The 62,333-nt window shown below is 40.5% G+C and overlaps 3 protein-coding genes and 2 long non-coding RNA genes across 14 annotated transcripts; 4 read left to right on the top strand and 1 right to left on the bottom strand.

Annotated features, from left to right (window-relative positions):
- Nucleotides 1-16,334: 16,334 nt before the first annotated feature.
- Nucleotides 16,335-28,625, top strand: LOC148849598 (diacylglycerol O-acyltransferase 2D-like). Its single transcript, XM_088950993.1, has 10 exons — nt 16,335-16,429; nt 16,559-16,751; nt 16,860-16,934; nt 17,045-17,130; nt 18,711-18,817; nt 18,905-19,060; nt 24,200-24,286; nt 25,774-25,871; nt 26,572-26,659; nt 28,222-28,625. The coding sequence occupies exons 1-10, from the start codon at nt 16,423-16,425 to the stop codon at nt 28,321-28,323; spliced, it is 999 nt and encodes a 332-aa protein (XP_088807119.1). The 5' UTR covers nt 16,335-16,422; the 3' UTR covers nt 28,324-28,625.
- Nucleotides 28,626-31,566: 2,941 nt separating this feature from the next.
- Nucleotides 31,567-35,077, top strand: LOC148849597 (diacylglycerol O-acyltransferase 2D-like). Of its 2 annotated transcripts, XM_088952056.1 has the most exons (4): nt 31,567-31,837; nt 31,943-32,008; nt 32,099-32,184; nt 34,022-35,077. In XM_088952056.1, exons 1-4 carry the CDS (start codon nt 31,653-31,655, stop codon nt 34,033-34,035), a joined length of 351 nt encoding a protein of 116 aa, XP_088808182.1. In that variant the 5' UTR covers nt 31,567-31,652; the 3' UTR covers nt 34,036-35,077. The 2 variants fall into 2 exon arrangements, with proteins under 2 accessions (XP_088808182.1, XP_088808181.1); XM_088952055.1 differs by lacking the exon at nt 34,022-35,077 and having other exon boundaries at nt 32,099-32,473.
- Nucleotides 35,078-37,846: 2,769 nt separating this feature from the next.
- Nucleotides 37,847-40,727, top strand: LOC148849596 (uncharacterized). Its single transcript, XR_016101306.1, has 3 exons — nt 37,847-38,004; nt 38,185-38,340; nt 39,274-40,727. It is a non-coding gene; the product is annotated as an uncharacterized LOC148849596 (long non-coding RNA).
- A 2,710-nt stretch (nt 40,728-43,437) lies between these two features.
- On the bottom strand, nt 43,438-50,411 carry LOC148849595 (protein PIN-LIKES 3-like). 9 transcript variants are annotated; one of them, XR_016101245.1, is made up of 12 exons: nt 50,223-50,411; nt 49,360-49,558; nt 47,871-47,950; nt 47,613-47,737; nt 47,379-47,500; nt 46,876-47,106; nt 45,673-45,765; nt 45,093-45,193; nt 44,643-44,695; nt 44,478-44,527; nt 44,227-44,369; nt 43,438-43,642 (listed from the first exon to the last, which is right to left on the bottom strand). XR_016101245.1 is itself a non-coding variant. In XM_088951941.1 (12 exons), the coding sequence occupies exons 2-12, from the start codon at nt 49,492-49,494 to the stop codon at nt 43,518-43,520; spliced, it is 1,143 nt and encodes a 380-aa protein (XP_088808067.1). In that variant the 5' UTR covers nt 49,495-49,558; nt 50,223-50,411; the 3' UTR covers nt 43,438-43,517. The 9 variants fall into 9 exon arrangements, 4 of the variants coding, with proteins under 4 accessions (XP_088808067.1, XP_088808064.1, XP_088808066.1 ...); XR_016101247.1 differs by lacking the exon at nt 50,223-50,411 and adding an exon at nt 50,092-50,171; XR_016101246.1 differs by lacking the exon at nt 50,223-50,411 and adding an exon at nt 49,808-50,053.
- Nucleotides 50,412-52,400: 1,989 nt separating this feature from the next.
- LOC148849594 (uncharacterized) lies at nt 52,401-53,276 on the top strand. The gene is made up of 2 exons (XR_016101376.1): nt 52,401-52,683; nt 52,772-53,276. It is a non-coding gene; the product is annotated as an uncharacterized LOC148849594 (long non-coding RNA).
- The last annotated feature ends 9,057 nt before the right edge of the window (nt 53,277-62,333 follow it).

Raw genomic sequence — 62,333 nt, 5'->3', positions numbered from 1 at the left:
GGCAGAAGAGAAACTTCTTCTTAAGACTTCTAATCTCTCGAGTATAGTGATAACGCGCTATCTACACTCTTAGCCTTCGCCTTCTCTTTGCTTCTCCTAAAGAGTACTAACTTAAGCATCAGAGTGTTCTCGTCGGGCAAGTCCCCGGGGATTTTTCTTATTCTTCATCTCAGGTATCTTCCAGAAGCCACGTGAGTGCTAGCTAGGAGTGACCGGATTGCGCTACATCATTTGGCGCCGTCTGTGGGAAAGACCAAGGTGGCCAGCGAGCTCGGACTGGAGCGGCCTACAGAACAAGGCGAAGAGCGAGCTGTGCCCATGGAAGGAACATCGCAGTCCCGACCTCGGCAGCAGACCCAGCTAAGACGAACCTCAGCTCGCCAAGTCCACATCGCCCCAGCCCTCCAAGCCCGATACCCCATTCTTGGAGAACTGGTTCAAGATTCTGGCCGCGAGCTCTAAGCAAGATTCCTCTGTCCGCAGTCATCACCAGCGGCCTGAGCTACTTCTTGCACACACCATCCCTGACAACACAGAGGTGAGCAGCACAAACGCCGAGCCCACCAAAAAGCAGAGATGCCGCTGCCAAGCTTGCTGATTTGCCACCCACGACTTGCCCGAGCTCGGAGGCAAAGAAGAGGTAAGCTCGCGCAAAGTCAAGGTTCCCCTCCTCTTAGTTCAATCCCCCTTGTCTCCCGAGCTCCTGACAGTCCCCATGCATAAGGATTTCAAGCTCCCCTCTCTTGACAAGTACGATGGGTCGTTTGACCCAAATGACCACGTGGATGCCTTCCAGTCATAGATGCACTTGGCAAGAGCTAGTGAGTCATGCATGTGCGTGGCCTTCTTCACCACTTTCAAAGAAGTAGCCTGCACATAGTACCGGAACCTGGCACCCGGATCAATAAGAAGTTGGGTGCAGTTCGCGCAAGCCTTCCCATCCCACTTCGTTACAAGCAAGTGGTGCCTGCGAACTGAAGAAAGCCTCCTCAACATAGTGCAGAGAGAGGGAGAGTCCATCCAAAGCTATGTTAAGCGGTTTAACGATGCTAGCATGCAGATACCGCGCCTGGACCCTGTTGTGCGCCTCGTAGCAGCCAAGAAAGGCGTGATGCACAAAAAGTTCAATGGCATATGGTCGTCAACCAACCGACAACCATAACCGATTTTCTTAAACTCGCGGACAGGTTTATAGCCACTGAAGAATAGATCGGCCAGAAAGGCGAGGGTGCGCCTGAAAAGAGGAAAAGGGAAGGAGAGCCTTCTAGTGAGAGAAACAAGAATCTATTCTACACCTTCTACAGAGATCACGATCATTGCACCAAAAGTTGTAAAAACCTCTGTGACAAGATTGAGGAGCTCATCCGTCGTGGATATTTAAGGAACTTTGTACAAAATAATAATAATAATAAAGCAGGTCGGCAAGGGGAGCATGGTAAGGATGCTCCCGAGTCCAGTAGTAGGTCAGCCGAACAGTCACAGAGGCAGCCTCCGGAAGAGAGGCCGGTTCAGGGGACCATCCACATGATAGTGGGAGGTTCGATCGTCGTGGGTTGTACTTCAGCAGCAGCTTAGACGTCAGTTCGTGAGGCCGCCCGGGAGGAATGGAATCCTCCGAAGCAGCCGAGGACAGAAGAGACAATTTTCTTCATGGAAGATGATGCGGGAGGGGTCCACTACCCCCACGATGACGCACTTGTGATAAAGCTGAGGATCAACGACTTCGAGGTCAGGCGCATACTCGTTGACTCGGGTAGCTCGGTAGATATCCTCTTCAAAGCCACATTCGACCAGCTCCAGTTGCAGAAACGCGACTTGAAGCCCGCTGACACTCCTTTGGTGGGCTTCAGTGGAGAAGAAGTCCGACCCCTTGGGAAAATAATAGTACCTGTGGAAGTCGGCACATGGCCCTGCGTCGTCAGACTCAACCACGACTTCCTGGTGGTCGCGACCCCCTCCCCATACAATGCCATAATAGGTTGGCTGATCACCCATGTCCTACGGGCGGTGGTCTCCACCTATCATTTGGCCATGAAGTTCCCTACAGACTTCGGTGTGGGGGTAGCGCGGGGCGGCCAGCTCGAGTCCCGCAAGTGCTATGTCGCCACTCTGAAGGGAAAGACCAAGGTGGCCGATGACTCGAACTAGAGCGGCCTACAGAACAAGAAGAAGAGCAATCCGTGCCCACGAAAGGAACAGTCACAATCCTGACCTCGACAGGAGACCCAGCTCGAACGCTTCAGATTGGTGCTTCCGTCTAGGAACCTCTACGATCCGAACTGGTAAGTTTCTTACTTCAAAATTTAGATATTTTTGCATGGTCCGTGGTAGAGATGCCCGGTATAGACCCCGACCTTATAACTCACAAGTTGAATACTGACCCTATAGTTAGGCATGTTACAAAAGAAATGCAACCTAGCCCCGGAGCGGTGGAAAGCAGTCGACAAGGAGGTTGAGAAGCTCCTTGTAGCTGACTTCATAAGAGAAGTCCATTACCCGAGTTGGGTAGCCAACCCCGTCCTGGTAAAGAAAGCCAACGGCAAGTGGCGCATGTGCGTCGACTACACCGACCTAAATCGGACTTGCCCACAAGACTGCTTCCCGCTCCCCAGAATTGACCGCTTAGTGGACGCGACCTCAAGGCACGAGTTACTAAGCTTCTTGGATGCCTATTCGGGCTATAACCAAATCAAGATGAACCCGCGCGGACGAAGAAAAGACTGCCTTCATCACGGAGTTCGGTCTATATTGTTACAAGGTTGTGCTTTTCGAGTTGAAAAATGCAGGGGCAACCTTTCAAAGGCTTATAAATAAGTTGTTTGCGCCATTAATTGGTAGAAAAGTAGAATGCTATGTAGACGACATAGTCGTTAAAACTCAGTTGTCACATGAATTAATACAATACTTGCATTCTGTTTTTTGAAATTTTGCGTAAGTTTAATATGAGATTGAATCCAAACAAGTGTGCATTCGGTGTGACATCGGACAAGTTCCTAGGATACATCGTTAACCGGTACGACATTAAGGCCAACCCGGATAAAATTAAGGCCATCTTAGATATGAGACCACCCGGAAGCTGAAGGAGGTTCAGAGGTTGAACGACCGCATAGCCTCCCTGAACCGCTTCATGTCCAAGTCGGCAGACCGCTGTCTGCCGCTCTTTAAGGCAATTAGGAGTAAAGGGTTCGAGTGGACCCAAGGCTGCCAGCTTGCGTTTGACGAGCTCAAGAAGTACCTTGCTAACATGTCGATCTTAACCCGGCCCGAGGAGGGCGATGTTTTAGAACTGTACCTCTCGGCAAGCGACGAGGTGGTTAATTTGGTACAAAGAAAGTAAGTAGATCGGGTGCAACGACCCATCTATTATGTTAGTAAAGTATTGCAGCGAGCAGAGACGAGATATCCAAAGATAGAAAAGCTAGCCTATGCACTAGTAACTTCAGCTCGGAAGCTCCGCCCGTACTTTCAGGCTCACACTGTTATCATCCTCACCGATAAACCTCTGAGGCAAGTCTTACTTAAGCCCGAGGTCTCTGGTCGGTTGACAAAATGGGTTGTTGAGCTCAGCGAGTGCAACCTCCAGTACAAGCCGCGAATTGCCATTAAGGCCCAAGCCCTAGCAGATTTCATCACTGAGTGCACATTCAGCCCCGAAGTCCCTAGGCCAGTTGAGCACGAGGCCCCCAACTCGGGCGAGCCCGAAGCTCCCAGGCCGGTCGAGTCTGAGTCTCGTGAGGTAGCAGCCAGTGCGGCATCTCTCCTGATTCGGCCAAGCGCGAGCTGGGATGAGGAGCCCTGGATCCTTCACTTAAATGGCTCCTCAAATCAACAGGGCAGTGGAGCTGGAATAGTTCTGCATGACCCAAGTAGCACGAAACTGGAGTATGTGCTACGCTTCGAGTTCGCGGCCTCTAACAATGAAGCGGAGTACGAGGCGTTGATAGCTGGACTAGCTCTAGCCAGAGAAGTAAAAGCCAAGCACATCGTTATCTGTAGTGACTCCTAGCTTGTCATCAACCAGGTCACTGGCGAGTACGAAGCTCGCGAGCCAAACATGATTGCCTACTTAGCGAAAGTCAAAGAGGCCCTGCTCAACTTCCAGTCACACTTCATCAGACAAATCCCTAGGTCAGAGAACGCTGAAGCCGACACCATGTCCAGGTTAGCCAACACCAACGACATCACAATGAAAACCGTGTACATAGAGGACCTGCCTCGGCTTAGCATTCTCGGGGGGGTAGATGAGGTCGCTTTCATCGTTCAAGCAGAGCCGAGCTGGATTGACCCATTCGCGAGCTTCTTGCTACACGGGACCCTCCCTGTAGATCGCAATGCAGCTAGAAGGGTGTAGTGCCAGACAACCAAATACGTCATAATAGACGAACGGCTATACCGGAGATCCTACACGCTCTCCTACCTGCGTTGCTTGCGACCTACCGAAGCTGAGCTCGTACTTCGCAACACTCATGAGGGTCTATGCGGTGGACACTTGGGGGGCAGGACTCTCGCCCAAAAGGCACTTCGATAGGGGTATTATTGGCCAACAATGAAGGTAGATGCTATTGGGCTCGTTAGAAAATGTGACAAATGCTAGAGGCACGCCAATATTCACCACCAACCCGCTGCCGATCTCAAGTATCTCACTAGCCCGTGGCCCTTCGCACAGTGGGGCATTGATCTACTCGGGTCATTCCCGCCGGCAACAGGTGGGATGAAGTTCTTAGTGGTAGCAGTGGACTACTTCACAAAGTGGGTAGAAGTTGAGCCCCTTGTGACGATCATAGCCCGGAACGTCCAAAACTTCTTCTAGAAGAACATCATGTGCCGCTTCGGGTTACATCGGGTATTGATTTCTGACAATGGCAAGCAGTTCAATGACATCAAATTCCTAGACTGGTGCCAAGATATGAGAATTTGACAGAATTTTCTTCAGTCGCACACCCTCAAGCAAACGGTCAGGTAGAAGTCACAAATAGAGCCATCCTCTACGGACTAAAAGCACGACTGGACCGGGCTAAAGGGTTGTGGGCAGATGAGCTACCCAATGTCCTATGGGCCTACCGAACCACGGAGAATACCGCCACGGGAGAAACACCCTTCAACCTCACCTATGGCACTGAAGCAGTTATCCCCACAGAGATCGAAGTCCCTACACCGTGACTAGAAGCATACAGTGACTGGACGAATGAAGATGAGCTCCGTACCAACCTCGATCTACTCGACGAAGTAAGAGACCTCACGTACATCAGGACCGCAACTTACTAGCAAAGAGTAGCTCGGTATTATAACGCCAGGGTCAAGAAGCGAAACCTTCGCATCGACGAACTGGTTCTTTGCAAAGTTATGGTACCTGAGCCCGGCGCTGGCAAGCTCGGATCCAACTGGGAAGGACCTTACCGAGTGAAATGAGTGCTCGGTTACCACTATATAAGAAAGGACTTGACCAGTAAAAATCCCCCCCACCCTACCCCTAAACTTTTGATAAAAACCCACCTGATTGGTTACCACTTTTCATGAAAATCCACTTTTGATGAAAGTCCCACATGAGGTATGCATATGAGGCCTACAATTTAAAAGGAGTAAAAAATAAATATGTAAAACTTTATATTTTGTATTATTTTATATGCATTTATACTGTATATATTTATATTTGTATTATTTTCAAATTGAGCTCAAACGTTTCCTTTTTGTATTCTATAACATATAATATTATACCCAGCTTCTTATAGTATTATTATTATTATTATTATTACTATTATATCTTTTTATTGATAAGGTATTATTATTAGTATGGGTAATATGATCGTCAATATCATCATCTGAACTCGCTGGCCACGTGCAGTGCATGTTCACATTTGCTAATTCACGAAAAATGTGAGAAAAGTAGAAGGATGCCATTCCCGGAAAAGGAGCGTCCTCTCTGCCCAGAGTAAGGATTAGCTGAAGCGGTTCAGCCGGCCGTAGAACCATTAATGACTTTATAGGAAATATTGAATACCCAGAACCAAATCAGATCTGATAGGGTCTGCAATTTTCAGACTTAGAACCAAATCAATTGGTTTTTGGAATAATTGGGACAGACCCAACTATAATAAATAAATACGTTTAATATATTAAATATATTATATGTATATTATATAAAATTTATTTAATATATATTATATGAATACAACTTGGGTTGGGTCTGAATCAATTCAAGATTGAGTGGAAACTAGTTCATCAATAATAATCAGGATACTATATCGAGACCTAGTCTAGTTTTAGGAAAACCTACTAAACAAGTATCATGTTCAATTAATCCAAATTCCTGGATATGTTGGTTGGAGCAATGTTTTAAAAAATGATATGGAAATAAAACTGTTCTAGCCATCGGTTTTTAGTTTAATGGTCTGACCGTTTGATTCAAACGGATGGCTCGTTCTGACAAATAAATTAAAAACAAAATAAAAAATAATTAAAAATAAAAAATGATCAAAACTATTGAAAGGGTTAATGGTTTGACCGCGTGGATCAACGAATTATTCTTTTTCAATGATTTTTTTACCAAAACTGGGTTTGAAATAAAACAGAACCGAGTGCCTAAATAGTTCTCAAACCGAACGGTCAGACCGTCCGAACCAACGGCGGTTCGAAAACCTGGGATTGGAGTAACGTTTCCGCCTCCGGCATTGTCATCCTTTGGCAATATAAACAGCCTGTGCCTTGTGGGATGGGCTACCCACATTGCCACTAACAAGGCACAGCATACAATGCCCCCTCTGTAGAGCCCTGAGCCCCGGAGTGCAATAGCGGCATGCAGTGGAACCGTAGGGCTGAGACTGGACACAGGTGCTATCCGGCGTTTTGTGGTGTGATTCTAGATACAAGCTTGAGGGGAAGGAGGAAATGGTGGAAATAAAGAATTTAAGTATTTAGGGCCTGTTTGGTTGGGCATAAAGAATTGGAATTGTATTCTCATTGTTGGTGGAATGGCTTCCCTTCATTTGAAGGAATTGCGTTCTTTTCCCTTTTCATGGGAATGAAATTCTATTCTAGCTGATTTCATTTTTCATTTTGATTTCTAAACCAAACAGGCTATAGGAACATACCATTCCAATTATGATTCTCAAGGATTTCAACTCTTTGTCGGAGTTGAAATTTCAATTTCTCAAAATTGGAATAATAATGGCCTAATTCCCGTAGTCTATTTGGTTCATATATGAATTGAAATTAGCTGAAATGAGATTGCATTTCAAAGAAATGGGGAGAAATTGGCCATTCCCACAAATAAGGCGAATCCCGTTACACTATAAATGGAAATAGGATTTTGATTCCACCCAACCATACAGTTGGAATCAAAATACCCCTATTACCAAATGGGCTTTAATGTATGTCATTATAAGAAGATGTGGAAATTTAAACTTCAGTCAATTTAGAGATTTTTATTAGATTTTTGGGTTTTATTTATCGATACCTCCACCTATGATTCACTACACCCCTTAGTTTATTCATACTTGTACAAATTGTAAAAATGGTCATCCGAATTATAAAAAAGGGGATTTTAGTTCAGTCCACCCCAAAAATGCTTAGTTCCACCGTACAGGTGGGACGAATCTTATCCCTCATCCCACCCGACAGAGTGTGACTCCCAACACATATCACCCGTGTATTGGAAATATCTTGCATCGTGAGATATGCATGAGCACCAATATGCCTTCACGACAAAAATTCCTTAACCGACGTAAAACATCTTACATTGAAGTATTAAAAAGTAACCGTTTGAATTTCGAAAATTATGCATGAAATAATGGAGTTTTATATCAATTTTATTGATGTAATATTTACATTGAAGGAATATTTGGTCCGACTTCATAATTACGCAATATGTGGCAAAGGCAACAGTTCAGCACAATAGTGCGTCCAAAGCATGAGCACCAAAGGGAGGAACCAACGGTCCGAACTCCCTACCAGAAGTCCGAACTCCCTACTAGGAGACCGAACTCCCTACAAGGAGCCCGAACTTTCCCTTAGGCCCCGAGCCAAACACAAAGGGCAATAACCCTAACTGGCCTGTCCCATGGTAGTTCGAGACACACCTCTATCCGAACTCAAGACTTCACCTCGCTCACCACTCCATCACTTCGCCTCCAGGATGCCGAACTGAACAATCGTACCATGCCTGACACCGAGGAAGTTCGTATCCAGGGGCGGCGCACATGATTGACTTGGGATCAGATGCTTGACAGCCGCACTTCAAGCGGCCGCCTGCCACCGCCATCTCCAGTTACAGAGATGGCTCCGACAATGAGTAGTGGCGGTTTTGCCTCAGCAGAAGGGATGACACCCGAATTGACAGAAGCACAGAAGTAACCATACCCGACCTGACAGAAGCCTCGGAGTGAGTGCGCGAAGTGGTTATAAAAGGCCCCCTACCCCCAACAACAAGGTATGTGAACTTTGTGCCATCTGGTTTTTATCTTGCCTTTGAGAGAATACTAACTTGAGCTTTGGAGCAATAACACCGGGTTCCCCCCGGAGTTCCCTCATCTTCTCTGTTTCAAGCTCCCCATTGCTCCAATCAAAGGCAAGGCGTTGACAGCTAGGACCGGCCGGATTGCGCACCATCAATTGGCGTCGTTTTGTGGGAAAAACCAAGGCAGCCGACGACCTCGAACTGGAGCGGCCTATGGAGCAGGGCAAGGAACGAGCTTCGCCCACAGAGGAAACGGTCGCGATCTCGACCTCGGCTACAGATCCGGCTCGAACGCTACAGATCAGTGCTTCCATCAAGGAGCCTCTATGAATCGAACTGGTGAGTTTCTTACTTCAAAATTTAGATATTTTTGCATGGTCCGTGACCGATATGCCCGATATTGACCCTGACCTTATAACTCACAAACTTAACACTGACCCTGTAGTCAGACCCGTTAGACAGAAGAAATGCAACTTAGCCCCGGAGCGCTGGAGGGCGGTCGACGAGGAGGTCGAAAAGCTCATCGCAGCAGACTTCATAAGGGAAGTTCATTACCCGAGCTGGGTAGCCAACCCAGTGCTGGTGAAAAAGGCAAACGGCAAGTGGCGCATGTGCGTTGACTACACTGACCTGAACCGAGCTTGTCCAAAAGATTGCTTCCCCTTCCCTAGAATTGACCGCCTAGTGGACGCGACCTCAGGACATGAGTTGCTAAGCTTCTTGGACGCCTACTTAGGCTACAACCAAATCAGGATGGACCAGTCCGATGAGGAAAAAATCAGCTTCATAATCGAGTTCGGCCTGTACTGCTACAAGGTCATGCCCTTCGGACTGAAGAATGCTAGGGCGACCTTCCAAAGACTTGTAAATAAGCTGTTTCGGCCCTTAATTGGCACAAAAATAGAATGTTATGTAGACGACATGGTCGTCAAAACGCAGTTCTCACAAAAATTAATACAAGACATAGATTCTGTCTTCCAAATTCTGCGTCAATTTAGCATGAAACTGAAACCCAACAAATGTGTCTTCGGTGTCACCTCGGGTAAGTTCCTAGGGTACATTGTCAACCGGCGAGGTATTGAGGCCAACCCGGACAAGATAAAGGCCATCCTAGATATGAGACCGCCCCGAAAAGTAAAAGAGGTTCAGAGGCTAAACAGCCGCATAGCCGATCTGAGCTGCTTCATGTCCAAATCAGCAGACCGCTGTCTCCCTTTCTTTAAGGCAATCAAAGGCAAGGGGATCGAATGGACCCGAGACTGCCAACTCGCATTCGATGAGCTAAAGAGCTACCTCGCCATTGTGCCAACCTTAGCCAGGCCCGAGAAGGGTGAGGTATTAGAACTGTACCTATCGGCGAGCGACGAGGTGGTCAATTCGGTACTAATAAAAGAAGTAGATTGGGTCCAACGGCCCATCTATTATGTTAGTAAAATTCTGTAGGGAGTAGAGATGAGATACCCGTAGATAGAAAAGCTAGCATACGCACTGGTAATTGTAGCTTGGAAACTCCACCCATACTTCCAGGCTCACACCGTCATCATCTTGACTGGCAAACCTCTGAGGCAAGTCTTACTCAAGCCCGAGGTTCCCGGTCGGTTGACGAAGTGGGCCATCGAGCTCAGCGAGTATGACCTCCAATACAAGCCATGAACTGCCATTAAGGCTCAAGCCTTAGCAGATTTTATCACCGAGTGCACATTCTGCCTCGAATCCCCTAGGCCGGTTGAGCCAGAGATCCCCAGTTTGGGTGAACCTGGAGCTCCTAAACCAATAGAGTCTGAACCTCATGAAGTAGCAGCTAGTGTGGCATCTCTCTTGGTTAGGACAAACGCGAACTGAGATGAGGAGCCCTGGATCCTTCACGTAGATGGCTCCTCGAACTAGCAAGGCAGCGGGGCTAGAATAGTCCTATGCGGCCCGGGTGGCACGAAATTGGAATACGCACTACGCTTTGAGTTCGCGGCATCCAACAACGAGGCAGAGTACGACGCACTGATAGCCGGGCTGAACCTAGCGCAAAAGGTGAGAGTAAAGCACATAGTTATCTGTAGTGATTCCCAGCTCGTGGTCAACCAGGTTACGAGCGAATAAGAAGCACGCGAGCTCTCCATGATCGCATACTTGGCAAAAGTAAAGGAGGCTTTGCTCAACTTCCAGTCACACTTGATCAGGAAAATCCCGAGGTCAGAGAACACTGAGTCCGACGCCCTATCGGGGTTAGCCAGCACGAGTCACAACACCATGAGAACTGTGTATATAGAGGTCTTACCTTGGCCTAGCATTCTCAGTGGGGAAGTGGAGGTCGCTCCCGTCCTTGAAGAAGAGCTGAGTTGGATCGACCCACTCAAGAGCTTCTTGCTAGATGGAACCCTCCCTGCGGACCGCAATGCAGCCAAGAGGGTGCAGCTCCAAGCAGCCAAATACATCATAATAGATGAACGGTTGTACCGACGGTCTTACACGCTCCCCTACCTGCGTTGCTTGCGACCTGCCGAAGCCAAGCTCGTACTCCGCGACACTCATGAAGGTCTATGCAGTGGACACCTGGGGGGCAGAGCCCTCGCCCAAAAGGCACTTCGACAAGGATACTACTAGCCAATGATGAAGGCAGAAGCCATCGAGCTCATTAGAAAATGCGACAAGTGTTAGAAGCACGCCAATGTCCACCATTAGCCTGCTTCCGACCTCAAATACCTCACTAGCCCATGGCCCTTTGCGCAATGGGGCATCGACCTCCTAGGGCCATTCCCGCTAGCAACAGGTGGGAGAAAGTTCCTAGTGGTGGCAGTAGATTACTTCACAAAATGGATAGAAGTTGAACCTCTGGCAACAGTTACAGCCCGAAACATACAGAACTTCTTTTAGAAGAGCATAGTATGTCGCTTGGGCTACCTCGGGTATTGATCTCCGACAACGGCAAACAGTTCGAGGATATCAAGTTCTAAGAATGGTGCCAAAATATGGGAATTCATTAGAACTTCACATCGATCGCACACCCGTAGGCAAATGGTCAGACAAAAGTAATGAACAGAGCTATCCTCCACGGACTGAAAGCACGACTAGACCTAGCTAAAGGGTTGTGGGCGGACGAGCTACAAAGTGTTCTATGGGCTCACCGAACTACGGAAAGAACCGCCACGGGAGAGACCCTCTTTAGCCTCACCTACGACACTGAAGCGGTAATCCCAGTGGAAATCGAAATACCTACACTACGACTAGAAGCATATGACGATCAGACAAACGGAGACGAGTTATGTACGAACCTCGACCTACTCGATGAGGTAAGAGACTTTGCGCACACCTAGACAGTAGCCTACCAGCATAAAGTAGCTCGGTATTACAACGCCAGAGTAAAGAAGCGGAGCTTCCAAGTCGGCGACCTGGTTCTCCGTAAGATTATGGTTACCGAACTCGGCCTAGGCAACTTTGGACCAAATTGGGAAGGGCCCTACAGAGTAAAGAGAGTGTTCGAGGGGGCATACGTGCTTGAAACCTTAGAAGGCAAACAAGTACCCTGAGCGTGGAACATCGTCAACTTAAGGCGATACTACCTATAGAATGCCAAGAGAAGTGGACAAAATCGCTACCAAAGCCTAAGGGCCAGAATGACGAGCAAACGAAGGAATCTCGGCATAGGCAGGCAAAGAAAAGTCAGCCAAAGACTCAGGCGAAGTGGAGAAGTATTAAACATCGAAACATATCACGCGAGTGCAGTAAACCAGGCAAGAAACAGATCGGGCATATGGTCAGTTCGGGAGAAAGAACAACCAACACTTAAGAGAAAGAAAAGTCATTCCATTACAAGATAAGGAAGCGTACATTTGAAAAAAAAATTTACATTTCACAGGCCTGGAGCTACTTCTTCATTATCAGAAGGCACTTCAACAACTCCCGAAGGTCCTACCTCGCCCTCGGAATCTGACTCACCATCAGCAGCACTGGCCATCTCCTGAGTTATGCGCGAAGCGGATATGGCACTGATATCGAGCTCAGGGTACGTGTTCCGGATCGTCCACCAGCTCAGTTTAAATCCCCTTCTGTACGAGTTCACCATCAGGTCTTCAAAGCGCGGCAAGGCGATGTACTCATCAACGGCCTTCTTCTTGGCATCTTTGATGCCTTGGGAAAAGATCTTCGTCCTCTCCCTAATGTCCTCCTGAATGTATTCAACCTGATGCTGCAGATCCAGCCTCAGGTCCGCCATGTGCTTCACAACAATCCCATGGCCTCAGCATCCCTCTGAGACCTCGCCTGCCTGGCCATAGCAGCACGAGCAGCCTCCTCAGTAGCACGAGAAGCCGCCTCAGCAGCTCGAGTAGTCGCCTCGGCAGCACGGAAAGCCTCTTTGGAAACTTGTGCCTACCTCGAGTTCCTCTCCACTTGGGCCGCCAAGGAATGAACAAGTGATTAATAGAACGACAGCAAGAGGGATAAAAACAAAGAAGCCCGACAAGAAATCTAACTCACCACCATTGCATGAGTAGTAGCACGACAGGTGACCTGGTTCAAAGGAAGATCGGTCCACGCCGCGATCTCCTCGGGGAAAGTGGCCTCCCTACTCTTCTGAAGAGCATAGTTCGGCGACAGCACGCTCCTGAATTCCCCTTGGGCTCCTGAGCCCGAGGGCCCAACTCGCGTATAAATGGGCCCAGAGTAGGCGGGAGCACTAGAGTAGGCGGGAGCTCCCGTGTGAGTAGTCTCGGCATAAGGGGCCCCTGCCGCTTCTTGCATTGGAGGAGCCACCTTAGGCTCCCTGGGCGGATCCTCTGACGGGTAGTCTAGTACCTGAGGCAGCTCGGCACGAGTTCGCTTGGCGACTCGCTTCGTCCTCTTCATGCCTTGGAATAGGTGCCCACCGCGAGTCCTTTTTGAGTCCATCACACCTACAAAAAAGAGTTCGGCATTAGAAAAAATGAAAGAACAAAGCAAAACAAGAAACCTCTGAGCAAGGAACCTACCCGAACTCAGGTCGGCCGCAATCAGCTTGGCCTCCGTCAGGTACTTATGGCATTTTAGCCCTAGTCGTGCCCATTGCTGGAGGCCCTTCACCGTCTCTTTATCAAGCATAACACCGAAGTCGGGGGCGGCCATCCCCCACCCGGTTTGAAAAGGCCACCCTAGTACACTTCGCACCCTGAAGTAGCCCCGCTTCCACGCCGGGACCTTGTTGGGAAGTTCGTGCAATAGCTTAAAACCCGAGCGAGGAGACATGTAATACGCTCGCCTACACCCGGAAAGGGGACCCGCTTGTTTCTTAAGCATTAAGATAGAAGAAAATATCTCCAAGTCTAAAGGAAAGCCCTGTTCGCAAAATAGGGAGATTGTCCCCACCAAGTTACGAATGGAGTTCGGGTGAAGCTGGCCGATAGTAACGCCGAAGTGATTCATGACCTCAACAAGAAGGGGGTGGAAAAGCAGTCGCAGCCCCGCAGCGAGCTGCTTCCAGAATATCACGATCTCCTCAGGACCGTGTTCCCAAGGAAAGCTACCCGAAGGAATGAAATAGGCATACTCCCCAGGCAAGTTGTAATAGGTAATAAGGGATTGGAACCCCTCTGGCGTCATGGTCGAAGGACCAAACCTGTCTAACATCCGACATCGACGAGAGGTAGATGCCAAACTGCCCGAAGCGGCTCGGCCTACGGGCTCAAACTCTTCCTCAAGTTCTATCTCAGGTTCGCTAAGGTCATCGGGGGATGCAACTCGGTTCGTAGAACCTGCATCAGACCCACTTGAAGAACCGTCTGAGCTATCCAAGCTAGACATCAAGGAGAAAAGGTGGATTCCAGAAAAGTACTCACCCGGAAAAAGGTTTGAATAGACTTCGGAAACTGGAACAAGCAAAAAACCGTGAAGGCGAACTAAAAGCTTGGACGCGAGCTCAAGAAGCAAAATGCAGAAGTGACAAAGCGACTGGGGTCCCCCACTATTTATACCCACAGTAACTGAGAACCAATAGTGCAGATCAAAGCCAATCCGACGGCCCGCATTCGCGCTGACCGCACGTCCCCTGAGACCGACACATGATTGGCGCACGTCTTTCTGAAACTGACAGAATGCCAGTGCACGTCTCCTCACCTTACAAATGGCAGCGGCGCATTTTTTCAAAATTCAAAAAGACCTGCTGTCACGTCTCCCAATGGCGCGCTTTTTTGAAATTTGAAATAAGCGCGCACCACCACGTCTATCAGCATTTGTAGGCAGGTTGGTGCGTCTCCCGCCTTTTGGGCACTCGAGGAACCCAAAGAACCCTGACAACGCACCTTGCACTATCAAAATTCAAAGTACGGGACAAATCCACCTGCCACCTCGCGAACTCCCCGCGCCAGGACAAGACCCTTAGCACAAGGAGTGGGGGGCAATTGATGAAGGAAGATTTGGCCCGACCTCGTAATTACGCAACACGTGGCAAAGGCAACAGCTTGGCACAACAGTGCGCCCAAGGCGCGAGCACCAAAGGGAGGAACCAACAGTTCGAACTCCCTACCAGTAGTCCAAACTCCCTACTAGGAGCCTGAACTCCCTACAAGGAGCCCGAACTCTCCCTTAGGCCCCGAGCCAAACACAAAGGGCAATAACCCGAACTGGCTGCCCCATGGTAGTTCGGGACACACCTCTATCCGAACTCAAGACTTCACCTCGCTCACCACTCCAGCACTTCGCCTCTAGGACGCCGAACTGAACAACTGTACCATGCTTGACACCGAGGAAGTTCGTATCCAGGGGCGGCGCACCTGACTGACTTGGGATCAGACGCTTGACAGCCGCACTTCAAGCGGCCGCCTGCCACCGCCATCTCCAGTTACAGAGATGGCTCCGACAAGGAGCAATGGCGGTTCTGTCCTAGCAGAAGGGATGACACCCGAACTGGCAGAAGCACAGAAGTAATCATACCCAACCTGATAGAAGCCTCAAAGTGAGTGCACGAAGTAGTTATAAAAGGCCCCCTAACCCTAACAACAAAGTATGTGAACTTTGCGCCATATGGTTTTTATCTTGCCTTTGAGAGAATACTAACTTGAGCTTCGGAGCAATAACACCGGGTTCCCCTGGAGTTCCCTCGTCTTCTCCGTTTCAGGTTCCCCGTTGCTCCAGTCAGAGGCAAGGTCATTGACAGCTAGGACCGGCCGGATTGCGCACCATCAATAATCGATGTAAAACTCTGCTTTAATGAACTTTTACATTGATTTATGATATAAAAGTCCACTCCATCTAAACTATGCAAAGCTCATCTATAGTGGAGTCTTGTGTTGATTATAATTATACACTCCTTCCAAATACCGACAAAATCAAACCGGTATAAATATTTACACCAACTATATTTTACATCAATTCTAAACAAAAGCTCAGTTTGGAAGGAGTACAAATGTAAATATATAGAGTTTAAAATTTTGTATTTTGTATTATTTTGTATGTATAAATATTATACATATTTCTATTTTCATTCTTTTCAAATTTCAAATCGAGCCTTAGGCTCCATTTAAAAGAAATACAAATACAAATATGTAAAGTGCAACCTTATATTTTGTACGTATTTGATTGTACATATTTATATTTGTACTCCTTCCAAATTGAAATTTAGGCTTAATTTCAAAAAAATATAAATGCAAATATATAGAACGTAAATATATATTTATATTTGTATTTGTATTCTTTCTAAAATATATATCGAGATTTAGGCTCAGTTTCAAAAGAGTATAAATACAAATATATACGGTATACATACATACAAAATAATAAATACTCCTTCCAAACTGAGCGTTAGAAAATTTATATTACACGTCACACACGTCACACACGTCACACGTGTAATGCGAGGTCGACGGAGTTTCCGTGTCCGGATTTTCTACACATACTTCTCTATCGACACCAGTTCCCCACTCTAACGGCCTTCAATTGCATCGTACTGTAGGTAAGCCGTGGACAACGGAGAAAGTGCTGGTTTGGTAAACGCGTAGACGGTAACGATGACAAGTACTATTCTTCTACTCATTTCTAGTTGCCTTTCTCACTTCTCTAATCAACAAATCCAAAGCAAGCCGAGCTTTTTTTTAAAAGTAGAACTTTCTCGGTCATCCTTAAATCTCTCTCTCTCTGTAATAGCTATATCCATGGAGGAGACTAACGGAAGCCGTGGAAACTCCGTTAACGCAGGCGAAGAACCGACGGTATTCCGGGCAAAAGAATCTTCGCTGTTGCAGGCGGTTACGGCTCTCGCCATTTGGCTGGGCTCTATCCATTTCACCGCCGCATTGGTTATCACCGCATTCTTCCTTCCTACTCACCTAGCTTTCTCGTGCGTACTCAACCTCTTCTCCTTTTCCTCCTTCTCCATCAGCCTCTCACCCTTTATCCCATCCTGATTTGTCCCTGCCCCCTTTCTTTCTGACACCCTTTTTTTCAGGATTTTTGGTCTCCTCCTGTTTTTGATGGTACTTCCTATTGACGATAGAAGTAAAGTAGGTCGAAGATTGGCAAGGTACAATCGGAGTCGTTTTCCCCCTAATTTTCTTAAATCAAGTTTGATTGAATAACCTTTTTTTTGTAATTCTTTTCTCTGGTGTGTAATTTTATATGAACGAACTTCAGGTATATCTGTAACCGTTGCTGTGGATATTTTCCGGTGACGCTGTATGTAGAGGATATGAAGGCGTTTGACCCCAATCAAGCTTATGGTATGTGTTAGCTAGATCAGATCACACTGGTCTAGCTAGATCACACTGATTTTCTATTCTTTTTGGCCTGCCCAATAGACCTGGATTCTCGACTACGACTGGTATTAGCTAGATCACACTGATTTTTTTCATGGCGGACTCTACTCATCTGGGCGACTGGGCCAGTAAGCTAATATGCGGTTGGCCTAAACAGTACATTGTACAGATAAACCATGGATACCATAGCTTTGTGTAATGATAAAATCCCGCGCTGACTAGTGTGAAAATGCAAATACAAGTCTGGGAGTAGTTTGTGAAAAAATGCTAAAGGTTAGGTCTGTATCCATCATCCAGTTCACCCCTCGCAAGAGCCCAGATGGCCGGTACCAACATGGGGATATGGTGTTTTGTGAGAGGAAAAGGGGTAAAGATGAGAGGAATGACTTACAATATTCTCTATCAGGTAGCAATCCTTTGGTTAGAGCTTTACCTATGAAGAGAAGAGAAGGCGAAATCTTGCAATGGGCAGAATTTACCAGACCAGAACAAAATTGTAGGAACATATAAAAAAACTTTCATTCACTAAAAAGGAGAATAAGGGTACAATGCATCGCAAGAAAACAAAATTATAAATATGGGAAGCATCTAAGAATACATTGGGCGTTTTATCGCTTCAGCATTTTCTTGGAATATTCTTCTTTTAGTTTCTTTCATCCTGTATTTGTTAGAATGAATTTGGTATAGGCCATGTGGCCGGCATCTAAATACCCTCGTGGGTAAAATGAACTAGGTATGTTCAAGAATATTAGGTTTGTTTGGTTTGTAAACAAAGAGAACATCCAGTATGTAGGCCTACTGGTGTCTTTTTTTTTTTAATTATTAACAGAGCGGCTTCATTTATTTACCGATAACCTTACATAAGGTTGAGAGGCCGAATTGTAGCTAATAATTACTTGGCCTTTACATGAAAAAATGTGAACAGATGAGCTAACTGATTAAGGTTTCTGTGTACATGAACAAAAGAGATAGATGGGAAGGATGTTATTATAGGGCATGTTTGGTATGCTTCACACCTCACAAGCACGATATTCTTCATACTTGCACCTTTTGGTACATTATTCACACCTTGCGTTGAAAAACAATTCAGGCCTTACACCTCAAACATCTACAAATAAAATCACTGGTTAGAACATTGTTTACTTTGATAACTCAACTGAGTCCTACCAGAATGGCAGGCTTGGTACCAAATCATTTCAATTCCTGGTCTTAAGTAATTGTCCAGTGAATCAGTAATCAATGCTTAGAATTGTGAATATGTGATGTCTTGGCGGGAGGTCATTGGACTGTTCATGCTATCATCTGTTCATCTCCTTAAGAGATTTCTTTGTTGCAAAGCTACCCATCAGGTATCTGGGTAAGGCATTTTTTGTTTTTTGCTTCTGTATGACTTAAGGATTTATTCTTTTTTACTACCTTGTATGTACAACACCTAGATGATGAGTTTTGTCCTGGATAATCTTGATGTCTTTCTATCCACATATTAAAAAAAAAAACTTGAAATCTTTCTCTTAGTGACTCCAAGTCTCCAACACCTTCTGCAGTCTTTGGGTATGAACCACATTCGGTTTTGCCAATTGGAGTTGTTGCTCTTGCGGACCTTACGGGATTCATGTGTCTGCCAAAAATCAAAGTTCTAGCAAGTAGTGCTGTATGATTTCTACCTTTGATGCCTTTAGGTATGATTGGGACCTTTTCACTATTTTCTTCTTTATTTATATTTGTGGAAAATGACCAGGTTTTCTATACACCATTCCTGAGGCATATATGGACCTGGCTGGGGCTTACCCCTGCAACGAAGAGGAATTTTACCTCACTTCTGGAAGCTGGTTATAGTTGCATCGTAGTGCCAGGTGGGGTGCAGGAGACATTTCTTATGAAGCATGGATCAGAGGTCTGTTTGCATCTCTTCTTTGGATTATTGGAGGATTAAGTGGTCTTAGGGTTTGTTTCAATGATTTCTTTCAACAAATTAAATCTGACTTGTGCTTGTAGTCTTTCTTGTCATTCATACAACAATCTTTGTGCAAATTTTAAGCAGCCAAAACTGCAATGAGGCATTATCCCCTACCTTTTCTGTTGTACATAGTCAAGTATTTGCAAATCTCTGTGATAATCTCTGCTTTGCCTTTTTCCCCTGGCTATCACAAGTGTAAATAAAATAGCCCAGATGTTAGGAACCTGCCTAACTCAGGGCTCTTCGAGGGGCCAACCTCCTGAATTCTTGGAAGGGGAGAGAGAGAGAGAGAGAGAGAGAGAGAGAGAGAGAGAGAGAGAGAGAGAGAGTTTAATGCTGAAAGAATCAATGCCCTATTCCTTTTCTGCTCTACTACTTATAGTTTTACAATCTTGATTGTCTTTCTGTTACAGTAGTTACAAGTGGATGGTTAGTTGTGCTAACATGGCCTCCTCTTGTAAAACTGATTAACTGCCTTCTGTTGGTCTGTTCCAACAGTCTTGACAATCCCCCCTTCCTTTAGAGCGACCTTGCCCTCAAGGTCTAATGTAGGAAAATTTGATTGCAGATCTAAGTAGGATTCCCAAGTTGCATCCTCTTTCGGAAGGTTAGACCAAACAACTAATGCCTCTGGTATGACTCTGCCTCCCCTGCGCACCCATCTGAAATCAATGACGGGCTGGCTCAGTCTGCATTGTCCTTCTGAAAATATGGAAAGGGTTGCACTTGTAGTGACTCCTGACTTCGGCCCCTTCTTCAGTAAGGAGATATGGAATACGGGGTGCAGTTTGGATGTTGCCGGAAGGTCCAGTTTGTAGGCCACTGATCCTATTCTCTATAGGATTTTAAATGGGCCAAAATAGCGCGGGCTGAGTTTGTTCCACTGTCGGTTTGCAACTGAAATCTGCCTGAAAGGTTGTAATTTGAGAAACACCCAATCACCTACTTCATATTGGACATTCTTGTGGTGTTTATCATAGGTGTGCTTCATCCATTGCTGTGCCTGTAAGAGATGATGTCTCAGTTCCCTTAGCACCTCATCCCGTTGCGTTAGTTGTTCTTCAACAGTCGCTACTGTGGTGGTTCCTTTTTCATAAGTAGAGGGGGAGGGTCCCGACCATATAAAGCTTTGAAGGGTGTCATCCCCGCGGTGTTATGGAAAGTGGTGTTGTACCACCATTCGGCCCAATGGATCCACTTCATCCATTGTCTTGGTTGATCTCCCACGAAGCATTTAGATATGTTTCGAGACTCTTGTTAACTGCCTCTGTCTGTCCATCAGATTGGGGGTGGTAGCTAGTTGACTTGAATAGTTTAATCCCGTGTAGGCGGAGAAGCTCAGCCTAGAAACAACTCATAAAGATAGGGTCCCTGTCTGATACAATTGAGCTAGGGAGCCCATGTAGGCGCACAATTTCCCGGAGGAATAATTCAGCAATTGTGGCTACTGTAAATGGGTGTGATAGAGGTAGGAAATGACTATATTTTGTCAGTCTATCTACTACCACAAGGATAACTGTTTTGTCGACAGAAACGAGCAATCCCGTGATAAAATCCATTGATATATCATCCCAGACTTGGGTTGGTATTGGGAGTGGTTGCAAGAGGCCTGCTGGTGTTGTAGTGGTTGACTTGTTTTGTTGGCATACTGCACACTCGGCTATGAAGTTCTGGATAGATGTATGCATGCCTTTCCAATGAAGTTGTGTGGCGATGCGCTTTTGTGTTCGTAGGATGCCGGAGTGGCCACCCGTGGGTGAGGCATGGAATAATTCCAGGAGCTTCCTGAGATGAGCAGAGGCTGCTGGGATCTCTAGGTGTCCTTTGAAGAAGAGTAGATCATTCTTAATTGTGTACCCAGAGTGCAGTGAGGGATTTGCCAATACTTGGGCCTTCAACTGCTGTAACTCCTTATGGGATTGGGCTTCTTTTCGCAGTAGATCCAGGAGTGGAGAAGTTGGGGAAGATACTAGTAACTGAAATGACTGTGGGTGCCATGAGAGGGCATCCGCCACTCGGTTAGTAGCCCCTGCTTTGTATTCAATTCTGTAGTCGTACCCCAGTAGCTTGGATATCCAGCGTTGCTGTTCCGGGGATAGAACTGATTGATCCAATAAGAACTTCAGACTTTGATGGTCGGTCCAAATTGTGAACCATCTACCAATCAAGTAGGATCGCCAACATTGGACTGCTAAGACTATTGCTATTAATTGTCGCTCATAAACTGATTTGGCCCACTTTTGTGATGTTAAGGCCTTGCTGAAAAAGGCTAGTGGTCGCCCCTCTTGCATGAGAACAGCCCCAATGCCTTGACCGGAGGCATCACACTCAATGATGAAATCTTTTGTGAAATTGGGCAGTGCTGTTGGAGGACTCGCAAATGCCTGTTTCAATTGCTCAAAAGCTTGTTGGGCCTGGTTTGACCAGTTAAAAGCGTCTTGTTTCAGCAATCGGGTCAATGGGGTAGCTATTAGGCTGTAGTTTTTGATGAAGTGGCGGTAGTACCCGGATAGTCCCAAGAAGGCCCTCAATCCTTTCACACATTTGGGTTGCGGTCAGCCCAGTATACTGGAGATTTTATCTGGGTCAGCCGCTACAGTTCCCTTTTCTACAACATGTCCCAAGTAGTGAATTTGGTTTTGTCCAAAGGAGCACTTGGACTCTTTAGCGAACAACTGGTGGGCCTCAAGTGTTGCAAGGGTGTTCAGATGTTCCTCCCAATTGGGGCTGTAGACCAATATGTCATCAAAGAAAAACAAGGATGAACTTAAAGTAAATATGGTCGGAATATGTCATTCATCAATGCTTGAAATGTGGTTGGAGCATTGGTCAGCCCAAATGGCATGACCCGGAACTCATAGTGGCCATTGTGTGTCCTGAAAGCTGTTTTGTGAACATCCGCCCTCTGTACCCTTATTTGATGATACCCAGCTCGTAAATCCAGTTTTGAGAATATGGTGGCTTGACTAAGTTCATCAAGCAGCTCATCAATGACTGGTATCGGGGGATACCATTGAAGCACCACGTCCGCTCCACTGAGATGGAGAGGATATAGGTCCACCGCAAATTGATGACCTTGGATCTTTAGTGGTAGGCCCATGCAAATGCTATTGCAAGATAGGCTGTTACCGTTGGCCACATGAATCGTAAAGGCCGTTGTTGGTTGAACCGGAAGTACCATTTTATCCACCAATACTTGAGTTATGAAGTTAAGGGAGCTGCCACTGTCTATGAGGATTGACACTTGGCGTCCTAGGATCAGCCTAGTAACTCTCATTGTCTAAGGGGATGCAAGTCCTGTAAGGGCTTGTAAGGATATTTCAGGCGTGCCATTGAATTGTATTTCCCACCCTGGGTTAGATTCTCCACAACCGGTGATGTCATCTTCCTCTTTCGGCATCTGTTTGGAGGAGAAACACTTGTTGTTTCTTGCAGCGATGGCCCGGCCCAAATTTCTCTTCGCAGTTGTAACAAAGACCTTTGTCTCTGCGGGCTTGCATCTCTGCCCAGGTCTTCCGTTTGAAAGGAACCAGTGGGCTTGGGTCCAGTACTCCTTCCTCCTTGTCAGGTGCCGTCGTCCTTTCTTGCTCCCTTCTTGCTCTTGGACCCCATGGTCGCTGCACCTTTCTTGCTAGACTGAACTTGTCCTCATACAATCTGGCTAGTGCTGCCGCATTGATGACCGAAGTGGGCTGCATCACTTTCACTTCCAGCCGCAGTTCTTCTTTTAGGCCGCCGCCGAAGCTTCCCACCAATGCCTTCTCCGTCCACCCTTGGACTCTCACGGCCAGCCTTTCGAACTCCATCTGGTATTCCTTTACTGATCCCACCTGCCGCAGCTTTGCCAAATTTTCATCAAGATCTTCGAATCCAGATGATCCAAAACGGATAGTCATGGCGTCCGTGAAGTCTGCCCAGGTTTGACGAGGGTGCCCCCTTCAGTACCATTGAAACCAGAGGATAGCTTCCCCTTCAAGACATGTAGAAGCCAGAGCTACCCTATCTTCCCCGGTGTTTCATGGTAATCAAAATACCTTTCGGCTCTGAGAATCCAGGGAGTTGGGTCGCTGCCTGAGAAGATGGGGAAGTTGATTTTGGCTGTCTTATTGCCACCCCTGTTCTGCAGCTGTTTTCATTGCTGCGCTCTTCTTGGCTTCCTCTGTCAATGTTTGTTGCCCCTGCTCCAGTCAAAGGAAGAGAGCAGTGAAGCCTTCCTTCATTTCTTTGAGATCTGAAGACATTCGATGGATCTCTGCCTCCATCTGATCCACTCGGGTGTCTACTGACGTGTTTCTTGTGTTGGTCATGTTGGCTCTGATACCAAATTGTTAGGAACCTGCCTAACTCAGGGCTCTTCGAGGGGCCAACCTCCTGGATTCTTGGAAGAAGAGAGGAAAGAGAGAGAGAGAGAGAGAGAGAGAGAGAGAGAGAGAGAGAGAGAGAGAGAGAGTTAATGCTGAAAGAATCAATGCCCTATTCCTTTTATACTCTACTACTTGTAGTTTTACAATCTTGATTGTCTTTCTGTTACAGTTGTTACAAGTGGATGGTTAGTTGTGCTGACGTGGCCTCCTCTTGTAAAACTGATTAACTGCCTTCTGTTGGTCTGTTCCAGCAGTTTCGACACCAGATATGCATTATAAACTTTGGTTTGTCTGAAATCTTTTGGGGTTGGTTTCTGACATCCCGTTTCTGATAAACTGGGACAAATCCCAAATAAAAAGATGAAAATGCCATATCTATCACTGTAATAATCAATACATGGGCACCTTTTTCTCTTGAAACAAGCAACTTTTGGCCATAGTTAGGGTTGTCCCAGTTTGTCTAAAATGGGATGTTCCTGGGTAAGTTTTACATGCAATATTTCTTGTTTAGTCTAAAATGGAATGCTCACTTTTCTGGTTATTTTAGAGGGGTATTCCCTTATGTGATCTTAACGTTCTTACTTAAAGAACATCAGTTTCCTTTTTCAAATCATTTTTTGCTTTCCTATTTGACAATATAAGTTGCACTCATCAGGCCCTGGTTTTTTTCTTCTCCTTTTTAATTGTTCTACGTTTAATTGCTGTTTTGTAGATTGCCTTCATCAAGTCAAGAAAAGGGTTTATTCGCATAGCCATGGAGGCAGGCCGACCTTTGGTTCCAGTTTTCTGCTTTGGTCAGGTATTGATCTTTAATATTGGAAACCTATGCATTATGCTTTGTTATTTCCGTTCTATCCTTTACATTCTATGACCAAATCCCCTCCCACTATGTTTGGTACTTTGTTGTGGGCTTGGATCTGCTACCCACTAGATGTTCCCACGTCCCTACCCAGGGAACGTTACAGCTGCACATTGGGAATATCCCCCTTGTCATTCATGGGAGATATTCCCAAAACATTGTGGTGTTCTGTGGGTAGGGATGTGGGAACAGTTTGTGGATAGCAGATCTGGAGTGCTTTGGTATCCAAAGGGGTTAGTGATGAGGAAGGATTTGGCATGTGTGTTTTTTTTTGTGCATTTTATAAATCTTCTGATGTATCTTGGAATTTCAATTTTTTAGGAACATATGTGACGTGAAGCCTGTTAGCCTTTCTGATTCCCCTAGTTAGTTTTTTGCTCAAAAGCATCTTATCAAGTTATCCTTAAACAACATACTTCCTCTTGCATACCAAAAGAGTTCCTTCACAAAAAGATATTGCCAGCTAGTGCTTTTGTTTTTTCCAGACATGAGGTGAATTAGCTTCATCATTTACCAAAAGAACTATAGTTAAGAGGATGTAAATTGTGACACATTCCAGAAAACTATCACTAAAGTATGAATCTACCCCCATAAGAAAAACCCTCCTAACCCCTAGTTTGGCCTGCATATATCGGTATTGCATGGATGTAGACATGGGCAACAACATCTGATGTATGCCTTAGGAGTTCGACTTGGCAAGACGAAAAAACAAGAACTCTTAGGCATGTATATAAAAAAGTATAAACTATTGAAGGATATATTATACCCATGGGAAAATGTTTAGAAATTTGGAGATTCCATCTAGTGTTGGGATATGATGCATGTCTGACATGGACAGTCAATTTGGAGATTCCATCCAACACAGTCATGTATGCAATTGAATTGAAGTTTATCAGGATCCATTTTATTTGACCATTCCTTCTGAAGATATTTGAGTGGATAACACAGGCATGTTCCAGAAAATGCAGCCTCTCAAATATGTGTCTTCTCATGTGTTATTCTTATCTGAAGTGGACAAAGAATGACCAATTCATTTCAATAGTGTTTCTTCTATTTGGTCTAATCTGTGCCCTTCCAATGTATATCAAAGACCTTCAGGGCCACTCTTATGGGCTTAGTAGGTGGTGCCATGTGGAATGTGGCAATACTGATGATATGAGAGCTTAGAAAGTAAGAAACAAGATCAATTTGAAAAGCATACTTCATCATGTGTATGGGATTGCCAAATATTACCTTTGCGGTTTGTTCTGCATACTGCTTAGTGGAATCTCCAAACACTTAATGGAATCCAAACTTTAAACCTTTTGACTGTCCATGTCAGGCATGCATCATATTCCAACACTTGATAGAACTCCCTGTGTGTGTTTGTGTGTGTGTGTGCAGTGTGCACGTGTGCATTGTAACTTTGTTCATTTTGTGAAGTGCAGACAGATGTCTACAACTGGTGGAAGCCAAGTGGGGAACTGTATTTGCGACTGTCTAGAGCTATAAAGTTCACTCCTATCATTTTCTGGGGAGTATTTGGGTATGTAACATATATTTTTAGCATCTTCTCCAAGAATTCTTTTATCTTTTCATCTATTCTTTAATGATTATATTGAGTCACTGGAAGATGTCAAAATTCTTTAGAGAAGAGAATAAAGCATAACGGGATTAAGCAGTGGCTCATTTGGATGATATTTGGTAGCACAGCATGCATGTCCAACCGCCCTCTCTCTATTATCAATCTAAATAAAGGATCTGATACGAAATACTCCTGATCCATGCTGATAATGTTGTCTTTGTCACCCATAAGTAGACCTATTTATGAGAATACCTTGTTTAGCAAATTTTAACCAACCATAATCCAACCCTGAAATCGTGCATGTTTTTTAAATTGAAAACCAACAAGCAGGGGAATCCATATTCTTTTCCATGCATTGGGTCTTGTTGTTTGAATTTGCCACACGGTAGAGGGCAATAGGCAAATTGGAATTAAAACTGCAAGCAACCCTTCTCAAGGCACTGAGAATTAGGAGGAAAAAGGATACATGGCATAATAAAATTGTACATGTTAAGCCAACGGGTACTGTTGATATGACCAATGAAAACATTCTAGAGAGAAAAACTTAACATCATCCCTTGAGAGAGACAAAAGCAATTGCATACAATTCTTAAACTATAGATTGTTTGATATACTTCTATTTATGGACAATGAAATTCATCTATTGGTTTTATTTTCTCAGATCACCACTACCATATCGAAGACCCATGCATGTTGTGGTGGGCAGGCCCATTGAGCTGAAAAGAATTCCACAACCAACTATGGAAGAGGTAAGAACACTTCGGACCCTCTGTTCCTATTGATAAGTTGTAGTCTTTGTCAGGTTATTGTTTATTTCTTTCAATTTGGCATATCATCTGTTTCTTAGCAGTGGTTTCCCTTGATGGTAATCAAGGGGAAAATTGACATATAAATGCTGTGTGAGCTTAAAGCTTGCTGCTAGAGGTTTTCTGTCACATTGGAAGGCTGGTATGCAAGATCTAAATGATGATGGATGGGCCATTCCGATGCACGAGATGTACCGTTGTCTCCAACCCCCTTAGCACAATAATGTGTTGGGATGCACATGTGAGTAGGTGTGTAGAATGAGGAACGAAAGTCCTGGAAAGATACAAGAAGTGCAAGGGACTTGTATACAGGAGTGGCCCATAACCCAATAGCTTAGGCTTTTGGGTTGTAAGTGGTGTTCATATCTTGTGTACAAGTCTGATGCAAGTTATGTGTGCAAGACCCCCTGTTTTGGCGACTCTCATGGTTCGTGACTCCCTACAAGGCCCCAACATAATGGAATTCACCCTTTCTGGCAAACGATAGAACGATGGTGGTTTAAATGAAACACAAGCAAATACCTGGGTTGTCGGATCAACTGCAACTACACAGTCTACACTTGTCAAAAACAGTAAAAATAAAAAGAGGAATGAAAGAAAAGAAAAGTCAGAAAGAGAAACAATATAGTGAAACAGCCTTTATCTGGAAGGTATGCCGGACTGCTGGTTTTATCAAAAAGCTCCAAGTGTTGCGCCATACCTTTCTGAGTCTTGGCCTTTTCTCCGGTCATAACTCATAATTAAACTACTTGCTCATGCCGCTAAACCCTGTAGTCTTGCATCATCACTAGAAATGTTATAGGCAACAGAAAACATCTTCGGGCCTGTTTGGTATACACTGGAATTGGAATCGAAATCTTCCAGAATTGAAATCAGAATAATCCATTCCCTGGTTCAGACAGGAATGAGAATGGAAATTGAAATCAGCAGAAATGGGATTTCATTCTCAAGGGAGGAGCAGGAAATGGTCATTTCCTTAAATGAGGGAATGTCATTCCAGCAAGAATGGGAATGGGATTCCGATTCCATCCAATTATTCCGATTCCAGACTTCCTATTCCAACGAAGAACCTCCCATCAGTATTGTTTCGACTGTTGTATGTCGATTCGTTAGTTGTGCTGAAACCTAGGCTGTGTTTGGTTGCAATGCAAATAAATTTGTATTGATGCAAAATTATGACAGTGCAAATGATTTAGTGTAAATTTTGACCTATTTTTTGTTTTAAATTTTAGTTTATTTTGTTTGATTGCAGTGCAAATAAAGTAAATTAAGACAAAGCAAATAAAGTAAAACCCAAAACAAAATTAAACAAGAATTTACATTTTTTTCATTTGCACTCCTATCCATTTGTACTGGTGCAAATAAAATTGCACTGCAACCAAAAGCATCCATAAAGTCGTCTGCCACTGCCACGTAATGGGCTATAAAAAAAAAAATTCACACCACAAATATGCGACTTACGTCTGTCAAGTGTCAACTAACATTCTTTTCTGTTGGCCGGGCAGGTGAATGAGGTGCATAACCGGTATGTAACAGCTCTTGAAGAACTCTTTGAGAAACACAAGGCTAGGGTGGACCATGCTGATCTTCAATTGAGAATACTTTGATAAGTGCATTTCCTTGGGTTTGCAGTCTCATCCATTTTTAAACATGTATAATTTCAGATGTAATTTTTGTGAAACTTTATATTAAAATCTCAAAAGCTTCCTCATTGATCTTTGTAAATATTCACGGCCCCTAGAAAGCTGTCCAAGCTAGACTGTGGTATATACAGAAACTTTTAAGAGAAGGAAGAAAGTAAAAGCCCCAGATTGCACTGTTGCAGTGTAGTGGTTTAGGCTCACTTTGGAAGAACAAATATAAATATGTACAGTATAAATACATGCAAAGTACATTGTTTTGCACTCTACATAGTCGTATCTGTATTCCTTCCAAACAGGAGCATTAGGTGAGAAAAAGCAGCCCTCGCTTTGTTTGTTTGTGCATCGTTTTATAACCAGGTTAGCCCTAATTGGCCCCGTACTTGAGGATCCTTCTTTAGACTTTTACGTACATTACCCCCATCCTAACCTGAAGATGAAGGAAGATTGCTTGTGTATATCCAAATTAAGATGGTGTGATCGACAGCTCAGCGCCATATAGGTGTTTAATAGAAAAACGTCAAAAATGATGTTTAGTCGAATCGTTTAAATTGAAAAACGTCTCTTAATTTCTGGAGAAACAAAGACGTAGCTGCATGCACCTCACTATATTATTTGTTTTTTTTTTCAAAATTTCAGAGGGGGGCTTTTTATGTGTTTTAATTAATAAAAGAATTTCTTAAAAACACCTCACTCTTTATACTATTTTAGATTTTTTTTCCAAAATTTTAGAGGAGGGGCTTCTTATGTGTTTTAATTGATAAAAGAGTTTCTTAAGAACACCTTTAAATATATGTATGGGCTTTTTATGTGTTTTAATTAATAAAAGAATTTCTTAAAAACACCTCACTCTTTATATTATTTTAGATTTTTTTTTCAAAATTTTAGAGGAGGGGCTTCTTATGTGTTTTAATTAATAAAAGAGTTTCTTAAGAACACCTTTAAATATATGTATGGCCTTTTTATGTGTTTTAATTAATAAAAGAATTTCTTAAAAACACCTCACTCTTTATATTATTTTAGTTTTTTTTTTCAAAATTTTAGAGGAGGGGCTTCTTATGTGTTTTAATTAATAAAAGAGTTTCTTAAGAACACCTTTAAATATATGTATAATTTATCTGAATGTAAAAGATACAATACCATGTGTACACGTATCGAAAGTTTGAACCTTCGGCCAAGAAGGCATGTATAAGTTGTTTTTGACAGTCATGGTATATATAAATAGTTTCTCAAATGTACAAAACGTATAGGGTATAATCCCTTTACACTGTGTTTGAAATCAGTGTAAAACATTATTGGTGTATTTTTACACTGATAATGTTTTACACTGAACCGTGAAAGTGATCGTTGCTTTTTGAAAAATGCAATGGGTGGAAGAGTATAAAGATTTACATTGATAAAACCGATGTAATATTTTATATCAATTATTGATGTAAAACTTTATGCTTGAGATTTTACATCGATTCACGATATAAAACATTATTCTATTCAAACGCATGGAAAACTGAACAAGAGTGGAGTTTTATATCGATCATAATTACATGCTCTTTCTGAACGCCTACAAAACCAAATCAATATAAATTTCACATCGATTCTTGATTTACATCACTTCTAAACGCAGCCTCAATTTCAAAAGTTGGGGGCGAAGGGGTCATTTTGTCACTTAACATCAAAGTACAAATAACTCATTATTACAACATGCATACTTTTTGTGAAAAGTTCAAAAGTTGAGGGGGGAGGGAGAGGGGGGAGTTCTTTTGTCACTTAAGAAAGTTTGGGGTGGATGATTTAATGACGATTAGGATGTTGACAATCAAAATTAGAGTTCGATTTGCTCCACACATCACTTAAAGACTTGTAACTTTATAAGTTACTATTCATGGAGAGATGTTCTCAATGCACGGCTGCAACATGCTGTGAGGTTGGTGTGAGGCACGTTCTATTAGGAACAAATCTGAATTCCAAAATTTAGCACTCATTGGCTATGGAAAAGCCAAATGGGGTAATGTCTAATTGATTTTTTTCTTTTTGTGAGAAAAAAGACTCGTGCATGCCCGTGTCGTGCCGCAGGCCAGCTTGGCCCATGGGTCAAGCCTTGGGTCAAGTTGAGTCATGCATCGGACCGAAGCTATTTATTTAAAAAAATGACAAAAAACTTAAAATTTTAAATTTTATATGAATTTTGTGTATACAATTGCTTATATATACAATAATTAAATAAATTAGTATAATAAAATTTAAAAAACTATTTATTTTATTAATATATTATATACTATATATTATTATGTAATTATAATTTATATAATATCATATAAATATATATAAAAATTAGAGGTGTAAATCAGGTCATGCCGCCTGCGGCCTAACATGACGATATGCGAGTCATGCTGGGATTGGGGTTTTAGGTTGATGGGCTGGCATGACACGACCGAGCGGGCCGTGTCACCCGCAGCCTAGCCTAGCACGGCCCATATATATTATTTATATATATATTATATTTATATAATATTATATAAATTATAATTATATAATAATATATAGTATATAGTATATTAATAAAATAAATATTTTTTAATTTTATTATATTAATTTATTTAATTATTGCATATATAAACAATTTTATATACAAAATTCATATAAAATTAAAATTTTAAGTTTTTTGTCATTTTTTTAAATAAATAGCTTTGGCCTGATGCACGACACGACCTGGCCCAAGGCTCGACCCATGGGCCAGCCCGGCTCGTGGCATAGCATGGCACAGGCCTGGGCCATTGACAATGCTGAGCCGACCCCCAAAATTTTCATCAGGGAGGGCGGCACGGCTCGCACTTTGTGCGGGCTGCCCATGGGATGTGTCATGCCAAGCTGTGGGCTGTAAGCAGCATGAGACTTGCTTGGTCGTATCGTGCCATACTGGCCCATGGACCTAAAACCCCAAGCCCAACACGGCCCACGAACCGTACTGGGCCGGTCCAAGTTTGTGCCGGGCCACGGCCCGATTTACACCTCTAGTCTGATCGGATCGGACCGTAAACACCCCTATGATGCTCAGGCTATGAAAGTCGAAAGATCAAATGTTGCAATCGCTGCCTTGGACAGAGCCTAGAGCCTAGAACCGGGTCCCCCGGTTCATCCTCGTTTTAAAACGTGGTCGCGGATCAGAATTTGCCGCTTGTATTTCAGTTTTCATTAAGACATAACTTCCCGAAGCAAGCCCAGGTTCGTTTTAAGCAACCTTCACGGGAACCTCCTCGGCTCCTCCTAATTCTCTCTCTGATAGCTATGTGCTTGTATTCATGCCGGAGACTATCGGTGACCGTGAAAAATCCGTTAACGCCGGCGATGAGCCTACAGTAATCCAGAGAAAAGAATCTTCGCTGTTGCAGATGGTAACGGCTCTCGCCCTTCTGCTCGGTCCCTTACATTTGGTCGTGGCATTGATTCTCATGGCGTGCTTCCTTCCAAATTACCTAGCTTTCTCGTGCGTAGTAAAGTTGTTCTCCTTTTCTCCGTCAGCTCTGCTTAGCCTTTTCCCTCTCTCTCTGCTTTCGTCTTTCTTTCTGAATTCTGACACTTTTTTTTTCAGGATATTCTTGGTTTTTACGGTGCTTCCTATTAACGATGAAAGTAAATTAGGCCGAACATTGGCATGGTAAAATCGTTTTTCCCTAATTTTCTTCAATTATAGTTTACCAAATAACTTTTTTCTTAATTTTATGGTGTAATTTGCATGAATTTTCAGGTACATCTGTTACCATTGCTATGCGTATTTTCCGGTGACGCTGCATGTAGAGGATATAAAGGCGTTTGAATCAAAACGAGCTTATGGTATGCATTTATTCATTCAATTGCCAATATATGATGTTTGAGTTCTTTTTGGCCTGCCCGACGGTCCTGGATCCTGGACCAAGACTAGGTTACGCTGATTTTGTTCATGACGGACTCTATCCAATCTGGGCTAATACGGAGTTGACCTAAACAGTTCATTGTAGAGATAGCCAAATAGCCAATGACATTACTACATGAATCCTGTTTTGTCATTCTACTCCATCGAGGGCCATATAATGTAAAGATCGTAAGTTAATCAAAGGGAATAAAGGTTGTAGTAGGTGGAAAGAGTATGAAATGGTGCTATGGCATCTAATTTGATGTTCACGATGATGAATCTCCTGATCTCAACAAGGACATCAGGCAAAGCTAACCAATATCTTGGGGCTGCAAACGAAACGAATTGAATATGGGTAGAACCAAATTTGATTCATTTACATTCAAGTTCAAATTGGGATTGCAATTGTATGTTGAATAGTATCAATAAATTAAACTAAAAATTATCAAAATGTTATATATTATTAACAATATGAACTAAAAATGATTTTCATATTTCATTACAAAATGAATTTAAAATAATTTATACAACATATGAACCTATGACAATTTAGTAAAAACACAACATCAAACCAACTTTATTAATAGATACACTACAGATTTTAAGCATATATGAGCATAATATTTATATATAAATGAATCAGTTTTTATTGGATTGTATAGCAGTTGATCCATATAGTTGGATCATATTAAACAAAATGGAATAGCGAAACAGGATTCATCTAGCTGACCCATAAAGTTGGGATAGGATTTAGATGATGATAATGATGGTGATGGCGATGGTAATAGGGTTGATCCATATTTGATCCAATTATAAATGGATTGAATTCAAATCACCCTTAATGGGGTCAAGTTCATATATGAATTTGGACAAATAGATAACGTTTGCTGTCATATTTGTAATAATGGAGACAGGATTTCTTGAAGGCAAAAAGCAGCAAACACCCTCAGAGCACATCATCCAGCTGCACATTGGCAAACGCCTTAGATGCTGTGCTCCCAGGGTGTTTGCACAACTTTTGCTTTCAGGAGATCTGGGCGTGTATTAATGGTGTTGTTGCACAGAAGGCAAAGAACAAGAAGAAAAAGAAGAAGATAGAAGATGAAAGTTAAGCATATGGGGTACGGTTTCACCATTTGGGATTGGCCTCACAATCTCAGACAAGGAAAAAATGGTGTCTCGCTACCATTTGGGTGAAAATTTTCCACTCAAGACTATAAGCATGTTATGGTTCAAACAGAATTCTTTCATACATTTGGAAGAGAAGGAGTGCAAGACTATTTATAGGCAAGAACAAGGTTCTGGAAGAGAAAGTAACTTAAACCTTCTCAAAAATAGAGAAAGGGAGTAAGGTAGGCTACAAATGGATACTAGTACCTTTGTGCCTAAACAAACAGTAGATTGTCTTTGTTAATAGTCTAGGTTGTTAATCATGTTTAAAAATATTATGTTTGTAAACAAAGAGAATCTACTGTATGTATAGGGTACAAAGGCATTAGTAGATCCATGTAGGTATCAAAGAGGTAAGCTTTCCAATCTACCCCTCTCAAGACCTTAATAGATGGGATCAACATTTTGTAAAGGGCCATTCTTTTGGTCTAATGCTCTAATTACACATCTAAAGCCTAAAAAGTAACTTGCTTTTGAGACTTTAAATGGTTTGGTAAATTTGTTATTAAGAATTTATGTCTAATCTTGCTAAAATGGGTCATTCATATTCTTAGGTAAATTTATTGTTTTGCCCTTATGTTGTTTAGTTCATGTAACTCTTGTCTTCAGAGCTGAGATCATAAGAGAGAATTCTGCACACTACAAATACTCTATTGCCGCCTCCTTTTTACAGTCGCCGCCTCCAGCATTTCGATCTCCAGTTCTTGGGAGAAATCAAGATTTGACTTTGATACCAATCTTTTGGAGAAAATATTGGTTGCAGTTGTATTCACAAGCTATCCAGTTGATTCTTGCGAAGGGTCAAGTTCTTTTGGAAGAATACTGTTAATTCTACTCCATCCTGCACTGCGACATCTTCAATGGGAGCAGATTTTGGATCATTCCTTGGGTGTGAACACATCCATTGGAAGATACTGCTTCTCCGTATTAGGTATAATCTCTCCCTACTTCTTTTGGTTCAGATCTGGTTTAGTTTATGGTTCAGGAATGATTCTTGAAAATATGATTTTTTAAATAGCGAATTCGATTCCCAATTGAAGGGAGAGAATTTTTTTTTTTGAAAATTTCCCCCTTATTCTACAATCTTTGGGCATCCATGTGATGGATATCCTATCCCTTCAATGGTATCAGAGCCATGGTTCAAATCTTGAATCATTTTGTTTCAGATCTGAACATGTGCAAATAGGTAAAAGGCGTTCTATCCAATTTGCGCAAATATGGGTTTTGGGAAATTTGTTCCCAAAATTGATGGGCAAATAATCTGAAATTAATTTTATATAAATCTGATTATTATTTAAAATAGTTCTTTATGATTTTCTTGATTTATGGGTTGTTCGTACAAGAGGAGATCGAATTCTTGGTTTGCGTAGGGAGAACTGCAAGATTTGCAGTTTCTTGATTTATTTATTACATTTGGTCTGTAAATATTTTTTTTTTTATTTTTAGACTCAATGTATAGGCATTCGATCTGATGTAATTATTAATAGAAATAGGATTTCTATTTATTTTTATTTTTGGATCGAAGATGGCGGCGCAGAAAGGGAGATTTCGCAGAGAAGGAGATTTCACAGATGGGACATTCGCTATCTACGATTTGCAGTTTATGAAACTGCAAATTGTGATCTAACCTCTGTTTTACAGAATGGATTGTGCGAATAGCCCTGTTTAAATGATTCTTGATTCTCTTTTATTAGTTATTTAATTTCAGATTATTTTCTTGAATTAAAGATTTAATTAAAGATCAAACCCTAGACCCATTCGAACCAAGATTGGTTCAAACTGTTTGGACCAAATCTAGGGTTTAATCAATGTTGAAAGTCATTCCTAATTTTTCCACTAATGGGCCTGAGGATTGATATTTAATTAAATGGTTAATTTGGCCCAACCTGTAAAGGCCCAGTTTTAAATAGTTAAAACTGCCAAAAGCCCACTTCAAAGGATAAAGCTATATGGGTCAAACTGGGTAACCCTAATTTAGCCCATATACCTAGATAATATTAATGGTTAATATTATGAATTTAAAATGGGCTTCCAATGGGCCTTATAGATGATTAATTGATTTGATCAATTTATCCCTGCATAAGATGTATGGATGTGTGATGTGTTGCGTACATGGGCCATAAGTGCTTGGCCCATGCTCATTTGACAATGGCTCTTGCGCACACCATGGCTGAATGCACATCATTGCCATGGTGTCCCTTTTGGTCATTGGATGACCTTTCCTCAGTGGTGGGCCCTACACCTCATCAAGAGGTTACGTGCGGAACCCTAGCCGATTTAAGGCCCATCGAAATTTGACTTTATGAAAGTCAGTGGGAGCCACTTTGGTTTGACCTAAATCAAACTAGGGCGTAATTAACTGTTCCCTCCAGCTAATATGAGTGTATGTGATAGGGAGATTCATATGATGAACTCTCTAAAGGCCTTTCATCATTAGCATGAAGATGAGTCATTTAGTAATAAGGAAATGCACCAGAAAATGGGCTATCTATTTGCTATTGGGCTTGTCTAAATGTTTCATAAGATGATAAGAGCATCATAGACCAATAGGTTCTTGTCTGACATTGTGCAAAATTCTCTCTTCTTATGTTGTTTAGTTCTGAATAAATTATTAAAACATTAAAAGAAAATACCAACATAATAAAATGTTACTAAAATCATACAAAAAAGTAATAAAAACATAATAGCAAAGTATTAATAAAAATTATTAAAAAATAATACTATTAAAATAAAAAACTGATAAGATATTACTAAAATACTAATAAATATTACTTAAATATTAAAATGTGAAAAATAACGATACAAATGAAAATAATATATTCATAATATAAAAATCAAATATAATTGAAAAATATTAAATGTTGTGTTAAAATATTATTACAAACTAAATATTAATAAAATATTAGTAACATAAAATATATTTCTGAATACAAATATTTAAATACTATTTATTATTATTACATTTATTTTTTTATATATTAATATTTCGTTAACAAAATATTTTCTATTATTTTATTAATATCTTAAATTTTATTCATGTTATCATATTTGTTATTATTTTATTAATAGTTTACTATATTATTTAATTTTTTTTATCATTCTATTCCATTAATGTTTTACTGATTTTATTAGTTTTTTGTTGTTATTAATTTTTTATAATATCTGATCACTATATCATTATTCATTTTTTTGTGTTATCATATCATTCTTCAATTTATTTATTTTGTTGATATATTATTAATAATATTTTACTAGTAATATTGTTTTATTATTTTATTAATATATTAGTACTAGTATTTTAATTTTTTGTTAACATGTTACCAATATAATATTTTTTATTATTTTACCATGTTACTATTTTATTATTTCGTTGTTTTTATTACATTCTTATGTTATTATTGATTTATTAATATTTAATTAATATATTATTATTATTATTATTTTAATATTTGTTCACTATTTAATTACTCTAATAATATTATTTTATAAATATATTTCTCTTATTTTATTACTAATATTTTATTATTTGTTATGTTATTGTTATTTTATTATTTTCACTAATTTTTTTGTTTTCCTGAAATATTTTAATTTTATGTTCATATTTTATTTAGAATTTTAAATTATTTTATTATCTATTATTATTGTGTTAATATTTTGTTGTTAATAATATACTCTTATTGTCTTATTATTATCATTTTACTGTTATTACTTTTGCTTTATTAATATTTGATCAATTTATTATCGTACTATTATTTTTAATTATTTCTTTTGCTTATCGTTGTTTTTCCTTGTTTTTTTTAATTTTTAACTATTAAATGTTTAATTAATCCCTTTTATAATATTTTTTCATTAACATTAACATCCATTTTCAGAATTCAGCATTCAAATTCCAGAACAACGTTCGCTACACTTAGATGTCAAACAAAGAAGAAAATCACAAAATTTCAAAGTACTTTCTTTTGGAGCTTTTTGCTTCTCAGACATAAGACTTCAGTGTAACAAAATGGCAACTAAGTGCCTATTCAGAATCCCTCACCCCACAAGTACGCTTTACTTTATACTTGAACCCTTTTGTTCTTTAGCTATATCTTGCCTTAAACACAGTTTAACCCTTACTCCTCAAACACTTAGAAAGCAATTAGTAAAAAGCTTTGCTTACCTTCATAACAAAACTGACCCTACCAAAATGGCAGACTTAGTGCCAAATCGTTTCAGTTCTGCTCTACAGTGAATTGTCCAATGAACCAATAATTATTTCTTAGAATTGTGAATATGTCATATCTTGGTGGGAGGCCATTGGAGTATTCATGCTATCATCTGTTCATCTCCCTAAGATATTTCTTTGTTTTTTTTTTTTTAATTTTACTACCTTCTATAACACCTAGATTCTTTCTCTTAGTGACCTCACCACCATCTCAGTTCAATTATTTTACTCTCTCAACCATCACCTTATTTTGCACATTGACTGCCTCTATGTATACCTGCAGTCTTTGGGTATGAACCACATTCGGTTTTTCCAATTGGAGTTGTTTCTCGTGGACTTTACGGAATTCATGCATCTTCCAAAAATCAAGCTTCTTGCAAGTAGTGCTGTAAGATTTCTACCTTTGATGCCAGTAAGATATGACATTAAACAGAACAGAATGGTGAAACAGGATTTATGTAGCCGACCCTATAAAGTTGGGATAAGGCTTAGATGATGATGATACCTGTTGGTATGGTTGGAACTTTTCACTATTTTCTTCTTTCTTCATTTTTTTGGAAAATGACAGATTTTTTATACACCATTCCTGAGGCATATATGGACCTGGCTGGGGATAACTCCTGCAACAAAGATGAATTTTACCTCACTTCTGAAAGCTGGTTATAGTTGCATCGTAGTGCCAGGTGGGGTGCAGGAGGCATGTCTTATGAAGCATGGATCAGAGGTCTGTTTGTATCCTTCGTTTCATTATTAGAGGATTAAGTGTTCTTAGTGTTTGTTCCAATTGTTTCCTTCAATAAATCTAAATCCCACTTGTGCTTGTAGGCTTTTCTTGTTGTACCCAGTCAAGTATTTCTCAAATCTCTCTGATAGTCTCTGCTTTGCTTCTTTTTATAATTTCTTTCTGGGTTTCACAACTGAAAATAAATAGCCCAGTTGTGCATTAAAAGCTTTGATTTATCTGAAATCCCTTAGTCTTGATTTGTGACATCCCATTTCTGATAAAATGGAGTAAAACCCAAGCAAAAAGATGAAAATACTCTACACTGTAATAATTAATGCACAGGGGCACTGTTTTCTCTTGAAACAAGCAACTACTGGGCCATAGTTATGGTGGTTTGTCTAAAATGGCCAAAGGCCATTACCCAATATTCGTCCCAGCTATCTAGGGTCTTGGGAGGGGTAGACTGGATATGGTCTAACCGTTGGAATTTTTTTTTTTTTACAAAAATGACCACTCGCAGACTTGGACCTGTGTTCTCACGCTTGCTAGCACAAGCTTTTACCATTACACCAAATCTAAAATGGGATGCTCCTAAATCACCAGTATATATTTTTCTCTCTTTTCTTGTGGGTAAGTTTTACATGCAATATTTCTCATTCAGTATGTTTAGAATGTTCACTTTTCTGGTTATTCGGGAGGCATATTCCCTTTGGTAATCTTTACAATCTGATTTAAGGAACACTAGTTTCCTTTCTCACATCATTTTTTGTTTTGTTTTCTGGCAAATATAAATCCAAATCATCAGGTCCTGGTTTTGGTGTAGAATATCAACCATTTAGCTGCAGGTTCTAGTCCTTGTTTTTACTATATTGGTTTTATTTAAATATTTCTGCTCCTTTTTAATTGGTCTATGTCAAATTACTATTTTTGTAGATTGTCTTTGTCAAGGCAAGAAAAGGGTTTATTCGCATAGCCATACAGACAGGCCGACCTTTGGTTCCAGTTTTCTGCTTTGGTCAGGTATTGATCTTCAGAATGGGAACCTCTATGCCATGCACTCATACTTTATTATTTCTTTTATGTCCTCCAAATCCTGTGACCAAACCCCTTCCCACAATGTTTGGTACTTTGGTCTCTGAAGGGGGTCAGGAATGAGGAAGTGATTCCCTTGCATATAGAGAGAGCTAGAAAATAAAATAAGATAGAACAGATTACATAAAGATAGCTTCTTCCCTGATCAGAGTACCCCACTGAGAGACAAATTGAGCAAAGCTTAATTGGTTAAACCCAAGATCTCCTAATAGAGGGAAGCCCAACTAACCAGACCCTTTTCAATTCTGGTGCAAACCTTTCCGACAGAAGAAGAGACATTTTGGAAAGCCCTATTATTCCTCTTTCCAAACATACCAACAGATGAAAGCTTTTAATCTCCAAGAAAGAGAAGAGACGCTGCATGTTTGGTGGAACCACCCAAATGACTCCAAAAACACCCAAGAATGACACCAGATTTGATGGGTGAGCACACAGTGAAGCAAAAGGTGCAAGCCACAAAGAAAACACCTATTGGCAATAACCAAACCTTTAGATCTGAGGTTGTCGACCGTGGGAATATCTCCCTTGATTGCTGCCCAGATGAAGAAGATCACCTTTGAAGGGATTTTGGACTTCCAAATCCAGTTCCAGGGAACCTGAATTTCATCGGTCCTTACCAACAACTGATAGCAAGATTTAATTGAAAAGGCACCAGACCCATCCCCAGTCCACCAGAGTTTATCTTGGTCCAAAGGATTAAAGACCATGGATCAGGGAAGCCAGTAAGGAAACCAGATTAGCAATGTCCAAACCATCCACATTCCTTATCAGCCATGGCACCCAGATGATATTGCTGGCTACCATTTCAAAACAGTCGCTACTTTTGATATCCTTGTCTTGGGCTAAAGCAAATAGAGAGGGGAACTCCTCGGCAAGGGGAACAGTACTGCACCAAACATCCTCTGAAAATTTATACCTAAGGGAAAAGGTTTAGAACTTTATTTTTGTTACAACATTTTGTGGGAAAAAAGCATTCTAATGATTTATACCTAATGGGAAATTGGCATTTATGTCAAATAAGAAAAGAGTTAAAGGAAAATGTTACGTAAAAGTGTCACTCAAGAATCCATTAAGCATAAGAATCTGATGCATGTCTGACATGGATGGTTCATCCATTTGGACATAGTCCTTGCAACACTGGCATATATGCAGTTAAATTCAAGTTTATTGGGATTGATCTTATTTGACTTTCCTTCTGAAATCACACCAATAATTACTTATTCGTGTTTGGGAGATAAGCCTGAAATAAGTGATTGTTTTGTGAATAAGTGTTTATAAAATAAATACTTATTTTATAAATGAAGTGCTTATTCAATAAACGATTATTTCCTTTCTGGTATGTCTTGGCCCATCACATCATTTATAAAATACTTATACTTGCCCTATTTAAAATTAGTGCTTTTTCACGAAATGCTCATGAGCACTTATTAGAATAAGCAATTATTTTTTAGCACTTATTTTTCAAATAAGCACTCCCAAGCTTAGCCTTAGTAGATTGGAAACTCAAACATTGATTGATGTATTATTAATAAAATTATTGTATGATATGTATATGTTTTAGATTCCTAGTACTGGTGATTAGAATGCATTTCTTTATATAAACTATGGAAGTTTGCATTTCTTATGTGTGTATGACTATAACCAATTCATAATTATTTCAACTTTAGATTTTCTTGTTATTGATGTATCTGTGGAATCTGTAATAGTTTCCCCAGTGTATCCATGACTATCAATTTCTTTCCACTATATCTAAGCTTGCACGATACCAATATTCTGAACATTGTTTCAAACTTTTCCTTGGCTGAAATATCCTTATTTCTAAATTTGGTCCCTCTATTATAAGGGTAGAAAACATTAGGAATAATTATTTATATATACCATATCTCTTTATAAAAATAATACTTAATTTAATCTCTTAAATTAAATAATAAAAATGGGTGTTAAACAAAAATGATAAATACGAGTGAAATATCCTAGTTGTAAATGACAGTGAACAAATAAATTAGCAATTGTTTCATCAATTTGACTTTGATCTCTTAAGAAACTTATCTTCCATACACAGGCATTATCAAAGGCATTTGACCTGAAGTTTAGTTCTGGAAGTTCTGTGCATGTAATAATCAATCAGCTTAATACTCTGTAAAGAGTTTGAACACAAAATTGTTGTGTTGATACTGAATAGTACTAATCTAGCTCCTCTCCCCATCGGGAGGGGAGGGCTTGAGTGGACTGAGGCGGCCAGAGTTAATCAAAGCAGTAACCAGTAGCTAAAGCATGAGTGCACATCATGGTTTTACAAAGAATATACTCTTCCCACTCCCATAACTCAGTGAACCAAGTCCTTTACCATTCACAAGGTTCTCCCCAGAACAGGGAACTCTATTTTGCCCTGACCATTCATCAATCTACAGGGGTGTCAATTGGACCAGATTTAGTCCAATCTGATCCGATCAAATATGGATCCATTACAAATGGATCAGGTCCAAACCAATTTGATGAATACTTTGGACCAGTCCAATTCAATGTCTGAACCTTCCAATCTATTCAAATTGGTTTTAATTTAGATTCGTTCCTATCAAACCTAGTCCATTGACAGTGTATTCTTATCTTCAATCAATGGATCAGATATTAGTCTGTCTAACCCAATCTAATATAAATCCATTTCAGATGGATCAAGTTCAATCCAATCCAATAAACACTTTGGACCACTAAGTCTGGACTGGTTCAATTTGATATGTCTTATTGGTCCGTTCAATCTGTCCAAATTGATTTTGATTGGATAAATCCAACCCAAAACTGGTCCATTGACACCTCTAACTACAGCCACAAGAATAGGTCGGTCCCACTTCCATGGGAGATAGGATGGGAAATGGACTTCCCCTATGAACCGAATTAGAATTAATCATGGTTTCTTACAGTGTTCTTGCCTTCAATGCAATAGATATATGATCAATTGAAATTTGAAATAGAAACACAAGAACTTCAGGCACAATATGTTATGACTTGTGAGCTTCAGTTTGGGATAAAGACATGTTTGCTGGCATCAGCTAGCATGCCGCTTCCAGCGAAAACAACTCTTCACTAGCTTTATAATTAGAAATTTAGAACCCTTATATATAAATAGGTTCATTCTTATCCTAGTCCATCGCTAGCCAGTCACAGTCATGGCTTGTAACAAAGTTACTCTTAATGAGGTTGTATTTTATGGTTCAAGTCATCATTAAGCCTTAAATAATCCAAAGATCAGGATGAAAGATTCTTCAGATATTTAAAAATGAAAAATAAACTTTTCTGGCATCTCTGTGTTCAAGTAGCAGTTAGTAAGAAAAAGTAGGAATAGATCAAAAGTATATGGGCTGAAATAGTAAAAAAATGATTTAAACACTAATAATTTAACAATAGATATAGCATTAAACAGAATGCCCACATCAAATATGCCACAACTGTGTTTTAGGCTTTTATCAATCTTTCAGTTTAAGGGATCTAAATCGCTTCTTATGGTCTCCAATTCAATTGGATTAAAGTAAAACTATTACCTAATTCATGCCAATAATAGCTAAGGGTGATCATGATTCATGAGCCAGGGTTTCAGAGTGCATTAACGGCCGTTGGGGCTGCCTGAGCGGCTGAGCCCAGCCTAGTCCCAGGACCCAGACCTGGACGGGCCAGGTTGTTCACGCCTAAGATTTGCTTGGCTCGTTCCAGGTCATAAATGATCATCCCTCATGGCAACACAAGTTGGCTCAGTTTGGAAAAAGTACAAATATAAATATATAAAATAATACAAAATATAAGGTTTTGCGCGCATTCCAAGCTGAGGCTAAACACTCTGAACCAAAAAATAGGGTAATCTGGCCAATTGGTTCGGTTTTGGTTTGGCAGTTTTAGCGTTATAGGCCGTTTAGCAGTTGGACTTGCTGTTGCTCATACGCAAGTGTGAAATACGCTTTTGTTACCCGAATTTGAAACTTTATTCAGGATGACTTATCCTCTATCACACTTCAGTTGATCAGTTTCAATACTTTTATTCATTCATTATGCGAACTGTGCTACAGGTGCAAACATTCAGTTAGTAAAGTAAATGGCTAGGCTAGAAGCCACATGAAGAAGGTGGACCAAAGGGTAATCGAAACAGAGGCAAGGATGTAAGTCCACAGCATGATGACAGAGCATTCTCTCTCCCCAGCCCCAAACAATTGGGTAATTGTCCCTGCCAAAATTATGAAAAACTTGAATCAGAATTAAAACAACCAAAGTCTAGATAATAAGTTGTCAAACTGAAGAATAAGGCCAAGGAAACATTTAGAGTTTGGAGGACAAACAGCAGTACAGCATTCTTTTTCCATCTTCCCATTTTCACTACCTATACTGTGACCTGACTAGTATGAGGCAAAAATATTTCAAACAACACTACTCACATGATTCAATTCAAGTCACTCAACCGGGGGTGCAAGTCGAGTACCCGATCTGAAAATTTTACATAGCATCAGGCTTGAGCCCTCAGGTGTGGCCGATTCAAAATTTAACAAATCTTCAATCTGAGCCTGCCCAAGTTGCACCCCCTACATTCAATCTAGTTCAGTCATGTGGCAGATTCAAAGTTTAACAAATCTTCAATCTGAGACTGCCCAAGTTGCACCCCCTACATTCAATCTAATTCAGTCATGCTACACTCCACATAGTTGGATGGCATGACTACCAGAACAAATCATAGGAAGAAAAGGAGAAAATATGTTCCCAAAGGCAAGAACTGTTGAATAATGCAACACAGTCATGTAAAGTATTTATCCTAACCAGCTTGAATGTGCATAGTTAAAAAATACAGCCACATGTTTCTTGGGGTCCATCCAGTAAGTTCCTTAGCTATGAACACTGCACTCCCGTTCTTGGCAAGAATCATTTACAATACCTATGTTCATGGCAGGCGGAACTGCAAACTGAAGCAAAAGAACAAACTGGTACAATGGATCAGAGTGAACCAAGCCATAGCGAATTGCCCCTTTAATAATGAGAATTCCAAGCAAGGGCAGGGTAATATAACGTACTATTATGATACCAAAAATGAGTGACAGCTTAATTTGGGACCCTTGTAAACCTACACAATAGCACAGCCGTAAGTTAGAACAGATAGACTCTTTCTAAAATAGCCAACCAGAATCAACCGCAACCAGTATAACTAAGAGAGAGAGCAACAATAAATCAGCAATTACCCTTCATTAGGTTTCCTCCCATTATCAGGGTGAGTGCTGGGACAGCTCCATCACTGCAGACTCGAAAAAGAAAATAGAGACAACCATAAGTATTCATATTATGAATAACCCAAGAGTTGGTCAATGTTTTTATGCTATGAATGCAGACTTCTCAATAGATGCGTGTACTGGATGGGTCAGAGACTGAAAACCATGTCAGTCACCTATTACCAACAATGTCCATTTAAGACAACAACCAACAACAACAAAAACTTGGATATTGAAAATCCATTCACCTGAGGGTTGTCCATATAATGAATGATCCACATCAATTCATAGGGTGGTAATGTTTACAGTATAGCATGAAGGGCACAACAGGTGTGCACTTCAGAGAGCTTATATTTCTTAATAATCTCAAGTTGGAAATTTCAGAGTTTCAATGAAATAACATTTATGGTTAGTCATTTATACCCCACCAATGAAGCTGAGTCTTGGATCACACGAAGAGGAGCACTTTCACCAATCACTGACCTTCGCATCTGAGGGACTATTCCAACCAAAAACCCAACAAACTATACATGAAAACAGAAATGAATTAAGTCCAATATAATTTCAGCAAGACATTTTCATCTTAGGTTAGCACATTTTATCCAAGGAATCGAACTTCAATTAATAAATTCCAGCAGCACCATTACGTATTCACATAAAGGTCTATGCTTCTACCATATTCACAGAAGTGTCTACTCAAGTGCTGCACTACAAGAACCATAACTACAATTACATCGCTGTCTGATATCATATCAATCGACATGTTTCTAAGCCATTAATGAAAGGGCAAACTGATATCTAGAATCACCTAATTAATCTTTTACTGGTTTGTTTTTTTCTAAAATAAATGAAGCATCAAAAGTTGGAGTGAGATTTAGAAGCCTATTACAATGGAATAATCCTCCCAGCAAGTAAAACATGTGGCAAAATACAGGATGACAGAATTAAAATCAGTATCGAGGAATATCAATAGCTACTGCAAAAAACAGTAAGGTAAGCATACCGCTCCAATAATTGAAGGTGAGACCAAAGCTTTCCAGTTAATCTTTTCCAAAAGAATCTCTAATTGATGTCTAAATTTAACTGAAATTGGCACCTTCATGAAACAAAAGGCTCAAATCATTATATCTCCAAAACTTGAATTTGTTGAAAGAAAGGAAAATAAAAACTACAGAGAGAATCATAGGAGATCTTCCAAATGTATGATCAACAACCAAAGAATTTCAAGATAGCCACTCCTTCACTCCCCACTTTTAACTCTTTATTGAAAGAATAGGGGATAGTGCTTGGTCAATAGTAAACTATTGGGCTGACGAGTGTGAGAATGCAGGTTCAAGCCTGAGAACAGGCATTTCATGCTAAAATGTTAAGAGGTTAGGTCCCTATCCAGTTCACCATTCCCAAAACCCCAGATAGTCAGAATCATAATTGGGTAATGACCTATTGTAAGATTGATTTATCCTTTCTACTACTCACATACAACTTCCTTGCATTTGCCTAGGTATCTTCCCTTCCAATTTTCCTGGATTAAGCATAATAGAGGTTTCACTTATTGCAAGCTTTTAGTTTCACCCCATCTTACTAGGCAATTACTCATTATTTAACCTAAGGACATCATTTGACAGATATAAACCTTTTGTATATCTTACCTGTTGCACCAATTCTCATACATCAGATATAACAAGCATACCTGACCGATACAATTCTTCCGATTTGTAATCTAATATAGAACACTAGAAATACAATTTTCATAGATTTAACCAAGTTATTGAATTACATAAATCATAGTCAATTACTGTTAATTCTTCATCATTACTTAATTGTGATGTATGGATAGGATCAGCCAAAAGGCTTAATTCTTTTAAATCCTAAGATTCTAGGGGGGACCCATAAATATATCACAGCTTCCAGTTTCACTTGGCATTGATAAGTTTTCTCGTTCCAAGTTTTCTTCCCCTGACCAGAAGGTAATATTCATGAGAATGGTCAGCGATTTTATGGATTTTCACATCAAACTCATCATAATTATATGCAAAAACAAGAACAGAAAAATATATAGGATAGCCTAACTGTTTTGCAATTGGCACTGGGATGAAGGCAAACTCATATTTCCCTTCTTGCTGTAGCATAATGCCATTGGATTTCTTCTGATTTCACTGCTCAAGAGAAAAGGAACAATATCAAGGTAAGGTAAAGTAATAACAACCTTCAGCTCTCCCTGAGGTTCAATGCAAGGCAGTTTATATTGATCTGAGAAGTCACTGGAGATAGAACAATCTTGTGAATTAAGTAGTGCTTCAGTGCAACTTCCTTTATATTCTGAGGTTTCTCCAGACAACTTTGAACAAATTGTGGAACCATTCACTTGGACACTGCTGGTACAAGAAGATACCCGCACAAGATTGTAGACATAAGCCCACAAATAAACAGCTCCTATCTGAAATGTTTTAGCAGGTCAATGAAAACACTGAAATAAGTCTCATGGAAAACAAATAACCAATACATGTTATGCTTAGATTACATCTCTTTGAAAAAATAACACTTTTTTGACAGATGATAAATATATTACAGTATCACATACAAACACACACACTGGTGGGGGTGGGGGAGGTAATCTACTCTCTGTCATATGCATACACATACAAAGATTCACTCAGATAATTAACATTCTCTGCTGGCTTGAAAAGTCAAGAATCACAGAGATCTTACAGCCATAGAAAGGGAAGCATAAGCTAGACCATATGTGTGGCAGATTTCATGAGCTCCAAAAGGATTTCCTTTCTCTTCACACACTGCTGGGATGAAAATGATAAACATATTCCCCATATTTCCTGTTCAGATCAACACAATACATTTAGAAAATGGCTATATATATAGTGGAAAAACTCTCAATATATGGTGAACATGTACTTCATAATTTAAATACTTGGAACTGCCATGTACCTGCAGAACAGCAGCCCAAGATGAGGCCCTTCAAATGTGAAGGAGGCCTTGTGATTCGTATAACTATCCATCCAAGTATTGAACCAATGATATATGTGATAAGGATATTAACTGGCATGAACCACCTAAATTATTCAGCTGAAAATTACTCTAGGAAATGATCAGGAAGACAAAATTAACTCAAATTCAATCAGAAAGGCCAAGATCCAGCATAATTTGCATACTATTTAGCAATTAATAGGATTAAAAGAAACTCACAACATGGCCATCCTTTCAAGAGTTATTGTTTTAGCAAGGTAGCTACTCACAAGTGCTGGGGTAAATACAAAGTATACAATCTGTTCACAAAGAGAAAGCTATATGTAAGTCTTTCAGAACATTTGAACCTAGTAAATCATAGAACATGAACGATTCTTCTATACCATTGATAGGTCAAAATACTTTGCAAAATCACCAAAGTGAAGTTGGGATAGTTCAGTTGATTAATTGAACTTGGGAAGTTCGGACCACTATGGGACTAAGTAATTGGAAAAATGTTAATAAGAGAGCTGCTACCAAACCTTCTTGAGAATAAAAAAATGAAAGAGTAATTGCATGGGGTTCATCTTTCTTTAGCTTAAGAAATAAAACCAAATATAGGGACAAAGTGGTTCAGCAATTGATGTGTTTGTTAAGTAAATTTGGTGTAGCAGTTTTGCTTTATATGTACTTAGCACTAGGGTTAATAATGTGTGAAAGGACACATCTTTTAGGGTTTGTATAATCACATTGATCGTTCATTTATTATTTTGTATTAACCTCAATAGGGGTCCATTGCTTGGAGAAATGGTAAAATTTCAGGTTCACAAGGATGAAAACACAAGTTCAAGTCAGACAGAGTTGATCTGTGCAAAAATGCCAAAGGTTAAATCCATATTCAGCCCACTCCTCCCAAGAACTCAGATGGATGGGACCAAAATCTCATAATGGCCTTCTATCTATCTCAGTTGTGGAAGGAAGAGAAGGGATAAGCACCTAAATCAAAAATTGGAATGTAAAGCAATCTGATTGAAGGACAATGCACTGGACGAATCCCAAATAGAAAGAAATTTCAGCTCCCATCTGTCACATAGGTCTCCCAATAAATGGAGTGGAGCTATGGGGGAGTAGGTTTGATTTGGGTAAATCTTCAGTATCACAAAAAATCTCCTTGTGGAGACCATAGAAGGAGCAAATTGGTGATACTATAGTGAGAAGAGTGGGGTGAGATATAGTTGACAAAGGAGTCCCAATTAGAATATCCTTTTAAGGCGTTGGTGATGGTTTTGGTTTCTGAAATGTGACTATGGGTCTTGGTCTGAGAGAGTTCATATTCTCTAGTTCTGTTAGTAGTGGCCCTTTTTTTCTGGTTCAGAATTTCAAACTGCATCTTTATTGTATGTAGTTTTTGTTGGTGATTCCATACTACCTATTTCTGTATTCTCCTTTCTATGAAATTTTATCTTTACCATAGAAAAAGAGTCTCCCACTAATTGAACCAACAGAACTGATCCTAGGCAGGCAAAGTAAATTGATGAGCATGAACGATATGGGCAGAATATGCATTTCCTCCATCTGAAATAGGATTAAGAATACTTTCTGTTTCCATTTAATATTGAATGAACTATTATAAGCATATCCATTAACAATTATCAGGTTTATAGTCCTCAAGATGAACAAAATAAATTAGAATTATAGATATGAAATGAAAGGATTAGCAACTTATTACCTGATTTAAGTGCTTCCTTGCATCCTCCCCTAGAATATCTATTTGATCTAGTGCAAGAAGTGAGCCAATAAGAGTTACCAAAAGCACTTTCAGGACTGGCATTGAAGCAGTAATGAAAAGATCCAATAGCCCCATATGGATATTTTGACTTGTCTTTGACTACTTATTTGGAGGAAAACATTCACACAAGCTCCATCCTCTGCAAGATAGCATCTTAAGAGTCAAATTTCACATATTTATAGGCAAGTATTTTTTAATTGTGACAAGTGAATCAAGTCCGAAAACAAATGTTCTTTTTGTTTTTAACTCTTTTTCAGGTAAAATTCAGGGCTGCGGAGCAAGAAACAGAGATCATTGATCATATCAAAAATTCCTTCAAAGAATTTAAAGCTTCCTCTACCTCTATTCCCTGAAGAAAACCATTTAAAAAATTACATATCATGCAAACCTTGAAAAGCCCAACTTATCATCAAAATCAAAATCTGTACTCCTGCACTAGAGAGTTTTCTGATATCGTTTTTAGCTAAAAAAGAAAAAAAAAAACCATGTTAAAAGCTTCTTCATGAATTATCCCAGAAACACTAATAGAATCTCTAAATTAAATCTTCAAACGTCCCACTTTCTTTGAAGAAAGCATATCAAGTTACACAACCCAGACTCTCCCATTCAAAATATATATATATATATATATATATATCACGTTGTAAACACAAACTCCAAAAGGATTTCTACATGAAGTATTATCAAGCCAGGATTCACGTCATAGATATATAGATTTCTCCAGTAAAAATAATCAAGGTGTAAGTCTTTATAAAACGGGGACGAGGAGAAAAAATATAAGAGAACAAGAGAGATGAAATTACCTGATGATGCTGTTAGAGCAAAAGCTCAAGCTATCGTGGGTACTCTGCAAGAAGAAAAGTCCAAAACAGGCTGTGTTGGATACTCGGATGAAAGGAACCTTGATCTCAGAAGGATCAGACAAGTGGTTATTTTGTTTTATTTTAATAAATAAATAAAAAACGACAAGAGACAGAGATATAGACAAAGATACCTCCTCGCCATGTGCTAGCATTATTTCATATGTTGGTTTGACACTTTGACTGAAGAAGCTCAGAAAAAAGAAAACTCATGATGCGACTTACCATCAATGAATGACGCAGAATCGACTCGAGTGAACCCGATCCTCTCTCCTACTACCACAGTACGGCTACTACAAGCCGACAAAATTAGAAACCAATCACCATGGTTCCGACTCTGGATCTGTTGCTACTTGCTATCCAGTATCCACTCCACGCTGTGTTTAATGGTCTACGTAATCTATCCACAAGTCAACACGTCAATGTGTGGATTTCTTCGTGGCCCGTTATTGGTTCTCGAACCGTCGATGACCCGGATGGTCGGACCGTGTGATTTGAAAATCGTCCAGGCAATCGATTCTATTTAACCCCTGAATTTGTCCATTGTTAAAAATTATTGACCTGGTCAGTAATCTGCTGGCCCAAGTAGTCGAACCATGGATTCATTTAGGGGTGTCAATTGGACTGGATTTGGTCCAATACGGTCCAGTTCAATGTAAGTCCTTTATAAATGGACCATGTCTAATTCAATCCAATGAATATTTTTAACCGATTCAATTTAATGTTTGCACCATCCAATCTGTTTTAAATTGGTTTCAACCAAAACCAAGTCCACTAACATCTATATTCTTATATTATATCAATGGACCAAATATTGGCTTAATCAAATCTAATCCAATCTAATAAACATTTTGGACTGGATTGGTTCAATCCAATATGCCTTGTTGGTTCGTCCAATCCGTTCAAATTGATTTTGAACTGGATGAGGTCCAATCCAAAATCGATCCATTGACACCCTTAACCCCATCCATTAATCTGATAATCAAACTGGTGACTCAAAAACCTGTGACTAAAGCGGTTCCGATTCTAGATTGGTTTTTAAAACATTGCACCTAAATAATCTATATCTATGCTTACCCAATAATAATAATAATCATCTACCTCTAATATTTATATTATATATTTAAAATGTCGAGGTGATTTGATTTCTATCCAAATTATATTTTAATAGCATACCATATCATGTCATCTAATGTTGATATTTATAGAAGTCAGTTATTTAAATATTTTAATGAACCTGAATGTACGAGTTATGCAACGAGTCAAGAGCGAGTCCACCAAGACCAAGACCAAGCAATCAACGAGTTAGCTAAAGTAAAGTAAAGATATGTAATTTTAGATACCATTGGGCCTTGGCCATCTCCACAAATAATTTGGCACATGCTTTCAGTTTCAGCATTTCTTTTCCATTGTAATTATTGGACACTTTCCAGTTCATGTCACGAACCTTTTTGGACGATCCGTACCGCACTCAACTCAATTATTCAAAGAGGAAATATTAAATAAGGATATATAAATATTATCTTGGCCGATATCTTAATTCCATAAATTTGCGCAAATCAGTGAAACCTTGAAATAAAACTTTGTTTGGTTGCAGTGAAATTTTATTTGTACTAGTATAAATGCATGAGAGTGCAAATTAAAAAATATAAATTCATTTATTTTTTTGGATTTTATTTTATTCTGTTTCATGTTTTAATTTACTTAATTTTATTGCAATCAAATAAAATAAACTAAAATTTGAAACAAAAATAGGTCAAAATTTACACTCAAATCATTTGTATTGCCATGGTTTTGCACCAGTGCAAATTTATTTGCATTGCAACCAAACACAACCAAAAGTTCAAATCACAATTCAAAAGTAGTTATAAATTTTGCGAGTAGTAAATTTGCTATAAGTAACATATATAAATTTTTTAGCCAAATGACAAGCATGAGAATGCATATCCAAGTTTTTTTGGTAGCAAAGATAATGCACTAAAAGAAGATGAAGACAAGCTACAAGACTCAAAAAAGGAAAAGAAAAGAAAAGAAAATAAAGAAGAAACACAAACTACAAAGAGATGTGAACCTCCACAGCCTCCATAAGCACAGTTTTTTACTCAACTTTTTTGTAATCTTCTTTAGTTTCTGTTTAACTATAGTTGTCTTTTAGTTTCTTTTCTCCTTTTCTGAGTTACTTGTTTTTGTTTGAGCCTCTAGCTTGTCTTTCACCAGCATGTGTAGATTATATCTACATGGAAGGTGTCTTTTCCCCTGTATTTATTTTTGTGAATAGAATAGGTATCTTTTGGCTTGTATCTGTGGGTGTTTTCTCTTATTTGTTGGTTTTCTGTGGTCTTTCTGATAAGTGTCTTTTATATTAGCTTACGTTTAGTGCTAGCACTTTTGTTGAGTTAGCTAGGTTAGTGTGTTTTGCTTCTCTATTGCCTACTTCTTTTTAGTTATTTTTTCTGTGAGGTGTTGAATGCTTATGTATGGAGAACTTTCAGGATTTATATGAAGCTTTTCAACGAGCGGTTAATGAAGGACATGATTTTGGATGTTGGGGGTCGTCCAGCAATAGTGCATGCAGTTTGAAGAATGGAGATGGTGTCTCGTTGGATGAATCTTCCCTCCACTTACAATTCCTTTCGAGGAGTTATCTCGTGCTTTACTTGGTCTTTGGAAAATTCCTATGGAAGAGATTAGGCTAGAGCCTCTTCAAGGAATGGCGCAAAGGTCAAGTCCAATCTTCAATTTTATTGAATCAAGTTGATGTTGGGGTGCATATTCATGATCTTATGGATAATGATATTGGATTGATAGCTAGAGAGAGATTTGATGAAGTTCATTTTTGTGACAGTTTTTGTCAAATGATTTATTTATGCATTTCTATTTTAATTAATGAGTCTGCTTAAGCTCATATTATTCCTTAAAGGGTCTTAGACAAGATGACCCTTTTATCTCCCTAAAATCATGGTATTAAAATAGCTAGATATGCTCCTTCTATTTCTCATATTCTTTTTGCTAATGATGTTTTTCTTTTTATTAAAGCTTATAGGGAGGAAATTGCTAATCTTTTGGATTTTCAAAATATGTCTGGACAAGCTATCAATTGTCAGAAATTCGGTGTATATTTTAGTAAGAATGTTCGTATGAAATGTAGGAGGTTGTTATGTAGACAATTAAAAATGGGTAACCTTGAGTATCATTGTAAATATCCAAGGGTTCCATTATTTTGGAATCAAAATATGAATTCTTCTTTTTCTTACCTCTTGGATAAATTTTAAGCTAAATTGGTTGGAAATTTTCAAATCTTTCTCAAGTAGGAAAGTTGGTTTTGTTAAAATCCTCTCTTCAATCTATTCCCAATCATGTTATGTCTGTAGTGTATCTTCCTAAAACTCTTAATAAAAACTTTGATAAAATTCAAATAAAATTCTGGTGGAATTTTAGTAAAAATTTTAGAGGATTTTGTTAGGCAAGTTGGGATCACATATGTTCCCCCAAATCTTGTTGGGGGGGGGGGGGGGGGGTGTTAGAAAAGCTATAGAAGTTAATAAAGCTTTTCTACTAAAACTAGCTTGGATTTTTTTTTTTTTTTTTTTGAATCAAGGTCAAAGGTTGTGGATTAAACTCTTGAGATGTAAATAGCTAAATCCTCATTGTATTTTTCCTACAAGGTTAAACCAGATTTGATGTACAAAGTCTCTTTGGATAGTACTGCGAATATTTGGAATTTGCCTTGGATTAGAATTGGAAATGATGTGATTTCTCCTATGGGTCCTGTTGGTCGTAATTATCAGAATATCTGTTTTAGGGATATGATTGATAATACAGGTAACTGGAATGTTGATCTCATTTCTCAAGTTCTTGATGACTCTTGGATTAGTCAAGTTTTAAATGTTCATATATTTAGAGATATTCTAAATACCTCTTTTATTTGGAAATGTTCAAGGAATGGAAATCAAACTATGAAATCTACTTATATCTCAATTTAGAATAGGAGAGATTTTCGATTGCAAACTATTATAGAGAGATTACTAAAAAAGATGTGGAAACTAAAGACTGGTCCGAGATTTAAATTGTTTTGTGGAGATTAATTATGAATTTTGTTCCTGAAATGGCTAGAAATAGTTTGTTTTCTACTGAGTTATGTGTTTATTGTAATAATCATGCAGAAACCCTAGTTCATTTATTTTTTAAATGTTATGTAGCAAGAGCTATCTAGTATTCATCTCCATGGAATTTCATATCAGACATGTTTATTGGTAATTCACCTGTTGAAATAATTTTGAATCTCTTAAGTTATTGTGTTTCCAGTTAATATAAGAACAATTAATCTTTTAACTTGGATTGCAGTCTCTTCTTATTATACTTGGATTGGTAGAAATAATATTATTTTCTATCACAAATGTTTTTTTCTCTTCATTAACTTATCATTGTGATTAGGATGACAATTTCGAAGTGGAGAGATTTGGGCAATATGGAATTCTCTGTGTTTTGCGAAAGAAAATGGTAATCTAGTGGTGGTTATTTTGTTTGATAGTTTAGTCCTAGTGAAAGCCTTGGAATTCCATATTGTTTGATAGTTTTAAGAGGCTTGTAGTTACTGACCAACAATCCAAATCACAATCTAAGTACCAAGAATTAATCTAGGCTCTTAACTAGGGATTTGCAATCACTCTCAAAAACAACACTGTTCCAACCAAAACTTAGAACAAAAATGACACTTTCTCTTAGAGCAACAACTTCAACATGTTGAGCAGACACATCAAAGGAGGAACCCAATTTTGCAGCAACAACAATGCCTTCATTGTTCCTCACCACAAAAGCAAAGGAAACAAAATCTTTGCTACGAAACCTTGTATCAACATTAATCTTCAACTAGCCTCAATCTAGGGGGGACCAAAAAGCATTTCATTGAATTCCACCCTATACCGACCTATCCCATAGGCTTAAAACCTTCAAGGTGGGATAGCCAAGGGTCATCCCAAACGCCAATAGAGCTAACCTTATTAATAGACCAAATAAGCACCATACTTGAGGATTTTCCTTAACTCTTCTAGCCCCAACAGTCATTTTGCTTTGGGATTAGGCTCCAAATGTTTTGGTCTTTCACATTGACAACCTTGAATACTCTTGCCCAAAGAGAGGTTGGATTTGATAAGAATATCTAGGTTGGCTTTGTAAGGAGAACAATATCAAAGAGATGTGAATGAATCGCTAATATCAAGTCCTTCATTAGAGTTGTCAATGGGTCAGGCTAGGTAGAACTAATTCCTAATTGATTATTAATCGAGACAAAATCACAAACCTAGAATCGTCTCGATTAATAGCTGGTCTATCAGGTCTAGACTCGATATACCTGATTATATTGAAAACAAACTTAAATTTTAAAATTTGATAACATACCCTTAACAATAATGATAGAAAAAATACTAAATTATTTATATGTTAACAAGTTAAACATTTGTAACTAATATTGTCTCGTTTATTATCTATCAAAATTATCGTTTTAAACATAAAATATAATAAGAATTATAAGAAAACATCATATGTATAATAAAATAAATCAAATTTGGATCTGAATTTGTTCAAGATAGGCAAGAACCGGAACCAACCTAATTATAAATCGTGACAAAATCATGGAACAAGAACTAGGGATTGCAATTTCTACCCTACTTGGTGGGTGCCCGCCTTGATAGACTTTTTTTTGCTTTAAGGACAGGTTTTGGGATTTTACAACCCTTACAGGTATGGATATGGCTTGGTATTGGGTTAAACCTGACCCACATATTGTTGGAAAGCATATAAACTTCATGTATTAAGTGATGGATTTAATAATATTTTGAATTTTATATGAACGATAACTGATAGTTTACGTGTTTTTATATGTTTTAATCAAATAATTGGAATTTTTGTTGTTTATTTGTGTTATTTTACTTATTTATTGATTATATATATAAAAAGAACTATTAAGAAATTTGATGTGGGTTCTAAGCCCAACCCCCTACCCTTTAACGCAAGGAGGGTTTTGCATTTTCTTGTTCAAGGAGGATTTGGATTCTCAAAATCCAACCCGCTACAAGTTTTGGGGTGGGTATGGTTTAGGAGGTTTAGGGAGGCAGGCATGGCTAAGAACTTACAAAACCCACCCCATTGTCATCTCTAACCAAAACTATTATAATCGGTTTGGGTCTCTTGGGTAAAACTAACCCATTGATAGCCTTACCTTCTGTGGTGGGGGAGGTGGGGTAGCCCATCCCCCAACCCATAACCACCCCCACCCAGGTGTAGGTGGGATTCAATCCCAAGTCTCCGCTATGACCAGTAGGAAACCTTACCAATCATCTAATTAACACCTTGCCCAACAAAGACTTCCGCTTATTAAATAAACGTTTGTACTTATTTGTCTTCAAAACCGAGAAAAGGTGGTTGGTAAACGTTTTTTTGGGATTTATTGACAACTAGACGCTATTAGGTGCCATTAGTGTCACATCAATGGAGCAATGAATAACGTTTAACTATTAGGGGAAGCATTCAAATGAAAATTTTCCCAATTGTTGGCGTGCACACAAATCAATACCAACTTTTATCAATACCTATGCGTACAAATCAACATGATGGGATAAATGTTGATTTGGCGATGACATAGCACTGTTTATCAAATAAACGGAAATCATACCAAACACTGCCATAATGATAGAAGGCTAACGCATTGGAGTCCTATTTATTATTTCATATTGAGAGCTTTAATGGCCTTGACAGAAGAAGTACACAAGTTAAAGAGCGAGAGATGTTTGTTTTATTGGAAACACTAAAACAATTATCATATTTGTGTGAGAGGGAAAGGTTTTAGTTGTTTTGGTTTGTCAGCTTTTTGTCGGATATTGTTACAATTAATAATCAATGTAGGATTGCTATAGTTTGTTCCAAACCAAACCTCATTGGAAAATGGCAACTTTACAAATGGTGGTCCCTTTAAGATGTTTTGTACCCCAATAATTTCCATTAAATTATAGGGTGAATTTCAATATTTCTCCTTAAATCCTTAAAAATAGCTAATAACCACAAACTATTTGTAGATTATTTTTTATTGGCATTTATTTCCAACTTTTCCTTGTAAAAATTTATTAGTATAAATTCCATGTACCCCCAATGTGTCATGTGTGTGTGTGGAGGGGGTGTTTATCACTAAACTACCCACATTTTTTTTGGTTAGGTTCTCTCCCATAATTTGTACACCCTTAATAGTGTCAACTAGATTTATTCATGGATTGGGCTCGGGCTTTGCTTTTACTAAAATTTGAATGGACCCAGCCCAGAGCCCGAGCTTAAAATAGTGTAAAGCCAGGCTCTTGTCTGGTGTTAACTAGTGTTTAGAGAAGTCAAGCTCAAACTTGGCTCAATGCCTAAAGGCAGAATTGCGTTTCCCTCCAAGTTACGAGTCTCTAATTCAACTAATCAGGTTGAAACAATCAACCCAAAATACATCATCATAAGTGTGATAAACAAGAATTGTTTTCGTTGATGATGAGAATGAAACACAAAAGTTATAATTAACAAAAAAAATGAAATTGTTTTCCTATTTGGTGGTAGGTTAATAATTCAACCTTTTAAGCCTGATGTGACAATTTTTTATGTCATAGTTAAATAATTAAAATTAAAAATGATAAAACACAAAACATTATGAGAAAAGATATAGAAATTTTATAACAAACACTTGGGAATGGTGTGATAAATAAAAATTATTTTATATACAAATATAAAAATTTGTAAAAAATATGAAAACCTCATTACCAATATTACCATCATCATCATCTAAAATTTCCTCGTATAAATCACTTGCACATTTGATAGTCATATTTAAAACTATGAATGTACTACCAAAAGGGATGTTTCAAATAAAAGGCTGAAAAGCACACAAGCTACCATGGTCTTATGAAGGATATAACTAAAAAGGTCATTATCCAGTATTGTTTGTAAGGTTTTAGAGAAGACTCATAAATCGCATTAATGTTAAAAATAAAACCACAACTTAGAAAAAACCAATGAGAGATAAAGACGAACTCCTGTAAATATAGAATCCTATCTTAGGATGGATGGACTAGATGCATAATTAACATCTGGCTTATTTTACACCACAAAACTAATTGCTCTTAAAAGTTGCAAAATCCGATAAGCTCACAGGACTGGACTGTCCTTGTATCTATTCGGGCCTCCAATTGGAGATTGGTAGGTCCAAATTAAAAGTTCCCTCTCTTTCTTTAAGTACTCATAAAATCTTTGTCGACTGCTATTCCTTCATATACTATGTCCTATTTTTCACTTCCCAAGTTCATTTGTTCAGAACTTGCATAATCTCAAAGAATATTTTAGTTTGGCGTGTCGAATGGTAAGTGATGGAGCGCGATCCGGCTGGTCTTAGCTGTTCGCGGCCTTGCTTCCGAACGGGGTAGCAGGGAACCTGAAACGGAGGAGATGGGGAAGCTCTGGGGGGAACCTGGTGTAGAGGCTCCGAAGCTCAAGTTAGAATCCTTCAAAAGCAAGTTAATATTAGATAGCGCAAAGTTTGCATACCTCTGTTGTCGGGGGCAGGGGGCTCTTATAATCACTTCGTGCACTCGTCCCGGGGCCCTTGTCAGGTCAGGTATGATTACCCTTGTGCTTATCAATTCGGTCGTCGTCCTTTCTGCTGAGACAGAACCGTCACCGCCTAACCGTCTATCTAACTGGAGATGGCGGTGTCAGTGGCGGTGGCAGGTGGCCGTTTAGGGTGCTGCCGCCAAACGTCAGATCCCAAGTCAGTCAGGCACGGCGCCCTCGGGCACGAACTTCCTTAGTGTCTGGCGTGGTACGACTTGTTTGGTTTTGGTGCCAGGTGATGTGAAGTGCTGAGCGAGGCGGTCTTGAGCTCGAAGGTATCTATAGGGCAGGTCAGTTCGGCGAAGTGTATCCCGAGCTGTTACAAAGGGTGAGTTCGGGCCCCCGATAGGGAGTTCAGTCCGCTGGTGTCCCCTTGTTCCCGCCTAGGCTTGGCCCCTTTTGCCGAGCTGTTGTTTTTGCCACGTGTCACGTAATAGAGAGGTCGGGCCAAATCTTCCTTCATCAATTGCCCCCCACTCCTTACGACGGGGGTCTTGCCATGGTGCGGGGAGTTTCGTGAGGTCGCAGATGGATTTGTCCCGTCCTTCGAACCTTCACTGCGTGAGTTGCTTTTGCTAGGGTTCTTTCGGTTTCTGAGAAGGCTGGAAACGTGCTTACTCAAGAATGCTGGTGGTTGTGACAATGCGCGTTTTAAATTTCAAACCAATTTGTGCCGCTGGGACGTGACAGCGGGTCATTTCAAAAAGGCACGCCACTGCTATACGTGCACGGGCGACTGTCAGGGAGACGTGTGGCGCGTCAGTTTCGGAAAGACGCGTGTCGAAGCGACGTCGGTTTCAAAAAGACGTGCGCTGACGTTTCGCTTTTTTCGGAAAGACGTGCGCCAATCACGTCTCGACCTTAAGGGTTGTGCGGTCAGTAAGAACGTGGGCCGTCGGATCATCTTCGGTCTTCACGGTCGATTCTTGGTTACTATAGCTATAAATAGTGGGGGATCCCGGTCGGTTTGTCACTTCTGCGGTCTGTCTACTGAGTTTGCGTCCGACATTTCAGCTCGCGTCAAGGCTGTTTATACAGTCTTCACGGTTCTTTGGCTTGTTCTTCAAACTTTCCGGTGAGTACTTTCCTGAATCCATCTTTTCCCCAATGTCTAGCTTTGATAGCTCAGACGATTCTTCGAGTAGGGCCGACGTAGGTTTCACCAACCGAGCCGTGTCCCCCGACTGCCTCAGTGATCCTGAGGTGGAGCTTGAGGACTATGAACCAGTAGGCCGAGTCACTTCGGGCAGTTTGGCGTCTACCTCCCGCCGAGGTCGGATGCTAGACAGGTTTGGTCCTTCGACCATGACGCCTGAGGGGCTTCAATCCATACTTTTGTCTTACAATCTTCCTGGGGGGTACACATATTTTATTCCTTCGGGTAGCTTTCCTTGGGAACACGGTCCTGACGAGATCGTGATTTTTCGAGAGCAGCTCGTTGCGGGGTTGCGACTTCCTTTCCATCCCCTTCTCGTCGAAGTCATAAACCACTTCAGTGTCACCATTGGCCAGCTTCATCCGAACTCTATTCGGAACTTGGTGGGGACAGTTTCCCTTTTTTGCGAGCAGAACTTCCCCTTGGACTTAGAGATATTCTCCTCTATCTTGATGCTCAAGAGACTGGCGGGTTCTCTTCCTGGGGGGAGACGGGCGTATTACCTTTCTCCTCGCCAGGGTTTTAAGCTTCTACACGATCTTCCTAATAAGGTCCCGACGTGGAAGCAGGACTACTTTGGCGTGCAAAGTGCACAAGGATGGCCCTTTCAGACCGGGTGGGGTGAGGCTGCTCTCGATTTAGGCGTGACTCTCGATAAAGAGATGGTGAAGGGCCTCCGGCAATGGGCACGGCAAGGCTTAAAGTGCCACCACTACTTAACGGAGGCCAAGCTTATTGCAGCCGGCCTGAGTTCGGGTAGGTTTCTAGCTATGCGGTTTTCTTGCTTGCTCTGTTCTTTTCATTTTTTCTGATGTTGAACTCGTTTCTACAGGTGTCACGGACATGGAGAGAACTCGTGGGGGGCGTTTGTTCCAAGGTATGAAGAGGAGGAAGCGGGTCGCCAAGCGAACTCGTACCGAGCTGCCCCTAGATGAGGAGCCCCAAGTTCCAGACCATACGCTGGAGGATCTGCCCAGGGAGCCCGAAGTGACTCCACCGGTGCACGAAACTGTCGGGGCGCCTTACGCTGAGACCACTCATACGGGCGCTCCTGCATACTCAAGTTCTCCTGCTCACTCCGGGTCTGCTCATACGCGGGCTGGGCCCTCAGGCTCGGGAGCCCAAGGGGAGTTTAGGAGCGTGTTGACGCCGAACTACGCTCTTCAGAAGAGTAGGGATGCTACTTTCCCTGAGGAGGTCACGGCGTGGACCGATCTTCCCTTGAATCAGGTTGCTTGCCGCGCCGTAACACATGCCATGGTGGTAAGTTAGATTCCATCTTCCTTTTTTATTCTGTTGCTTCTGCTGTTATTTGCTCACTTGTTTCTTTTGGTAGGTGAGTTCTTCAATTCATGCCTTGGCGGCCCAAGTGGAGAGGAGATCGCGACAGGCGCGAGCTGCTGAGGCCGCTACTCATGCTGCTGAAGAAGCTTTCTGTGCTGCAGAGGCAAACACCTGGGCTGTTGAGGCGGCTGCTTACGCTGCTGAAGAGGCTGCTCGCGTCGCGATGGCCAGGCAGGCGAGGTCTCAGCGTGAGGCCGAGGCCATGGGGGTAGTTGTCAAGCATATGGAGGACTTGAAGTTGGATTTGCAGCATCAAGTCGAATATCTTCAATAGGACATCAGGGAGAGAACACAGATTTTTTCCCAAGGCATTGAAGACGCCAAGAAGAAGGCAGTTGAAGACTACATTGCCTCTCCGCGTTTTGACAATCTGATGGTGGATTCTTACAGGAGGGGGTTCAAGTTGAGCCGGTGGATGATCCGGAATACGTACCCCGACCTCGATGTAAGTGCCATATCCACTTCGCGTATAACTCAGGAGATGGCCAATGCTGCCGATGGCGAGCCGGACTCTGAAGGAGAGGCAGGGCCTTCGGGTGTTGTTGAAGTGCCTTCCGATGGCAAAGAAGTGGCTTCGGGCATGTAAATTTTTTTTTAGTCCTTTCTGATGGCCAATGTATTGTTTCTTGCAATGGACTATATGTCTTTTTCCCCGTGTTCTTCTTCCCCGAACTGATTCTTTGTCTGCCACTTTGTCCGGGTTATTAAATTTTTGCGGTCTATTCTACCGCAAACTGGTTTTTTGCCGAGCTGATAATATGCTATTCTTTGCTTGTCTACGCCGAAGTTCCTCTTGGCTTGCATCGTGGCACATAAGACCTGATTTCGTCCACTTCGCTTGGTGGTTTATAGGTAGTATCGCCTTAAGTTCACGATGTTCCACGCTCGAGGTACTCATTTGCCTTCCAAGGTTTCGAGTTCGT

The sequence above is a fragment of the Nelumbo lutea genome, chromosome 6, assembly GCF_056320005.1.
Source record: "Nelumbo lutea isolate HS-2025 chromosome 6, American lotus-T2T, whole genome shotgun sequence".
Classification (NCBI taxonomy): Eukaryota; Viridiplantae; Streptophyta; class Magnoliopsida; order Proteales; family Nelumbonaceae; genus Nelumbo; species Nelumbo lutea.
Note: the sequence above shows the minus strand (reverse complement) of the source record. Positions and strands in the feature narration are given on the sequence as shown.

Bases quoted from the DNA above. Each gene is read 5' to 3' on its own strand.
- LOC148849595 (XM_088951938.1), bottom strand. From the start codon at position 49,494: ATGGGGCTATTGGATCTTTTCATTACTGCTTCAATGCCAGTCCTGAAA. The intron at 44,528-44,642 runs GTAATTGCTGAT...GCTATTGTGTAG, and splicing joins GGGAGGAAACCTAATGAAGG to GTTTACAAGGGTCCCAAATT. The intron at 43,643-44,341 runs GTATTGTAAATG...TAATTTTGGCAG, and splicing joins TCCGCCTGCCATGAACATAG to GGACAATTACCCAATTGTTT.
- LOC148849598 (XM_088950993.1), top strand. The intron at 16,935-17,044 runs GTACAATCGGAG...AACGAACTTCAG, and splicing joins GTAGGTCGAAGATTGGCAAG to GTATATCTGTAACCGTTGCT. The intron at 18,818-18,904 runs GTATGATTTCTA...GAAAATGACCAG, and splicing joins AAGTTCTAGCAAGTAGTGCT to GTTTTCTATACACCATTCCT.
- LOC148849597 (XM_088952055.1), top strand. From the start codon at position 31,653: ATGCCGGAGACTATCGGTGACCGTGAAAAATCCGTTAACGCCGGCGAT. The intron at 31,838-31,942 runs GTGCGTAGTAAA...TTTTTTTTTCAG, and splicing joins CCAAATTACCTAGCTTTCTC to GATATTCTTGGTTTTTACGG. The intron at 32,009-32,098 runs GTAAAATCGTTT...ATGAATTTTCAG, and splicing joins TTAGGCCGAACATTGGCATG to GTACATCTGTTACCATTGCT.